Below are 72,089 nucleotides of genomic sequence, written 5' to 3'. Positions count from 1 at the left end.
GCGCATGCAGCAGCTGACTCCCAGAATCCTCTCGGAGACTACAGAGCACTGGAACACCCAAGCGACCTCCAAACAGCAAATCACTGACTCCAGGATCTCCAGAAACAGGTCCAGAATCACATCCAAGACGAAAAACAAACGTACAAGACATAAAAGAAGTAAAATATATAGTTTCATGATCTATCCGAAGGGGCATTGCATGAAGGTGCCAGCTTAACTGAATCTTGGGCATTACTAAAGTCTGTCACAGCAGGCTTCTGACCAAAATAACCGTAAACAGTGAACCACGCTAAAATTTCTAGGCAGGTGTGTGTACCAAAGTGAGAACAGTGTGCTTCTGTCTAGTTGTATTTCATCCCATAGATCTGCTTGATCTGTTACCCTTTGCGGAATCTTTTTCCACCCTCTCCCCTTTGCCTGTCTCATTGGGGCCACGAGTGATCATTCGATGAGCATTATAGTCGCGCAAGTCAGCACGCCCCCAACAACTGGCGCACATCTGGTATTGTCTGATCTTTGACCATTCTCTGAATTTGACGTATTTAGCCATCAGGATTCACCTCAGAGAGGCATTGGAGGAGGGCATCTGAAACAAATCAACAGTTACCACCTTCCGGCAAAAGGAGCCACTGCCTCACCGTTTCATAGACCTGGGTTTGATCCCGACCTCCAGCGCTGTTTGTGTGGAGTTTGTTCATTCTCCCTGTGACCATATGGGCTTCTTCTAAGTCCTCCAGTTTATTCCCACATCTCAAAAACGTGTGGTCACTGTAAATTGCCCTTAGTGTGTTGGTGAGGGGGTAGAATCTGCTGGGAGATGATGGGAATGTAGGGGGAATAAAGTCGGATTGGTGTGAGTGGGCAGTTGGTTTTCAGCACAGACTCAGTGGGCTGAATGTCCTATTTGCACGATGTATGACTTCACAAGACTAGCATGACATGGTGTGACACAGCTCTGGGTCTTAATCATATTAGCACAGGCCACACTAATCAGACACGCTTCTCTGGTTTATTGAAGGGGATTGTTATAGAGGGGAGAGGGAGGAGAGAGAAGAGGATGTGGTTTAGAACGGGTTACTGCTCAGCATAAAAAGAAATAGTCAACTAGCTTTTGCATTGAGAAAGGAAATGGGAAGACACCAAGATGACCACAGGCATTATCGCTGCAGTCATAACAGAAAACGGTTGGATGCAATTCACGTCACTGCAGCTGGCTAGTCTTCAAACTTTGACGGGAAATTGGACCAGGAAGGTCACGCATTATGTCAGCAACACATAAAGTCAAGATGATTACAATGGTAGGCTATAAAAAGCTTTGGTGTTGGATTTGTTACCTTTATTGTGGATGATTCACTATTTTTGCGAATTACGTGATTTTTTAAAAATATGACTAGATTCTCAGATGTCACTTACAAGAAGCAGCAGAGGGGAATCCTTGTGAGGTTAAAGCTAAAGTTACAAAGTAGTCATGAAAGATTGAGAGTCAATTATCACTTTGTCACATTGCTCAGGCTGGGGAAGGTGGCATTCATTCCCCATTATTACTGTGTGCTTTAAGAAATTGCCAGCAAGCACTCAAGTCTTCCCCTTTGGACCAAGTTTTGCTCTCCCTCAAAACTGCACCAGGTGTGTCATTAAACATTACATACATATTATAATAGGAAACACAAGAGACTGCAGGTGCTGGACATCTGGATCAACACACAAAAAGCTGGAGGAAGACAATAGGTTGGGCAGCATCAATAGAAAGAGATGAACAGTCCATGTTTTGGGTTGAGATCCTTCATCACAACAGGAAAGAAAGACAGGAGATAGCCGGTATAAAGAGGTAGGGACAAGTGGTGCGGCAAAAGCTGGCAGGTGATAGGTGGATCCAGGTGAGGGGAGAGATAAGCAGGTGAGAGAGGGGGCAAATTGGGAATGGTGTCAGAAGCTGGAGGTGATAGTGATAGCTACAAAGGCTGAAGAAGATTGAATCTGATAGGAGAGGAGGTGGGGAAGGGAACCAATGGGAAGGATGTGCGGGTAATGCCCAGCTCGAGAGTGCAGGGAGGAGAAAGAAATGCAGTGATGGAGGCCAGAGGGATAAGAAGGGAAAAAGGAAGGAACAGAATGGAATTGTTACTGGAAATGAGAGAAATCAATATTATAATAGGGTTCTTCATTGGATCTGAATATTGACCACTGCTGTCACAACTTATACTCTGAAATCAAGAATACATTTCCTAAACTTGCAGATACGGGGGATTGTCCATACTGAAGAAGTCTGTAAAAAAAAATTACAGGAGAACATTAATCAACTTGTAAAATGGGCAAATAATTGACAGATGAAGTTCAACACTGATAAATACGAGGTGGGCCATCGCAATTGGAAGAACAGGAAGGTCACTTCGTACAGTTGAAGGTTGGGCTGGGGTACTATAGCTACAAAACCTAACCCACTAGCAGGGTCTATTCACGATTCAAGTTTATTTTTCACATGTACAGTGAAATGCGTTGCTTGCTTCTGACTGTGAGCTGGGACAGCCTGTGAGTGTTGCCACACATTCCGGCGCCAACGTTGCGTGCCCACAATGCTCGGCTGAACAACACGAGCACAGTCCTCTAACCACAAGACAGACCGTCCTCTTCATCCTCCAACACTTACTTCTCGAGGGACTGAACTGACAAGTGGGGAAAGTTATGCTGACGAAAGCATGTGTGCTAGAAGAACTCAATGAGTTAAACAGCGTCTGCGGAAAGAGAAATGAGTCAATGTTTCAGGTCATTGACCCTCAGGACCAGGGGAGAGTGGAGAAGTTACAGTTTTCAAGACAAAGCTGCAGAGAGGAGTGAAGTGTAAGACAAAAGACTATAAGGAGATAGGATAAGACAGGTCAGATGATTAGAGGCAGGGTAATGGGAATAATAGGCGAGCACTTCATGTGAAGTTGGAGAATTCAGTGTTCATTCTGGAGGGTTGCAAAATGCCCAGATGGAAGATAAGATGATGTTCCTCTGCTTTATGTTGGCAGTGGACGAGGCCGCAGATGAGCGGGCCAGAATGAGAGTGGGATTAAAGTGGCCATTACAGGAAGCTCAGGGTCATCCTGAACACAGGGGCTTCACAAAGGGATTGCCCTTTCAGCGTTTGTTTTCTGCAGTGTAGAGGAAACTAAATTGTAAACGCTGAGTGCAGTACACTAACCTGGAAGAGGTGCAAGTCAATCGCCGCTTCGCCTGAGAAGATTGTTTGTACCCTGGGTGGATGGGAAGAGGTGAAAGGGCAGTGTTGCATCCACTCTGGCTGCACAGGAAGGTGCCGTGACACAGGGATTGAGGGCGGGGGCAGAAGAATGGGCCAGGGAGCCACAGTGAGTGGTCCCTGCGAGACGCAGAGAGGAGAGAGGAGGGGAAGACGAGACAAGTGATAGGATCATGTCAGACCTAATGGAAATTGCAAAGGAGTCAAAGAAGTTATGTTAAATTGTTTTCCTTCCTTGGTGAGTGCACAGTCAGAGTACTGTGTACAGTTATGATCCCCGTCTAATGAAAGGTTCATAGGGGAATTGGGAGAGGTGTCAGAGAAGGCTTACAGGGATGGTAAAGGTAAAGCAAGGGTGTACACATTGAAAGGCAATGAATATACTGCGTCTCCTCGTCCCTGCAAAAAGGGGTGATGGGGGGTTGGGGCGACCTAATAGAGGTCCTTAAAATGATGAAGAGTTTTCATCATGATGGTGGAAAGAGTGTCTACTGGTGGGGGGGGGATGAGCAGAACTGGAGGGTGTCTATATAGAACCATCTCTGAGGAATCCACTAGGGATTCAGGGGGAACCTGTCCATACAGAGAGTGGGAGTTCTACGGAAGAACTCAATGCCACAAGGGGTCCTCAAGAGGAAGAGCACGATTGCACTTGAGGGCAGGATGGACAAGCAGATGAGCATAAACAAAATAGAGGGTCACGTAGACAGTCTTAGGTGGAGAAAGGTAGGCAGGACACAAGGGATACATGAACAGTGACATAGAAAGGTTAGGCCAAATGGATAATTTCTTTGTCTTGAATTTAAATAAAATTAAATGAAATGAAATAAAGCACTAAGTCAAAATTATGATAACAGCAACCATGTGCGAGCCAGGGGAGTCGCAATCTTTATTTCCCACTCACCCAGCTGAGGATGTTGATAACAATTGGATTTTAACATGAATAAAACACGGGGTCCTTGTGCCCTATTGTCATTTTAGATTAGATCTTGAACCCACAGCTTTCTGACTCAGAGGTGAGAGCACTGCCCACTGAGCTCAGCCTTCTATAAATAGTCAAGAGGAAACAAGTATCACTTTCCCAAGAGGTTAAGAAATCTTCGAAACACAAATCAACCAAAAAAAGCTTGCTCTATCATGACAAACCAAGACAGAAGCCATTGCAGATTTCCGCTTGGCTCAATCACAACCCTTGCACTTCAGAGGAAGAATGGGGTGTGGCTGTGACCTATTCCATGATGAGACCACTCTCAGTTTGGAGGAGAAGCACCTCATAATCCGTCTGGGTTGCCTCCAACCTGAGAGCATGAACATCGATTTCTCAAACTTCCAGCAACTTCTTCACCCTCCTCCTTCTCTATTATTCCACTCCACATTGTGGCTCCCCTCTTACCCCTTCTCTTCTCCTCACCTGCCTATCACCTCCCTCTGGTTCCCCTTCTCCTTCCCTTTCTTCCATGCTCCACTGTCCTCTCCTGTCAAATTCCTTCTTCAGCCCTTTACCTTTTCCACCTATCACCTCCCATCTGCTCACTTCACCCCCCTCGCCCACCCACCCAACTTCCCACTCACCTAGTCTCACCGATCACCTGCCAGCTTGTCCTCCTTCCACTCTCCCCTCCCCCCAACACACCTTCTTATTTTGGTATCTTCTCCTTTCCTTTCAAGTTCTGATAAAGGGTCTTGGCCCAAAATGTTGACTGTTCATTCCTCTCCATTGATGTTGTCTGACCTACTGAATTCTTCCAGCATTTTGTGGACTTCCAGCATCTGAAGAATCTCTTGTGTTATGAAAAATATGATAAGTTTCCATAGCTATTTTTTTAATAAGTTAACATATTGAGCGTAGGTCCTATAGAAAGTGAATCTGGGGATTTACTAATGGGAAACGAGGAAATATTAGATGAATTACGTACTTTGTATCAGTCTTCACTGTAGAGAATACAAATAACATCCCAGAATTGGAAGGGAAGGTGGCAGGGAAATTACAGACACCAGGGAAATAGTGCTGAACGGGTTGTTGGAGCTGTGGGCTGGAATCCCTGGCTCTAATGGACTTCATCCTGGGGACATAAAATAATGTTTTCTTTTATATTCATTTTAGGGATCTGCCATCATTGAGTAGGCCAGCATTTGTTGTCCATCACTAGCTGTACATAACTCAGCTTATGTCTTAAGTACAGCTGTTCCTATAAGATATAGGAACAGAATTAGGCCATTTGGCCCATCGAGTATGCTCTGCCATTTCATCATGGTGATCCAGTTTTCCTGTCAGCCCCAATCCCCTGCTTTCTCCCCCTATCCCTTCATACCCTGACCAATCAATAATCTACAGAATCAACCTCAGCTTTAAATATACATAAAGACTTTGGCTCCATAGCTACCCGTGGCAAGGAATTCTACAGATTCACCACTCTCTAGCTAAAGAAATTCCTCCTCATCTCCATTCTAAATGGACATTCTCTATTCTGAGGCTGTGTCCCCTTTGCGCAGATCGTAGCTGATTTTCTTGAGCTCCTGCTGACTGCCGGCAGCGTAAGCTCAGTGCCGCACAGTAAGTGCTGCGCGCTTGGAACTACTGATCCAGGGTTTCTGGTTTGGGGAGACCCCGACTGCTCGGTTAGTGACATCGAACTGAGCGTAAAAGCGATTGAGCTCATCTGGGAGAGAGGCCGCGATGTTGGCAGTACCACAACGTTTGGCTTTGAAGTCTGTGATGGTGTGCAACCCTCACCACAAGTCACGTGTGCTATTTGTTGTGAATCTTGACTCAATCTTGTCCCTGTATTGTTGTTTCGCAACCATGATAGCTCTGGCTTATTGCACAACACCCGGTGCAGAATAGCTGATCCCCTAGTGGGTCCAACTACAAACTGCTCTAAAAAGTCATCTTGTAGCCACTCTAGAAATTCCCCCCTCTAATCCAGCACCAACTTGATTTTCCCAATTTACCTGCATACTGAAATCACCTATGACCACTGTAACATTGCCTTTTGGCCATGCATTTTCTATCTCCCATTGAAATATCCGAAGCCTTACTACTGTTTGGAATTCCGTATACAACTCCCATCAGGGTCTTCTTACCCTTGCAGTCCCTTAGCTCTATCCACAACAATTCAACACCTGACCCTATGTCACCTTTCTCTAATGATTTGATTTCATTTTTTACCAACAAAGCCACGCCACCCCATCTGCCTTCCTGCCTGTCCTTTCGATACACTGTGTATCCCTGGACATTAAGCACCCAGCTGCAAATCTTCTTTCAGCCATGATTCAGTGATGCCTACAACTTCAAACCTGACAATCTGCAACTGTTCATCTACCTTATTCTGTAAATGCGTACACTCAAATATGACACCTTCGGTCCTGTATTCACGCTTTTCAATTCTGTCTGCCTTTTACATCGCAACTCAGCTTTTTGACTGCAACTTTGTCCAATTAACAGCCTCCCCTCACTACACATTGCCTCTGTTTGTAAACCAGCTACCTCATCTTCAGCACTGTCATCTGCCTTCCCTACGATACTTCTTGCATTGAAATATACACAGCTCAGGACACAAGTCCTGCTCAACCTTTTGATTCCTAACTTTGTCTGGGGTCTTACCAGCATCTGCCTCCACTAACTGTTCTGACATGCTGGTTCACATCCCCCTGCAACTCTATTTTAAACCCCACTGTGCAGCATTAACAAACCTTCCTGCTAGGATATTAGTCCCCCTCCAGTTTGGGTGAAAGCCATCCCTTCTGTACAGATCCCACCTTCCCTGGAAGAGAGCCCAATGATCCAAAAATCTTATGCCTGCCCTCCTACACCAGCTCCTCAGCCATGTGTTAAACTGTATAATCTTCCTAGTTCTGACCTCACTAGCATGTGGTACAGGTAGCAATTCTGAGATCACAACCCTGGAGCTCCTGCCCTTTAACTTAGCACCCGACTCCCTGAACTCCCTATGCAGAACCTCATCACTCATCCTACTCATTGGTACCTACATGGACCATGACCTCTGGCTGTTCACCCTCCCACTTAGGAATGCTGAGGACTCAATCCAAGGTAAACTAGACCCTGGCACCCAGGAGGCAACCTACCATCCTGGAATCTCATTCTCACCCATAGAACCTCCTGTCCATTCCTCTATCACCACAGCATGCCTCTTCCCCCTTCCCTTCTGAGTCACAACACCAGCCTCAGTGCCAGAGACCCGACCACTATGACTTTCCTCTGTTAGGTTGTTCCCCCCGATAGTATCCAAAGTAATATACCTGTTGTTGAAGGGGGTGGCCACAGGGGCACACTGTACTGGCTCCTTAACCCCTTTGCACTTCCTGACTGTCACCCAGTCTCCTGTGCCCTGCACCTTGGGTGTAACTACCTCGCTATATGTCCTGGGGGTGTACCTGGATGACAGATTTGAGTGGAGCACCAACACGGAGGCTGTGTACAAGAGGGGCCAGAGTCATCTCTACTTCCTGAGGAGACTGAGGTCCTTTGGAATGTGCAGGCCTCTCCTTCGCCTGTTGTACCAGTCTGTTGTTGCCAGTGCAACCTTCTGTGTGGTGGTGTGCTGGGGCAATGGCATCAACATGGGTGATGCCAACAGGGTCAATAAGCTGATTAGAAAGGCCGGCTCTGTTATAGGAGTCAAACTGGACACACTGGAGGCTGTGGCAGAACAACGGACCCTACGGAAAATCCTGGCAATTCTGGACAATGTTTCTCACCCTCTGCATGCCACCTTGTCTGAACAGAGAAGCACTTTTAGGAATAGACTAAGACAACTGCGCTGCTCCAAAGAGCGTTGTATGAGGTCATTCTCACCTTTCGCCATTAGGTTCTAAAATGACTCAACCTATTGCCGGGGAAGTGATGATCCCCTCCTGTTAGACTGTATGAGGTAACATTTTTTATTCTTTCTTACTTCTCATATTTGTATGTCTGTGCACTTGTAATGCTACTGTGACACTGTAATTTCCTGTGGGATCAATAATGTATCTATCTTTCACCCCTTCAGCCTCCCAATAATCCGGAGTTCATCCAGATCCTGGTCCAACTCCTTAATGTGAATTGATTGAAGCTGCAGCTGGACGCACTTCTCGCAGTTGCAGTCATTAGGGACACTGGAGGTCTCCCTGCCTTCCCACATCTCACAAGAGGAGCATTCACCTATCCTGCCTGGCACCTCTACTGTTCCAGCTGAGCAGACATAAAGAAGGCAAGGAAACAGAAACTTAACCTTGAGCTTTCTCTGACTGAAGCCTCTCTTCACGAAAGCCTTGAAGGGCTAAAGCCTCGAGATCACCATTCTGACTCTGTCCACTCAGGTTTCGGCCACTGCGATGGTGTCCTTGAGAAGGGGAGGGGGAGCTGGAGTTTTCCAGTGAAGGTGCTCCCATGATGAAGTTAGAGAGGTTGTGCGGGCGTGGGATGGCATGGTACACTTTCTAACCTGGGGAACCAAAGGAGCCAACACACCTTCATCACCATGCCGTCCCACGCCAGCACTTTGGAAAGTCCGATCACCTCGCTGAACTTCTACTCCCAGCGTATAGGCAGAGACTAGAGACCACGGCACCAGTGGTGAGGACCAAGAAGGTTTGCTCAAGGGATGTAGAGAAGCACTTACAGAACTGCCTTGTGTGGACTGGACAATACTCAGGGATTCATTTTCGTGTCTGAATAATATGCCACAGCTGTCACTGACTTCATCTAGACCTATGCGGATGAGTGTGTTCCTTTCAGAACACAATAGACATATCCAAACCAAAAGCCGTGGGTGAACCAGGAGATTCGTAGTCTGCTGAGGGTTAGATCTGTGGCATTCAAGACCAGTGATCTAGAACGATACAAGAAGTCCAAGAAGAGCAGGGTGAGCTGCCTCATCATCTATCACCCAGTGGCATCACGCCTACTGTGATGAAGTATCTTGAGAGGTTGGCCATAGCTGGACCCAGTGCAATTTGCCTATTGCCACAATTGGCCTGCAGCAGATGCAATCTCACTGGCTCTCCACTTGACCTCGGGTCACCTGGACCATTGTAATACCTACGCCAGGCTGCTGTTTATTGCTTACAGCTCAACGTTCAACACAATCATACCCTCAATTCTAATCAACAAGCTCTAAAACCTGGACTTCTGTACTCCCTCTGCAACTGGATCCTTGACTTCCTCACTGGGAGAACACAATCTGTGCAGATCGGAAATAACATCTCCTCAATGACAATCTACACTGGCGCACTGCAAGGATTTGTACAAGGATAGGTAATTTCTAAGATAAGGACATGTTCGGCACAGCTTTGTGGGCCGAAGGGCCTGTATTGTGCTGTAGATTTTCTATGTTTCTATTAAGGGCCCCGATCACCCAGGACATGCCCTCTTCTCATTGCTACCATCAGGGAGGAGGTACAGGAGCCTGAAGACACACACTCAACTTTTTATAACAGCTTCTTTCCATCACCATCCGATTTCTGAATGGACAATGATCTCACGAACACTTCCTTACTAATTTTCCTCTCTCTGTTTACACTAGTTATTTACTTTAACTTTCTTTTTTATACATACTTCTCATTATAATTTATAACATTTATTATTATGTATTGGACTGTATGGCTGCCGCGAGACAACAAATTTCACGATGCATGCCAGTGATATTAAACCTGATTCTGATTCTGACTCGTGCCTTGCAGATGGTGGAAAGGACTTGAGATGTCAGGAGATGGGGCCAATCAGAAGGCCTAGTGCCTGCAAGACCACATCCCAGTTCAAGTCTATTGGAGGCTGGAGGCTGAAGAAGATGGCCTGTTCTGGGGCTAGAGGACAGTGTGTGTGCGTAGGTGTGAGGGAGGAACGAGGCTTGTTTTTGCTGTTGTTGCTTTGTTGTTTGTTGTGTTCGTGTTGTTCAGCCGAGCATTGTGGGCATACTATGTTGGCGCCGGAATGTGTGGTGACACTCGCGGGCTGGTCCCAGCTCATCCTCTGGTGTGATTGTTAAGGCAAATGACACATTTCAGTGTGTAACACTCAGCTCTATCAACCCACGTTCCTCTAGGGGAAACCGTGTCTGCCCGCCAAACCGAGTCTCATGTTTGCATAGATGCTGTGCATGCACCCCGGCACAAACCCACAACATAAAATATCAGTCCGTACACACATTGGAGCTCACGCAATATCCTCGGTCCACCATTCGATTTCCTCCGAACTCCACGACCCTTGGACTGGGACCAACCACTGTGGTCTATCAGAGCGCTTCCCGCACGTCCTCCCTCTTCGCTTCTCCTCGCCGAACTTCCCGTGCATCAACCCCGGTTCCCACACATACAGGTAGAATAACAAGGCTCCCATTGGCTAGTCCCCCTGTTATTAGTAGTTATAACCCAAACATTTCAGCTACAGAGAACATTACCTCATATTTAACATCACAGAGAAGCCATTTCATTATTGCACTTCAGAGGAGCCATTTTATATTTAGCAGTTAACAGTTAACATTACAGTTAATATTACTGAGAACCCTGCACGTGATGAACTTGTGGATAATGAAGCTCATGTGTGGAAGATAATATGTTATTTCAGACAGATATCTGGGGCACTAACAAGAAACAGAGACTTGACACAAATAGGCCTTTATCTGGTTGGCAATTTCTGACCGTCATTGATTCTGGAAGAAGAAGAATAGCCCTTTAAGTCGGCAGTGGAGTTATCGGGCACCATCAGAACGGTGATTCCGTAGCAAGCTATTCTTATTTTTACGAGTCTGAGTTGCTAGCTCGACGCTCAACCGGACATGGATTTGAACTCGGAGTCCGGCGCTGATATTATTGTGCCACCAAGTGGGACATTGGTTCTGGCACCTCAGGATTTTAAAGTATAAATAACAGACGAAGATATCAAATGCATGGTCACAAACTTTACTGTTGACATAAAGATTGGTCAGCAAATAGCTGCACAAGGGACAGCAGACACTGAAATTTGTAGCAATAAGCAATCTGCTGGAGAAACTTAGCCAGTCCAGCAGCATCAGTGCCAGGAAATGGATAGTCAATATTTTGGGTCAAGTCCTTTCATTTAGACTAAAGGACAGAGGGGAGCTAGCCAGTATGGAAAGCATTCAGTACTCCTGATGTGGCCTCCTCCACGTTAGTGAGACCAGTCGCAGAATAGGTGACCACTTTGTTGGGTGCCTTCACTCTGCCTGCCATGGGCATTTGGAGCTGCTGGTTGCCTGCCATTTTAATTCCCCTCACCAACCTGTCTGTCCTCAGCCTCCTCCACTGCCAGGGTGAAGTTAAACACAAACGACAGAAACAGTTCCTCATATTCTCTGCTGGGTAGTCTCCAGCCTGCTGGCGTGAACACTGAATTCTCCAACTTCTGCAGTCTGCTCCCTCTCTGTCCCTTTTCTCTCTCCTCCTGGTCTACCCAGTCTCTCCTACACCCACCCCAGCCCCTATCACCCTTCCTCTTTCCCCTACTCCACCCACTCTATCTGCCCATCACCCATACACTCCCCAGCTAACGAGCGGGAACTGTAAGCCAACAAACATAAACTGCAGATGCTGGAAATCTGAAGCAAAGTCAAAAAATTCGGGGAAGTCCCTGACAGTCAGGCAACCTCCGCGGAAAGGAAAAGAGACGGAATATTTCAGGCCTGTGACTCCCTCGTCAGAACTCACAGCAAAGATCTCAACCTGAAGGGTTAACAAAATTAAGAAACTGATGCTTCAGTGAGCTGCAGTGTGGTGCAGCTGGTACAGCCCCAGTGACTTGAGTTCAATCGTGACGTTGGGTGCTGTCTGTGTGGAGTTTGCAAATTCTCCCAGTGACTGTATGGGATTCCCCTGGGTGCTCCGGTTTCCTCCCACATCCCAAAGATATGCGGGTGGGTTGGTCAATGAGCTAAAGTAAATTTCCCCTGATGCACAGGTTGAATTGGAATATAGGGATGTAGGGTTAGTGTAAGAGGGTGTTTGATGGTGGGTGTGGAATCAGTGTGCTGGAGAGCCTGTTTCTATTCTGGACATCTCCCCAAACTCTATCTGTGATCTCTGTTTATACAGGACAATAGTAAGAACACGTAGAGTCATAGAATCATAGAGCATTACAGAACAGAAGCAAGCCCTTTGGCCCATCTAGTCTGTGTCAACCTTTATTTCTGCCTCATCCCCTCTATCTGCAAGTGGACCCTCCTTACCCTCTCCCATCCTCGTACCTATCCGAACTTCTGTTAAACGCTGAAATCAAACTCACATCCACCACTTCCGCTGGCAGCTCATTCCACGCTCTCCCTCCCGTCGGAGTGAAGACCTCCCCCCTTAAATAATTCACCCTTGACCTTTGAGCTCTAGTTCTAATCTGACCCAAACTCAGGCGAAAAGTGTCTACTTGCCTTATCTGTAGCCTCATAATTTTGTATACCTCTAAAAGATCTCCCCTCATTCTCCAGGGAATAAAATCCTAACCTATTCAACCTTTCCCTATAACTCGGGTCCTCAAGTTCCGGCAACATCTTTGTAAGTTTTTTCTGTACTCTGCCAGGCTTACTGATATCTTTCCTGTAGGTAGGTGACTGGAAATATGCACGAAACTCCAAATTCAGCCAAACACGGGCAAATGGGACTAGCTTAGAAGGGCATCTTACAAAAGAAAATGGAGCATAGAATCCAGAACCTAGAGCACAGAACATAGAGCTCAGAACATAGAACTGTACAGCGCAGGAACAGGCCCTTTACCCAAAACATCTGTGCCGAAAGCGATGCCAAATTAAACTAATCCCCTCCTGCCTGCACGTGATCCAAATTCCTCCATTCTCTGAACATTAATGTATTAACACCGCTATCGTATCTGCCCCCACTACCATCCCTGGCAGTGTATTTCAGGCACCCTACACCCTCTGCGTAAAAAAAATCTTGCCCTGCACATCTCCCTTAAGCTTCCTCTCTCTCACCTTAAATGCATGCCCTCCAATATTTGATATTTCTATGAAAGATTCTAACCATTTACACGGACAAGTTGGGTCAAAGGGCCTGTTTCCATGCTGTATTACTCAATGATTCTATGATCTCTTGATAACCTTAACATCTAAAAGTCTACCAAGCTCCACCTTCAGTGAACGAAACTCCACGGCCCTCCTTGGGTGTAGAATTCCAGAGATTCACCATCCTCTGGGCAAAGACGTTTCTTCTCACCTTTGTCCTGAATGGCTGATCCTGTATTTTAGAATGGGAACCTCAGGTTTGAGACTCCCCAAGTTGGTCACCAGGCCCACATGTGACCAGCTTGACCAGCTGGTCAAACCTCATAAGGATTTTGTATTTTACCTCTCGTTCTTCTAATAGCCCAAGTAATGGATTCGCAGCCAGGTTCTGGGCTGCAGTTGGACAGTTCTCAGAGGCTCTTCCCCAACAGAGTTGCACCAATGTGGAAGTCAGTTGGAAAATCTCCATCGGACACTTGTCACTGACGCTCCAAAATGCAAGCAAAACATGAGGTAACTCTACTCATTGAAAATGACAGGATAAATATACTAAATAGCATGCAAAGTATTAATCTTCTGCTAAAGTGCAGCTTATGGAATGTTGTAGACAGGGCGAATGCACACAATCCTTTTGCAGGGCTTGGAGAATCAGCAACTAGAAAGCATAGATGTAATGTAAGAGGGGAAAGATTTAAAAGAGACGAGGGGCAACTTTCTTCACACAAAAGGCGGTATGTATATAGACTATAAGACAGTAAGACCATAAGACATAGGAGCAGAATTAGGCCACTTGGCCTATCGTGTCTGCTCTTTCATTCCATCTTCCCTCTTAACCCCATTCTCCTGTCTTTGCCTGTAACTTTTGATGCCCTGACAAACCAAGAACATATTAAATATACTCATCTATGGCAATGAATTCCACATATTCACCATCCTCTAGTTAAAGAAATTCCTCCTCATCTTTTCTAAATGGATGTTCCTCTATTCTGAAGCAGTACCCTCTAGTGCCAGACAGCCCGCTATAGGAAACATCCTCTCCACATCACTCCATCTAGGCCTTTCAGTATTTGATCCTTTTCAATGAGGTCCTCCTTTATTCTTCTAAACTCCAGTGTGTACATGTAAAGGGGGTTTCTTTTTTTTCTTTGTTACTGTTGGGAAAGGGTTTCCTTTTGTTAACTAGCAGGAATGCTAATTTACTGATAACGAGAATGGTATTCCTTTGTAAACCAAATGGGGATTAATGTTCTTTCTTCTGAGTCTGTAAGCTTTTGTTGACGGGCTTTTGGACAGATCGGCGCGAGGGGGTCGAGAGAGAGGATGCAATGCTCTAAGCTGGGCGAGGATCGGACCCCAAAGGGGGGTCCGAGGACGGGGGGGGGATGAAGCTAGATGTGCTTGGTTGACCACTCGGAGGGTCCTGAGCTGTTTGGAGAGTCGAGGAGTTCGGAGGGTCCTGAGCTGCGAGTCGAGGAGTTCGGAGGGGAGCGAATGGTGGCCAGAAGACTTCAGTAATTGAGCTCCAACGGCTGTGCACGAAGTGGTTTGGACTTTGATAAGTTTGGCGCCTTTTCTTTAATTTTCTCTTCATATATACTGTATCGTTATTAATCACTTAGTTATAGTAACCTTTATAAATTGTACTTATTTAATCGCATATGGTGTACTGTCTGTTTTTGGGCGAGGCGGGGACATCACACAGCATCCACACCAGCTGATTACCCAGTTTGGCGGGGCCGAAGGCTGCTCCCCCTAGACGAGAACGAGCTGAGCGAGCCTGAGGCGATCCAGGGGGTTACATACAGGTCCAGAGCCATCAAGTGCTCCTCACATGTTAACCCTTTCATTCCTGGAATAATTTTTGTGAACCTCCTCTGGACCCTCTCTAATGTCAGCACATCTTCTCTTTGATAAGGAGCCCAAAACTGTTCACAATGCCCCAAGTGTGATCTTATAAAGCCTCAGCATTACATCCTTGCTCTCATATTCTAATCCTCCCGAAATGAGTGCTAACATTGCATTTACCTTCCTCACCACCAACTCAACCTGCAAATTAACCTTTAGGGAATCCTGCACGAGGACTCCCAAGTCCCTTTGCACCTTTGGTTTTTGAATTTTCTCCCCTTTTAGAAAATAGTCTACACCTTTATACCTTCTACCAAAGTGCATAACCTTACACTTCCCTATACAGTACTATATTCTACACCCATTCTCCAAATTTCTAAGCCTTTCTGCAGGCTCCCTGCTTCCTCAACGCTACCTGCCCCTCCACCAATCTTTGTACCATAATCAGTCTTGGCCACAAAGCCATCATCCAAATATTGACTTTTAACATGAAAAGAAGCAGTCCCAGTCCTACCCCTGTGGAACACCACTTGTCACCAGCAGCCAATCTAGTGATTCTTGAAAGGTCATTACTAATGCCTCCACAATCTCTTCAGCCACCTCTTTCAGAACCCTGGGGTGTAGTCCATCTGGTCCAGATGACTAACCTACCTTCAGACCTTTCAGCTTCCCAAGCAACTTCTCCCTAGGAATGGCAACTGCACTCATTTCTGACCCTGCCACTCTCAAATTTCCATCATACTGCTAGAATCTTCCACAGTGACAACTGACGCAAAATACTTAAAGTTTGTCTACCATTTTTGTCTCCTATTACTACCTCTGCTATGTCATTTTCTTGTGTTCTGATATCCACTCTTGCTATTTTACTCTTTATATACCTGAAGAAAGTTTTGATACCCCCTTTGATATTTTTGGCTAGCTTACCTTCATACTTAATCTTTTCTCTTATGTTTTTTGTTTTATTGCCTTCTAGTGGTTTTTAAAGCTTCCTAATCCTCCAACTTCCCACTAATTTTTGCAATATTATACACCCTCCTTTTTTCTTTAATGCTGTCTTTGACCTCCTTTGTCATCCATATTTGTCTCATCCTCCCTTTAGAATACTGCCTCATCTTTGCTGTATATCTGTCCTATGCCTTCCGAATTGCCCCAGAAACTCCAACCATTGCTGTTCTACTGTCAGATCCTCTCTGACAGCTTTGTCATTCCCTCTACTCCACTGTAATAATGATACATCCAAATTTATCTTCTCCCTCTCAAACTGCAGGGTGAATTCTACCATATTATGATCACTCTCTCCCAAGGATTCCTTTACCTTAAGCTCCTAAATCAAGTCTAATTCATTACATAACACCCAATCCAGAATTACCTTTCCCTTACTGGGCTTAACCATAAACTGCTCTAAAAAGCCATCTCATAGGCACTCAACAAGTTCCCTCTCTTGGGATCCAGCACCAACATGATTTTCGCAATCTACCTGCATATTGAAATCCCCAAAGACTATTGCAACATTGCCCTTATTACATGCCTTTTGTATTTCACATTGTAATTTGTAGCCCACATCCTGGCTATTGTTCAGAGACCTGTATGTAACTCCCACCAGGGTCTTTTTTCCTTTCCAGTTTCTTAATTCCATCCACAAGGATTCTACATCAGGTCCTATGTCACCTCTTTCTAATGATTTAATTTCACTTTTTACCAACAGAGGCACCCCATCTCCTTCTTTTAACTTAGGCAGTACCTAAGTATATTGGTTAAAATAGAAAGGTGGTTGGGAAACAGAAATAAGAGTACCTAGCTTTGTATTAGCTCAGTTATGTTAAGTATTATTTGGTAACTGGAAAGATATAATATATTGTGCAAAAGTCTTAGGCACCCTAGCTATATACAAAATATGTGCCTGACTTTTACACAGTACTCTATATTATGCTTATTGAATTGATGTTTCAATGTTCATGTGACAAATGAAACTAATTCTTATCTATCCTTATCTAAGTTTTCTGGATATTGGTTGGATCAAGGGATACAAGGATAGGGCAGGAAAATGACACTGGATGTTGTTGAGTGCCAGAGCAAATTAGTAAGGCTGAATGGCTGACTGTGCCTATTTCTTATGTTCTAAATAGGTCACAAAAAAACTGCATTTGTTGCATTCTAGCAGAGGAAGAGGGCAGATACTGTTACACCAAGAGATTTGATCTATTCTAATTTGAGATCATTGTGCTGATTGCATCTGAATTCTTTGAGCTTATTTCCTGTTCCTCTGCTGGACTGATGTGATGAAAGATCGTGGGTTTTGAGCATTGCCATTGTTGCTCAGGATAAAGAGCTGCAGATGATTTAATATTTGTGTTATAAATGTCACTGGACAAGGTTCAGTGGAGTCGTAAATTGTGTCAAAATGTATAACAGCAGAACAAATGGGAGGCCCCTCACACTCTTGTCCAAAAGGCCTGATCCAAGTCTCATTCCGTAAGTTTTCCAGAGAACAGCTGTAATGAGCAAATATTGAACATACAATGTCCGGAAGACAAAGTAACAAGAGCAATTCTTTCCACTGTGTTTACAGAAACACTAGAATTCTGTTCAAGAGGTGAAACCTTCTTATTTCCACTATGACCCAGAGAGCAGGGATAAATCTTCCCAATGTGCTTACAGTGTCACTGAGACTCGGCAACAGACAAGATTTACTGTGTTTACAGTGCCATGGACAACAGCGACCAGAGGGAACCTTCACTCTGTGTTTCTAACATCACCAAGTCACAGTAAATAGAGTGGATGTTCAAACTGTGGTGATAATGTAATTAAGACACAGTGACCAGGGTAGTTTCCACTGTGCTTACAAAGAATGTTCATGAGGGATGGAAATTGATCGAAGAGAAAGGAGGTTTGTAATGCAAGGGCAAAGCAGACATTTGCAAGGCAGAAAGGTGCCTACACTAACTATTTAAGGATAGTAGATGATGGGAGAGCTTCAGCAAAGTCACTAAGTCCCATGACCAGTGGGAACCTTCAGAAAATTTTTTTTTGAAGAGCTCAATGCCTTTCTGCTCACTTTGACCATCAAAACATGGATAAGCCTTTACCTATTCCACAGCCCCCGGTGACCTGTGATCTCAGTCTCTGAGGCCAATGTGAGAGCATCTTTCAGGAAGGTGAACCCATGGAAAGCATCCGGCCCAGTCAGAGTACCTGGCCGAGTACTGAAGATCCGTGCTAATCTGGCTGGAGTGTTCTCTGATATCTTTAACCTCTCACTTTGGCAGCCTGATGCACCCACCTACTTCAAACAGGGTTAGACATGCCAGTGCCCAAGAAGAACGTGGTAACCTGCCTCAATGACTATCATCCAGTAGCACTGTGGTGAAGTTGTTGAAACATATCAACTCCTGCCTGAGGAGTGACTTGGATCCGCTCCAATTTACCTCCTGGAGCAACAGGTCCACAGCAGATGCCATCTAACTAGCTCTTCACTCAACCCTAGAACATCTGGACAGTGAAGATGCATACATCAGGATGATCTTCATTGACTACAGCTCAGCATTCAACACTACGATCCCCTCAAAACTAATCAATAAGCTCCAAGACCTTGACCTCAATAGCTCCTTGTACAAATGGATCCTTGATTTTCTCAGTTGCAGACCTCAGTCGTTTGGATTGGCACCATTCCCTCCAAAATCACCATCAGCACAGGTGCACCACAAGGTCCCCTGCTCGATTCACTTTATACTTATGATTGTGAGGCTAAACACAGCTCCAATACTATATTTATGTTTGCTGATGACATTGCAGTTATTAGCCAAATCAAAGGCGGTGATGAATCAACAATACAGGAGGGAGACTGAAAATCTGGCTGAGTGGTGCCACAACAACAACCTCTCACTCAATGTCAGTAAAACCGAAGAGCTGATTATTGAGTCCAGGAGGAGGAAACTGGTGGTCCATAAGCCAGTCCTCATCAGAGGATCAGAGATGGAGAGGGTCAATAACTTTAAATTCCTCAGCATTATCATTTCAATTAATCTCTCCTGGGTCCAGCATGTAAGTGCCCTTACACAGAAAGCACAGCAGCATCTCTACATATCTATTCTCTTAGAACTTCTTGAAGATTCAATATGCCATCTAAAAGTCTGATAAACTTCTATAGATGCGCGGTGGAGAGTATAGTGACTAGTTACGTAACAAGCGGCTTTGGAAACACCAATACCCTTAAACAGAAAAACCTGCAAAAAGTAGTGGACACAGCTCAGTCCATCATGGGTAAAGCCCTCCCCACATTGAGTACATCTACATAAAGTGCTGCCATAGGAAAGCAGCATCTGTCTTCAAGGATCCCACTACCCAGGCCATGCTCTCTTGTCACTGCTGCCATTGGGAAGGAGGTACAAGAGCCTCAGGATTTATGCCACCAAGTTCAGGAATAGTTATTACCCGTCAACCATCAGGTTCTTGAACCGGACAGGATAACTTCAACTTCACTCACCTCAACACTGAACTGTCCCCACAACCTATGGACTCACTTTCAAGGACTATTCATTTCATGTGCTCGATGTGTATGGCTTATTTATTCATTATTATTATTTTGGGTTTTTTTCTTTTTGTATTTGCACACTTTGTTGTCTTTTGCACGTTGGCTGTCCATCCTGTTGGGCGAGATTCTTCATTGAATCTACCCTTTTCTTTGTATTTACTGTGAATGACGGCAAGAAAATTTCAGAGTTGTATATGGTGACATATATGTACTTTGATATTTTGATAATAAACCTACTTCCAATTTTGATTTTTTACTAGGACATGAGGTTCTAAAGACCAAGAGTGCACAGGAAATACAGGAAGGTTTTGACAGGACTGGTATGTCTAGCCATGACAAAAGATTGGAAAAGCTGAAGGGGGACTTAACTAAAGTGTATACCTTTTTTAAGGCTCTAGATAGAGTAAATAAGATTTAATTTCCCTTTGCTGAGGGACCCAAAACTTAGTGGCACAGAGTTGAACTAAATGGTGGAAGGATTAGAGAGGTGATTTGATGGTGGTGGGTATGGTTCGGAACTCACTGCCAGAGCTGGTGGTGGAGGCAGAAAATCCACATTAAGGGATAAGTGGTGGAAAGGGTGAGCAGCTTCAAGTTCAGCACAGACAACACGTCAGAGGATCCATATCGGTCCTACATATTGATGCAATCGCAAAGATGGCACACCAGCTGCTCTGCTTTGTTCAGAGTTTGAGGAGATTTGGAATGCCGCTAAAGACTCTCACAAATTTCTGCGTAAATACCGTGGAGAACATTCGGGTTGATTGCAACCTCTGCTGCGGGAAGTTGTCCCCTCAGCCAGCTCCGTCACGGGCAAAAGCCTCCCAGCCATCGAGGATATCTTTAAGAGGTGAGGCCTCAAGAAGGCAGCATCCATCACTGAAGACCCTCATCATCCAGAACATACCTTTCTCTCATTGCTACCATCAGGGAGGAGGTACAGGAGTCTGAAAACCCACACTCAATGGTTCTTCCCCCATGAACATTACCTCACTATTCTTCTTTTGTACTTTTTTATTTGATTTTGTAACTTCCGGTAGTCTTTATGCTTTGTTGTAACTTCCGGTAATCTCTATGCTTTGGACTGTACTGCTGCGGTGAAACAGCAATTTTCATGACATCTGTCAATAATAATAAGCCTCCTTCTGGTTCTGAAATACTCGTCACGTTGCACCAGCACTGAGAGGCACACCTCAGACCCAGCGCAGGAAGGTGTGGTCCTGCTGGCTGCTTCCCTTTCAATCACAGGTACACTGAGCCATCTGACCTTTCTCTTTGCTGCAAACTTTCCATGATGTTATGAGCAAAGAGAATCTTCAGAAGGTTTTTCCAGTGTCATCTAGATGCCCAATAACCACACTAAGTGTGCAACTCAAAGAGGTAAAGATGGGGAAATTTAATATTAAAGAACAGTATTTACATCAGTATTTACCAAAGACAGGATGTGGAGGATAGGCATATTAATAAACTAGGACGTTTCAAGGTAAAGGAGGAGGTAATGTTGGGGTCTCTAAAAGAGCATTGAGGTGAATAAGCTCCCAGGACTTGATGGACTGTGTGGTTCACCCAGTCGAAGCCGATGGTGGTACGGCCCGAGGAAGTAGTGAGAGCGATGGGGACCCCCAAATTTCCCCGAATGCCTAAGGGCAAGGCCCTCTTAGTGGACACTCCAGAAGACCATGAGGGGGAGTTGGAAGTGCCTGCTGGGGTACTGGTGAGGCCTGAGCTGCAGAGGCCCTCGGTTGTACAGATGAACAGGATGGCAGTGACTGTCAGGAACACTACGAAGGGGGAGGTCACATTCAAGCTGGAGATGCCCCGGCGCACATATTCCCGGCGATGGTAATGTCCAGTGTCCCTGTGAGGCAAGCCGGGGAGAAACTATTGGAAAAGGGGGGGAAAGTTGACTGTTGAGTCATTCAACTTTGGGGACTCCCCAGTTCCTGTCGGTTGGAAGAGGAGGTTGGTAGAGGAGATGTTGAAGCTGGAAGGTGTCTCTTCCACTGATGTGGCTTGTTCCAAGAGCATGCGTCACACTATCTAGGTGACCGAGGACACCCTGTTTAGAGAGAGGTCACGGCAGTGTTTGGGGGCTTATGAATTAGCTGGGTTTGCGGCTGCCAAGCAGAATTGAGGAAATAAGAGGAGGTACGATCAAAAGGCGAGGTTTTCCCAACTTCAGCTGGGAGACCGAGTCCTCGTAAGGAATTTGGGGCTACCTGGGAAGCATAAGTTGACTGACCGCTGGGTGGCTATGCCCGATGTGGTGGAGAGTCAGATGCCAAACGTACCAGTTTTCCGGGTGAAACTAGAGGATGGGAATGGGCCTGTCAAGATTCTCCATCAGAACCACCACCTGCCCCTGGAACAAGAGGTGCAGATTGAGCCGGAGCCTGACCTGAAGCCCACACCTAGTAAAAGGACTCTGCAGCGACTGCAGGGCCCACTGCAGGAGAGGTTAGGCTGGACCTAACCATAGGGATAGGGATAATAGGGATACTGAGTTGGAGGATGAGGACCTGGAGGTGTGGTATATGCTGCCCTTCTGCTAACTCCCCATTGATTTAGGAAGAGACTCCCAGCCCTTTGGACTTTGTGTTTTGCAGGAAGGGTTGGCAAATTATCTCAAAGTCATGGCATGACTAAATTTGGCGGGGGGAGAGTGTAATGACGTGGGAAAAGTTTCACTGCTAATGCAATGGTTTCTCTGTAGCAGCAGTGTTTGGGTTATGACTAGAGATAATGGAGGCTTTGGAATGTGCGCTGGCCAATTGGGGGGGGGGGTTTCTTTCTTGTGGGCCCGAGTGAAGGTTTTGTGGTCTTTTGTTCAGCGGAAGATGGAGAGAGAAGATGCCAGAATGGGGAAATTATAGACTGCAGGATGGAGTGGACTTGGAATGGGGTCGGGAGTCGATGACGCCCGGAGGAAATCGATGGAGAACGAAAAGACGGGAAAACAGAGAGTTCCAATGTGCGCGTTAAGACTGTTGCCTGAAAGTGGGCCTTTTTTCTTTTTTGTTTCTTTGCTAACCTTATAGTCAAATTAAGAATTATAAAAGCTCAATCGTTTAATTGCATATTGTGTACTGTTTGTTATTTCGGGGTACTGATTTGTAACAGGGGACACATCGCACAGCATCCACTCAAACGAGTTTTCTCAAGTTTGATCGGGCCGGAGGCTGTCTTCCCCTAGATTAATGCCGCTCACCAAACCTGAGGGTTACACAGGTTATTGAGAGAGGCAAGAGATGAGATTGCTGGGGCCTTGACCAATATCTTCCTGTCCTTTCTAGCCACAGGCAAGGTTGCGGAGGACTGGTGAGTAGCTAGTGGTCCAGGGAACCGGGCATAATCCTGAAAACTATAGAACCATGTATCATGACATAACGTGAGGGTCACGTCAGTGGTAGGGAAGGTTACTAGGGATAGGACTTATGAGCATTTGGAAAACCATGGCCTAATTAGTAAAGCCAGCTTGACTTTGTGCAGGGCAAGTCATGTCTTCCTAACATGACTATGTTTTTTGACAAGATGACAAGGGTGATTGATGAAGGTAGAGCTATGGATGTTGTCTACATGGATTTTAGTAAGGTGTTTGACAGAGTCCCTCATGGGAAGGTCATCCAGAAGACCAAGTATGGGATCCATGGTGCATTGGGTTTGGCTTGCCCCTAGAAGACAGGGTGGTGGTTGAAGGGATTTATTCTTGCTGGAGGTCTGTGATTAGTGGAGTTCCACGGGGATCTGTACTGGGACCTCTGCCGTTTGTGATATACGTATATAAATAACCTGGATGAATATGTAAATATATGGGTTAGCATGTTTGCAGATGATACGAAGATTGGTGGTGCTGTGGCAAGACACTTAACAGTGTTGATGAGCAGAGAGATCTTGGGATCCAACCTCACAGTTCCCTGAAAGTGGCTACACAAGTTGATAGGATGGTTAAGAAGGTATATGGCATGCTCGCCTTTATCGGTCTGGCACTGAGTTCAAAGGTCCCGAAATTATGTTACATCTTTATAAAACTCTAGTTAGGTTGATCTGGAGTATTGCAAACAGTTCTGGTCGCCCCATTGATAGGAAGCACGTCGAGGCTTTGGAGAGAATGCTGAAAAGGTTTACCAGGACGTCTCCTGCATTAGAGGGCATGTGCTATAACAAAACACACAAAAAACCGGAGGAACTCAGGTCAGGCAGCATCTATGGAAATGAACAGTTGTCGTTTTGGGCCGAGACCCTTCTTCAGGACTGAGAAGGAAGGAGGGAGATGCCAGAATAAAAAGGGGAAGGTGGCTAGCTGGAAGGTGGTAGGTGAAGCCAGGTGGGTGGGAAAGGTGAAGGGCTGGAGGGGAAGGAATCTGATTGGACAGTGGACCATGGGAGAAAAGGAAGGAGGAGGGGACTGAGGAGGAAGTATCAGGCAGGTGAGAAGAGGTAAAAGATCAGAGTGGGAAATGGGGGGGGGGGGTGGAATTTCTTTACTGAAAGGAGAAATCGATATTTATGCCATCAGGTTGGAAGCTACCCAGATGGGATATAAGGTGTTGCTCCTCCACCCTGAGGGTGGTCTCCTCTTGGCACAAGATGAGGCCATGGACCAACATATCAGAAAGGGAATGCGAATTGGAATTAAAATGTTTGACCTCCTGGATGTCCTGCTTCTGGCAGATGGGGGGGTGCGTAACTACATTAATGGCGCTACATTACAGACCACCCAACGGTCCAAGAGATTTAGAGGAACACATTTGCAGAGAGGTCACAGACTGTTGCAAAAGACGTAAGGTTGTTATAGTAGGTGATTTTAACTTTCTGCATATTGCTTGGGAATCCCGTACTGTAAAAGGACTAGATGGGATAGAATTTGTCAAATGTGTTCTGGAAAGTTTCCTTTATCAGTACCCAGAAGTCACAACGAGAGATCATGTGATACTTAATATTCTTCTAGGGAACGAGACAGGGCAGGTGACAGTACTTGTGTAGAGGAATACTTTGCACCTAGTGATTATAATACCATTAGTTTCAAAGTAAGTATGCAAAATGATAGGTTTGGTCCATGGGTTGAAAATCTAATTTGGAGAAAGGCCAATTTTGATGGTATCTGAAATGATCTGACAAGTGTGGATTTGGACAGGCTGTTTTATGAAAAAAGCATACTTGGAAAGTGGAAGACCTTAAAAAGTGAAATTTTGTGAGTACACCGGTCAGAATAAAAGGTAAAAATAACAGGAGTTAGTGAAACTTGGTTTTCAAGAGATATTGAGGCCCTGGTTAAGAAAAAAAAGGACATGCATAGGAGGTAGAAGCAGGAAAGAACAAATTAGGTGCTTATGGAGTATAAGAAATGCAAGAGAACACTTCAGAAAGAAATCAGGAGGGCTAAAAGAAGACATGAGTTTGCCCTAGCAGACCAGGTGAAAGAGAATCCCAAGGGATTTAGGGGAAATCTTAAATAATTTTTTTGCATCTATATTTACTCAGGAGATGGGACACAGAGTCCATAGAAGTGAGGCAAAGCAACATCAATTTCATGGACCCTGTACAGATTACAGAGGAGAAGGTGTTTGCTGTCTTGAGGCAAATCAGGGTGGATAAATCCCCAGGGCCTGACAAAGTGTTCCCTCGGACCCTACAGGAGGCAAGTGCAGAAATTGCCGGGGCCCTAGCAGAGATATTTAAATCACCCTTAATGACAGGTGCGGTACCAGAGGATTAGAGGGTAGCTAAATGTTGTTCTGCTGTTCCAGATAGGCCCTAAAAATAATCCAGGAAATTAGAGGCTGGTGAGCTTGACACCAGTAGTGGGAAAGTTATTGGAAGCTATTCTGAGGGACTGAATATATAAGTATTTGGATAGACATGGACTGCTTAAGGATAGCATGGCTTTGTACGTGATAGGTCATGTGACCAATCTTATAGAGTTTTTTGAGGAAGTTACCGGGAAAGTTGATGAAGGCAAGGCAGTGGCTGTTGCCTACATGGACTTCAGTGAAGCATTTGACAAGGTCCCACATGGGAGGTTGGTCAAGAAGGTTTAGTCACTTGGCATTCAAGATGAGGTAGTAAATTGGATTGGACATTGGCTTTGTAGGAGAAGCCAGAGAGTGGTAGTAGAGGGTTGCCTCTCTGACTGGAGGCCAGTGACTAGTGGAGTGCCACAGGGATCAGTGTTGGGTCTGTTGTTGTTTGTCATCTATATCAACGATCTGGATGATAATTGTGGTAAACTGGATCAGCAGATTTGTGGATGGCATCAAGTTTGGGGCTGTAGTGGACCCAGCAAGGAAGGTTATCAGCAGGATTTGGACCAGCAGGAAAAATGGGCTGAAAAATGTCAAATGGAATTTAATGCAGATAAGTATGAGGTCCTCTTCAGTAGGACCAACCAGAGTAGGTCTCACACACTGAGCAATAGGGCACTGAGGAGTGTGGTAGAACAAGGGGATCTGGGAATACAGGTCCATAATTCATTGAAAGTGGTGTCACAGGTAGATAGGGTCATGAAGAAAGCTTTTGGCACCTTGACCTTCATATATCAAAGTATTGAGTACAGGAGATGGGATATTATATTGAAGTTGAAGTTGTATAAGATATTGATGAGGCTTAATTTGGAATATTGTATGCAGTTTTGGTCACTTACCTACAGGAAATTTACAAAGATGTTGCTGGGTTTGGAGGGCCTGAGTTATAAGGAAAGACTTTATTTCTTGGAAAATAGAAGATTGAGTGGAGATTCGATATAGGCATACAAAATTATGAGACACATCAACTGGACAAATGCAAGCAGGCTTTTTCAACTGAGGTTGGGTGGGACTACAACCATAGGTCATGGGTTAGGGGGTGAAAGGTGAAAGTTTTAAGGGGAACATGGAGCTTCCCTCAGAGGGTCGTGAGAGTGTGGACTGAATTGCCAGCACAAGTGGTGCATGCAAGCTTGATTTCAACATTTAAGAGAAGTTTGGATAAGTACATGTACGGTAGGGGTATGGAGGGCTATGGTCCCGGTGCAGGTCGATGGGAATAGGCAGTTTAAATAGCTCGGCACATACTAGATGGGCCGAAAGGCCCATTTCCGTACTGTAGAGTTCTGACTTTATATAGACTGTACATTTGCCAAGAAGGCCCAGAAAGAAATGCAAGTTTCCTGTGTTGTACTTTTCTTTGACTCTATAAAAGAAATCAGTTAACAGCTAGTCTCCAGAGATGAAGACAGAGAGAAATCAAGAAAGTGGATGTACGTATCAGAGATGGAGCAAGCGAATTTAAGGGCAGGGTGGAAGTAAAAGGCGAAGTTAATAGAGTTGATGCGCTCAGCATAGGTGCACCAATACAGTTGTCTGTGTAGCGCAGGAAGAGCTGGAGACAGAGGCGAGGAAAGAGCTTGACATCACTGCCAATGCAGAACTCACCGAGGTGCGGACAAAGGGGATGAAGGTGATGCCTTTGCTGAGGACACAAAGTTTTACCTCAGAGAGAAGGTTGGAGGGAATTGTGAAGACATGGCAAGGATTAGAGCTGGAATCGGGGGGGGGGGGTGGTTGCAGTGTGGGGAGGAGAGAGAGTTGGTGGTGCTATAACAACATTGGACAAACTTGGGTTATTCAGAGGCTTGAAGGGAGATCTGATAGAGATTCATAAGATTGAGGCATAGGTAATGTAGACAGAAACATCTGGTACCAAAGGGCATGCAGGTGCAAGTTTAAAGGAAATGTGAAGGGACTTTAAGAGAATTGAGTCTTGAATATGAGGAAAATGGAAGGATATGGACATTGTGTAGGCAGAAGGGATTAGTTTAGTCGGCCATTTGATTACTAATTTAATTGGTTCACCACAACATTGTGAGCTGAACAACAATCGTCTCCCCATTCTGTGTTGTTCTATATGTTACATTCCATCACTAGTAAAGATAATTAAAATTAAGTTTCAGGAGTTAATATTAATTCTTAACTTTAACCTGGCTTCAAATGTGGGTATGGGCAGGGTTGGTGAGCTAGAAGCCCGGCTTTGGCTAATGTTAAACACAACAGATCCTGCAAATGTAACACACACACAAAATGCTGGAGGAACTCAGCAGGTCAGGCAGCATCTATGGTGAGGAATGAACAGGCAATGTTTCAGGCCGAGACCCTCTAACCTGATGAAGGATTTCAGCCTGAAACGTCAACTGTTCATTCCTCTCCATAGATACTGCCTGACCTGCAGAGTTCCTCCAGCATTGTGGGTGTGTTTCTCTGGCTACCGTTGCAACTTCAGAAGGCAGACTGTTGCTTGCTTTGACTGAATCATCACAAGAGAAAGCACCACCCTTTCCACATAGATTGTTGCCTCCTTCCTGGTGGACATTCACTCTCAGGAAAAGCCGGGTACCTTCTGAGGCAACTGCCTTGTCTGGGCCACTACACAACCCTCAAATCAGACCTTGAGCAATGTGTTTCAAAAGAGCGCGGAAAGATAATCACTGGCTTCTTTAAATTAAAACTCAACCTCAAAGGCTCTGAACATTTCTTCAGCCAAACAATTGTTCAGTTTGTCAAATGTTCATGCAAAGGCTTTTGGGTTTTTATTGTACATTTGTTTCCTGTTACAGGAGCAAAAAAAAAACATAAGCAGGTCATAGAAAAAATTTCCAGGAATCTCTTGAACAGGAAGCTGCAGCGAGATTAAAGTTTGTAACTGGTGGAAAGTTAGTCCATAGCTCAGTGAAATACACCAGCCTGACAGACGCAAAGTCACTTGGCCGAAGTACCAGCATACATGAGAAAAGGAAACCTATTCGAGCATCCAAGACTTTACTATGTGTGGCCACATTCGTAAGTACTGGTTTGCAATTCTTACACAGTGGTTTCCAGGAACTACAAGGACTTACACTGTCCAAAATACAGACATGCCAAGCAAAGACTAATTTTGACTTTATGAATAATTTAATAAATTACTCTTGGGAATATGAAGTTGTACAATAAATTATAGTAATGACTGGCTTATGATGTCTCTGATGTGGCGCACCCTTCAATTGGGAACAGTTTTGGAACCCTCATCTTGGAAAAGATGTGCTGGTACTGGAGAGGGTCCAGAGGAGGTTCACAAGGATGATTCTGGGAATGAAAGGGTCATCATATGAAGAACATTTGATGGCTCTGCGTCTGTACTCACTGGAATTCAGAAGGATGGCGGGGGGGGGGGGGAAGAATCTCATTGAAGCCTTTCAAATGTTTAAAGTCCTGGACAGAGTAGATGTGGAAAGGATGTTTCCCATGGTGTGAGAGTCTAGGACAAGAGGGCACAGCCTCAGGGTAGAGGGGCACCCTTTCAAAACAGAGATGCTAAGAAATTTCTTTAGCCACAGGGTGGTGAATTTGTGGAATTTGTTGCCATGGGCAGCTGTGGAGGCCAGGTCATAGGGTGTATTTAAGGCAGAGTTTGACAGGTTCTTGATTGGACACGGCATCAAAGGTTATGGGGAGAAGGCCGGGAAATGGGGCCGAGGAGGAGAAAAGGATCAGCCGTGATTGAATGGCAGAGCAGACTCGATGGGCCAGATGGCCTAATTCTGCTCCTATGTCTTATATTTCTTATTATCACATGTACCAAGATGCAGTGGGAAAACTTGTTTGTGTGCCATCCAGACTGATCATTTCATATACAAGTACATCAAAGCTTTAATCAAGAGAGTATGGAGTTACAGTTAAAGAAAGTGCAGTGCAGGTAGACAAATAAATTGCAAGGGCCACTACAAGATAGACGAGGAGATCAAGAGTCCATTTTATTCATACAGGAGGTTGGTTTAACAGCAGGATAGAAGCTGGCCTCGTGTCTGATGGTACCTGCTCTCAGACCCTTGTACCTTCTGCCCAATAAGATAAAGGGAGAAGAGAGAATGTCTGGGGTAGGAAGGGTCTTTGATTCTGCCGGCTGCTTTATTGAGGCAACAGGTGAAATCTATGGATGAGAGGCTCGTTTTCATTCAGTGCTCATCTAAAGTTACACAAATTGCAAAAGGAATCCCTGCCAGTGCTTTCTCACCCTGTATCAAGACATTTATAAATAACTCCTCTCTGAGATCTGCAGCTGCTGGCTCTTGCTGTCCGTGTACTAACTCATCCCCAGACCACATCCTCTCTGTTGTTTCATCAGTCTATACACCTGGAACAAAAGTCTGCCGCTCTACAAGCGCTTACGCTCACTCCGCCCCCATGTCAGTTTGTCCAGGAACTAAGCCATTTGCAATCTAACACTAATAACTGGTTACAAAACAATTGCTCTGACTAATTGCAAGTCAAGTACTGCCAGTTCAGGACCAGATGCTGTGGTTCTTCACAGCCATATGGAGTGGATAAGGGTCGATGAAATGAACAAAACACTAAAGGTTTCACTTCATGTCTTCAACCTCCCACTGTTGAGTCACCTGATTGAAGAGGACTTCACTTCCAAGAATCAATATTCCTTAGTACTCATGGAAAGAAAACAGCAACAAATATTCCTTGGAAGATTTCAAAACTTTTATTGTCAAATCTTGTATTTTACAGAGAGTTTCACAAACTTAAGTTCTGTCGCTGCTTTTAAATGAAAACGTTTCTTGTACAACTTATCACACCATAAACCTTAAGTAAAATACATTATTAAAATAAATATTAAGAACATTAAACAAATAATGGAAAAATATATTTACAAAATATTACAGAATTATTTGCATGAAAATAATAGTGACATTATGATTTGAATAGATTGGAACAGATGTTATTAAGTAAAACTTGGAAATTATGTCACAATTATTGTACAAGTCTTTAGCTATTAAATTATTTTTTTGATGTAAAGGCTGAAGACACAAGAGTCTGATAATGAAAGTTTAACAATTACATCATATTCACAGACAAAACATCAGTCCAACATGAAACATACTGAAGACACTGGGGTATAAATTCAATAACATGGCCAATCAGGCAAGATCCTACTTGGTGGCGGTTGCGTGCCAGGGAGGAGGGCGCCTCATACCTCATCAGAATAAATCAGGAAAGCCACAAGGGCCGATTCAGTGCCCTGATGTATTTTGCCAGCCGGGGCTTTTGTCCGTGCTATGAGGATTATGAATTGAGGGACTAGGAAGACAGCGATGGAGGGGAAATGCAAGTTGAGGGTACCTTCATTGGGCCTTGAAGCCAGAAGAATCATCCTCAAAAGGCAGTGAGCTGGAGATTTAGGATTTTTTTCCTCTGATTGACCTGAGTGATTTCTCTACAGATTACTGATTAAACAAGTGAGGTTCTTTTCATGCTACCTCCAGTAGCAGCCAAAAAGACTTCAACCAATTTAGTATGCCCCCTAATTGGTGTGCCATAACTAAATTGGTCATTACTATCCATAAAACAGGGCCCAATGTTGACTTTAGACCCCACTGCTACAGCATGTCTAAACTGAACATTTGAATATGACTTAACTGAAAGCTTCCTTCCCTTGACACAAGATTTACAATTTTAAGTAACACACTTTATTTTACTAAAATGGAGATTTCAATGTTCAAATTCCACCCCACCCTCCACAGTGTAGATGTTGCTTGTTTACTATGAAACTGAGCCTCAGAAACAAGATGTTGCTCAGGCTCTCAGACCCATTCTTCCATTAGTTAGAAATCATGGCTGATTTTTATCTCAACTCTATTTAACCACCTTGGCCCCATGACCCTTACCTAAAAGAAATTGGTCAACTGCTGTCATAATACTGAATTGAGACCAGCTTCTTCTTTAAATTTCTTCTTTGCACAATCTGAAAAGGGCTGCTAAAATAGGTACAGTTGGTAGGGTGTGGTGGCAGTTCAATTAAAACAAGCACTCTCCTTCAAGAGAAAACTGATCACATATTGTCAACCCTAGCTGGGTATTCAACAAACCATACCATGTACCATCTCATCACAAAGACACCCAATTTTAACCAAAGCCTAATATCACACATGCTTTAATAATGCAAGCAGAAAGCTTTAATCTTGTAATTAGGTTCCCTCCTTGCTTTTAATTCAACAAACATTTCATAGGTTGAGTGACCTGGGGCTTTTCTCTGTGGAGCGAAGGAGGATGAGCAGTGGTTTGATAGACATGTACAAGATGATAAGAGGAATAGATTGATTGGACAGTCAAAGATTTTATCCCCCAGGTCTGAAATGGCTAATGAGGGGGCATAATTTTCAGATTACTGAGGAAAGTATAGGGGGAGGGGACACATTGAAAGTAGGCTCTCTCTCCCCCCCCCCCCCCCCCACAGTGGCAGGTGCATGGAACGCCTGTCAGGGATGGTGGTGGAGACAGATACATTAGGGACATTTAAGAGACTCTTAGGGGCATATGGAGGTTGTTGGAGGGAAGGATTAGGGTTAAAAGGTCAGCATGACATTGTTTTAAATTCCATGTCCTATATATAATATCGCAGTCGAGAGATTGTTTCTGCTTATGAGGGTGAGCATTATAACAGTCACTGATGGTTCACTGAGAAGTTCAGGAGAACTTTATGTGGAACTTGGGAGTGGTTGAGGTGAATACTTGTGGAGAGAAGGAGAAAGGAATGAAGGATATGCTGACACAAGATGGAATAGGAGGAGGCTTCTGTGTGGGACCAAAGCATCACAACGATCCATTTGTGGTCAATAACTTGCTTCTGTTCCATATAATGATCTCCAAGAAACACAAAATGGCATCATAAGATTCTTGATTGGTCAGGGCATGAAGGGATAAAGGGCAGAGGGGAGGCAGGAGATTGGGGCTGACAGGGAAAATGGATCAGCCATGATGAAATGGCAGAGACTCAATGGGCCAAATGGCCTAATTCTGCTCCTATATCTTAGGGTCTGATAAAACCATGGGGAGATCCTTATTCAGACCCACCCCACAGGAGAAGAGGTAATGCTCATAAGTTAGCTTATCTAGGCTCAGAAGGTTGAGCAAAACAAGTGGGAGAGGGAACTGGGAACAAACCCATTGCAAAAAGCTTTTTCTCCCATTTTCAAAAGAGGCACAATTTAACTTAGAATGTGCAAAGCAAGGATGCTCATGGAAATTTCAACTGTGATTGTGAAGGAAAACTGAATAAACAGAGGGCACAACATTTGTTATTCAAAATAGCCCTGGAACAATGCAAAAGAGAAAGAGCCTTTGATGCGGTTTGATCATCCCTAGAAGGCAGGGGCATTCTGGACCCTCCAGCACAGAAAGGGATTGGACTGGGCTCAAATGAACAACTTGCCAGGCACAAATACTAGGGCCAGACAGTTAACGAATTACATCTTCACAAATACAGAGACCTTGCATTTATTTTGCGCCTTTCACAACCTTGCGCTATCCCAGGTGACTTCCAGCCACTGAACTGCTTTTGAACTGTCATCACCAGTTGGAATTAAGAAATGCAAATGGCAATTTATGCACAGCAAATTCCCACAAACGCCAGTGTGACAAAAAAAATAATAGTTTTACTGACACTGCTTGGAGGGACATACACTCAGAGGCCTCTTTATTAAGTACACCTGCATGTTGATGCAAATGTCCATTCAGCCAATCTTGTGGCAGCAGCTCAATGCATAAAAACGTGCAGACATGGTCAAGAGGTTCAGTTGCTGTTCAGGCCAAACATCAGAATGAGGAAGGAATGTGATCTGAGTGACTTTGACCATTTGGTGGCAGATGGGGTATCTTAGAAACTGCTGATCTCCTGAGGTTTTCACACATAAGTCTCTAGAGTTTACAGAGAATGACGCAAAAAAACAAAAAAAAAATCCAATGAGTGGCAAATCTGTGGCTGAAAATGCCTTGTTCTTGGGAGAGATCAGAGGAGAATAGCCAGATTGATCCTAGCTGACAGGAAGGTGACAGTAACTCAGGTAACTACGTGTTACAACAGTGGAGTGCAGAAGAGCATCTCTGAATGCGCAACACGTCGCACCTTGAAGTGGACGGGCTACAGCAGCAGAACACCACACCGGGTTCCACTCCTGTACCTAATATAGTGGCCACAGAGTGAATATCAGCCAGGATAACTCTGTAGCCCTTTTAAAGAATGCCACCCACTCATCTACACAGAGCTCTATTCTCCTGGATGAGCAATTTAGAATTTGTACTCAAGTCTCTGAGGTGGGATTTGGCCCTGCAATGTCTGGATATGCTCATAGTCCCACAGTTAAAGATCACCTCCTGGGTCTTTCTGACATTGTCTATAAGGTTACTCTGGGTGTCCCTAAACAGAGAAACACTCTGAAATTTTGTGCCAACACTTGCAGTAAGAGGGCACCAGCTTCGGTTTTGAGTTTCTTTCAAAAAAAAAGTTGGGATTAGTTGCTTGTGTGACCTTCTATTAGACCATCTCAAAAGGTCAGAGTATAAACATAATGGAGCAGAACTCGCTTCTCGGGTTAGCTGTACTCAACAGGATGTGACTGCCCTTCAGTCCAAGCATTGTTTGGTGTTGCTGCTTGGCTTCCTTTCCTTTCAGCCGAGCCCGTGCTGTTTTTAGACTGTTGCATCTGACGTTGGCACCCACTTAACATCCCCCCACCCCCCGCTCCCAAACCATCTTACTTACTCTGTCTTAACTGTGCTCAAGTTGTGAAAGATTCTGGTTGAAAACCTGACAGCCTCCACACATGTATCAACAACATATAGCTTTTCAACATAACCAGTGTCTGCAAGCCTTTGCGGTTGTAGAATTACCAAGAAACTATTTAGAGATCAGTATTCAGTGAGGCAATCAGTTTGGACCTGCAGTAAAAGGCTACTTAACAAGTCTCTTCAATTGCTATTCCTTTTAACCATCCGGTCCCATAGGATTTAAGAATTTATTATGTTTCTACCTGCTGATTGAAACCAACGAAACAGTTCTAAGACCCTTGTGAAATCCCATCAGATCAGTTCTATTATGTGAGCCAAAACAACAAATTTGAATGACAAATTTTAAGCATTAATGCTGTGCTGGGGGGCAGGGGTGGAATTCAATTATAGGCAAAGTCTAGTGGATTCTTTTTCTGGTCACCTTTGGGATACAAGTGGCTGCAGGCATTTTCTTCATGACAATAACCATGAGGGGTGGCAGAGTCCTGGAGTGCTACGGCTGACCTCATTACACTGGGGGCTAGGCAAATGGGAAAATCACCCCAGGAATTTCATGTGGTTTTGTCCTTCACTGAACCTTTCCACACAAGGTGTACCCCTGACATTCTATCAAGCTAAGTCAACAAAGGCCTTGCATTTTCAAAAAAAAACAACTCCCAACAATCACGTGACATCCTGAAGGGACAGTGGAGCATTGAAGAGTGTTGCCATTGTTGTAATGCTGTAAACACAGCCACCAGTTTGCAGACAGCAAGCTCCCACACAAGCCAGAGATGATCAGATAATCTATTTTTTTAATAAAATGAGGCAGGGAAAGCATTAGCCAGGAGAAATCCCTTGTGCTGAAATAGCTTAATGGGATTTTTTCCCTACTAGCATGAAACAGGACATAGTTTAACATTTCTCAACACAAGACGACCAGACAGTGCTTTCAGAATGTCTAGGCTGTCACGAATTATATTCTTTCCCTCTTCCAATTTTGCACTAACTTCATGTTTATTATGTTGTTTATGTTCCACATTTGCAGGTATAATATTAATTTATGTTTATCCTTCTCTTATAACGTACACTGCTGCTGCAAAAAGCTGATTTTAATGACACTTAATGACATATACCCTGGGCATGTATGCCTATAACAATAAACTTGAACTCTGCCTTAAATCCACAGTTTTCTGATAAGTCAGAGATCACAGACAAAGGTTTGACTGTGGAGCTCCCACAGATGAATAGTTCTCACCACTTAAAGAAAACATGAAAACTGGCCTTTTGGGTGGCCTATGATTCTAGGTTGGAAGTGGGAGATGGGGGAGAGGGTCTGTCAATATTAGTGGCATACCTTTCTGCTGTCATTCTCCAGTTAAACTGTTATAACACCTCAACCCCTGACTTACACTCCACTGAATACTACGGGGGGGGGGGGGGGGGAAGAGAAACAAATCAGCACTACCATCTCCAAAAGCGAAAAGATTTATAAATGAAATTTGGGAAACAGCTGTGTTATTCTAGCAAAACGTGATATCAAAGAGCGTTGCCTATGAGACTTTGCTGTGTAGATTTTTACCCTTGATGCAGCTGAGACAGGAGAAATTAGCTTTGTCACCTGGACACCAAAACATAGTGAAATGTCTCATTTTGCATCAAATCAGCGAGGACTGTGCTAGGCGTACCGCAAATGTCACCACTCTTCCAGCGCCAACATAGCACGCCCAGAACTCACTAACCCTAACCCGTACGTGTTTGGAATGTGGGGGGGGGGGGGGGACCCAAGAATGTACAGTGCAGGCAGACGAGCAGATGGAATCAAACGCCAATCTTATAGCTGGTGCTGGCTGCTGTGCTAAAGTTAAAAGGGTGGCGCTGTGAGGATTTGCTGTGTCCAGTTTTACCGTGACACAGCTGAAGTTTGATCGCATTGGAATGGCAGTGGGTACACCACAGCTAGTTGGGCATCTTAGGCCACAGTGTGGAAAGACTGGACTCAGACTGGGAAAAGAAGTCTGTGGACTTGGGCCTGGCTTTAAGCCACTAATTCGGACATTCAAACCCCCCCCAGTTGGTTGAATAACTCAGAGGGTGCCATTTGACACCCACAGAGACTTTGTGGAACCCTTTCCTTCCCTGCAGCCGCACCCCACCAAAAAAAATGCAGCCAAAGCTGCAGCCAGTTGGAAGCAGTTATTCCCTCCTTACTTCTTTGACCAAGCACCCTCCCAAACTTCACCCACTTCTGATTTGCGCCACTGAAAGCGTGCTGGCAGCTCTGCGAAGTCATCCTGAGATACACTTGGCAATGGCCAGTGGGAGAACGGGCCAAATGGCCCCATTTTGCTCCTAATAAAGGGGACCTAGGAGTCGTGAGAGGACAAAAGCAACCGGTGTGCTGTGACCACTGAATATCAAGTTCCTTTACCACAAGCAGAACTGAGAGCGAGGTCAGAACAGCCAGAAACCTCATGACAGACTGTTCACAGCTCACCAAACAATGGCGCTGTAATGGAAAGAGCTTAAAGGTCAGAGTCACACCCACCCTCAAAATTCAACACAATAAAAAAAAACGTGGATATCAAGCAGTTTAAAATGGCAAGAGCCAAGCTCGGTAGATGAACTTCTTTGTATGTGGGCTGGAGCTCAGGTGAGGTCACGGCCGACTCCCAGGCTACTCACTGGGTAGTTTGTGTTCAGTGAGAGCTCGGATGCCCGATCTCTGTGCGACAAAGGCAGTGGCAATGGTGGCAGTGTTGGGATTGGGGCCAAAACGTGGGTCCGTTTCGCCGTCCTGCTCTTTGGGATGCCGCGAGGCCACTCATTTCCCGCACTTGAGCGACACTGCTACCGCCTTACCCAAGAGGAGGGAGAGCAATCACAGGGTGAAGCAGCATGGACACCCATCAACCCCTCAAACATTGATCCCAACCTCTCTTCTTTCCACAGAACCCCATAGCTCTTCACTACTTCCACTGCCTCAGAAGGTAGAAGGGACTGCAAAATGTTAGAATGAAAGCTTGTGCTTCCAAAGGAAAAGTGTGGAGAAAGCACAAACGACCACTGCAGTCTATCCAACTTATCCCAAAGTTCAAAAGCCATTAAACGTGTCTCTTACCCTCCCCTCAGTCACATCCTTTGGCACAGATACTGTCCAGCTCACGGTTGAACTTACTGATCCTGTGCAGCTCCAGTTCTTGCACCCAGTCTGTAAGACTTCTGGTGGCAACAATTAGCGTTGAGAGTAGAAAATTTAATAAATAAATGCTCAGGCACTTCACCTACAAATGGCTTTCCTCCTCCTCCACAGACCGGTTGAGTCCTGGGATATACTTGAGCAGTCTCTTCCGCAGGCTCTTCCTCCTGGGCTTCCTTGGAAATGTCCCAAAGGCAGCTTGGTTGTTGCATTTCTCCCAGGAGGTGGAGGAGCCATTGTGACCAACCCTGGCGCTCACACTCCGTGTCAGTGGTTTCTTGGCAAGGACCACCTCGTTGCTGTGAGTGCTGTGGCTGTCTTCGCTGCTCATCTCTAAGGGGTCAAAGACACAAGTCTGATAAATGGGCTCGTCATTGCACTCCATGGTACTGGTGCTGCTGTGGGTACTGCCACTGGAGTGGCTCTGTCTTTGGGCCCCTGGACTGGAGTAGAGGCCTTGACCATAAAGGCTGGCTCTGACCGATTCGAAAACGTCATAAACACTTGGATCTTTTGACACGACCCCTGGAAAGAGGGCACAAACACCAGGTGGTAAGGTCGACAGACTAGAAGGCTTGCCACACTTAAGCTTCCAATCAGGCTCCAAAACACTGGCATCCTTTTACCCGAGTGCCTTCCACTCACGCCACTAAATCCAGCGCTTTGGGTGGCAGCCTGACAGATTCTGCCACCGGAATGAAGCAGCAAAATTTAGCATCATAAGAGCAAAGGGGAAGATTATAAAAGATCACAAAAGGCCTGAAATAATCAAATAAACATGTAACTTGTCAGTGTTAACTACCAGGACATAATCAGACTAGTCCTCCTCTGTCAAGTTTAACCACAACAAGGGACGGGTAGGAACTGCAATAGGTCCTCACCACATGTAGATCCTCATTTGGCAGAAAGCAGCAAGTCCCAATGTAGTGCCCTTGGCACCTACCCCAAACACTTCAGGAGGAAACGTCACCTTCCGCCTTGCAAACCTCCACTGCCCCAGGGACTCGCCAGTGAGTCAGCCACTGTGCTCGTCCGGCATAGTGACCGTCGGGTCTGGACCCGGCAGAGCCAGAGGCTCGGGAGCTGGAACCTTGCCTGCAAAGAATTCAATCCGTCTGCCGGATATTACTTGGGTCTGCTTTGCATGAAAAATAGAGTGGAAGCAGTCAACAGGAGGCATGGCATGGGATGCTAATCTCTGGTACCAAATGAAAGAGAGTGATTGCCAGGGTTGGGTTTGAAGAGGAGGAACAGAGGACTGTCCCCGCCACTTAAACACTTCTACATTACTGCAGACAGCCACCTGTATTGGGCAATTTGCCAACACCGCAGGCGCTGGTGGCAAAGGCAGTCAATGCGTGATAAGCGCGGCAATGCTTTGCGGACGGTTCGAGCAGCTGTTCGCGCTTTGTTGTGATGCGGCTGCGCTCTTCTGTAGGCGACCTCCCCCCACCCCCACCAAATCTCCAACCGCACATGCTCTCTCCCCCTTCTCGTTACTATGGGCTGTGGGACGAATTTCTGGGAAATGTTTCTGGCCACATCACTGCTGTGCACAGTGGGCACACTGCACCAACCCACCACAAGCCACAGACAATGGCTGTCCACAATCTCACCATGTGTGTATGCATTTGTCTAAAGGCAAATGCACATTACACCCATCCTGACCGACAGACCTAATGGATAAATGTGAGGAACTATAAACTGGACATCCCAGGCAAAAACTCAATCCTATCAGGCTGAGTGCCAAAATGACCCCACTTCACACCCTTTATTTTACAACCAGGGTTGTGCTTGCTGCCTCTTGGTTAAAATTGGGATTAAAGCAAAGTTGATCAGAAAATCCTCACACTATCCGACTCGAGCTACAGTTACCAATAGAATCAGCTCCTAGTGCCTGGCCTCACCGAGGAGGTGTTCACCTACCATGCACCAGTCTTTGTTCCTGGGCCATTAGGGATCTGTACTCCTCCCACTTCTCCTGCAGTGTTTGCTGGCAAAGAACAATAAAACATCTCACATGAGGGCAAAAAAAATAAGCTTGCTACAAATGCAACACTAATTCACCTCCCAATCTACCCCACTGCGCCTCCTTGCATTGTATCTGTCGCCTCTCACTACATCTTCTCTGGAAGTGCAACACCGTTTTCCTCGTTATCAGCCCGAATGGAACGCAAACACAAGCTTTCCACTGCATCTCCGCACCAACAGCAATCGGTGAGCAGGTCACCATAGAGAGCCACGAGGTGAATAAGGATGGAGGACGGGGAACAGTGGGGTGGAGAGAACGGGGGAGGGATGCTGAGGTTCTTCAAATGGACGTGACAGCTCTGGCAAAAGGCATCTTCAAGGAATCAAAGAATGGGAAGAGGCCCCTCTACAAACTATGCCCAATCATGATTTATCATGGAGTCTACCTGGTCTACTTATTACCTCTGGTGTTCAGAGAGGTGAGACATGGAGAAGTGGGATGTTGAAATGATCTCGGCTTTTCTGCCATTAGGCTTTGTCACTACCCAGTCTCCGACTAGCTCAAGGGATGGACTTAAGGGCATCACACTGGCACACAAGGTTCCTGACACCAAAGTTTCCTTGTGCATCATTGTACCTGCATTGTGATGCTGTTCCATGGGCAAGTCAGTGTGGCTGGGTCACAGAACCAGGTTCTGGTAGGATGTTGGAGGACCTATTAGAAGGTGGGCCTGTTTCTCAGTCATCTCTACATTGTGCATAGAATGGCACTGAAGAGGTGAGATCCAACAATCACTGACCTTGGAAGATCTAAGCACTTTCAAGATCAAGAGGGAAAGAACTTCTTGAGATCTGATTAGAAATCAAAACAAACTCTACGTCCTCTCGCCATACAATTTTACCACCCTCAACCGCACACGTACTAATTCAGGTCTTCCTCTAACCCTGCTAATGCCAAATAAATACTTCATTCTGGATCCCTTCGTCTCCAGAATTTGCCCTCGTCTCAAGTCCTGCTGGAAATGTGATGATATTATGTGTTGTCTCTCCTAATCCAGCCTTCACATGAACAGCATTCCATGGCCCATGGATAGAACCAGGCAGAAAGCGATTTACCTTCAGGTATTGCAGTCTGGTTTCCAACTCTGCTCGTCTGATGGAGGTTCCGTACACAGTTTCAAGCCTGGCAGTGGAAAGGTACCAGTCAAACACTGAAAGGCACATATTCCAGGTAATACCTTTGCACACCCATTTCTTCTTTTGGCTATTTCTTTTGTCTTATTGCTACCATGAACCCGTGGTATTCCTCTAATAGGCCACTCCCAGTTCTATTCCGCTGCTCCTCTACAATCAACTATTGGCATACAAAGAAAGAGGTGGATATCTCATTCACTCTGTGCCTCCCATTCTTAAAGGAGCACTGTCCCAACCCATTCCTCCCTCTGATGGCCCGGTAATTGATTAGACCATAAGACAAAGGAGCAGAATTGAGCCATTGGGCTCATCAAATCTGCTCCACCATTCAATCACGGCTGATTTAAGTTCCTTTTCAACCCCATTCTCCTGCCTTCTCCCTTTGAAGCCTCCAATAATCATCTTATAAACTTCTGCTTTAAATATATACACTGACATGGCTTCCATAGCCATCTGTAGCAAAGAATTACACAGATTTCCTACTCTCTGGCTAAAGAAATTCCTCCTCATCTCTGTTCTAAAGGGACATCCCACTTCTTGCACCCTGAGGCTGTCCTTCTGCTCTGAAACTCCACCACTATAGAGGATATCCTCTCCACATCCACTCTATCCAGGCCTTTCAATATTCAAAAGGTTTCAATGAGATTCCACATCATTCTTCTAAACTCCAGCAAGTACAGGCCCCGAGCCATCAAATGCTCCTCGTACATTAAAACTTTCATTCCCACGATCGTTGTCCTGAGCCTCCTCTGGACCCTCTCCAATGTCAGCACATCCTTTCTTAGATAAGGGGCCCAAAACTGCTGAACGTAGTATAGTCAAAATGAAACACATTAGAAAATTTGCCAAGTGAGGCATCGGTGTCTTAATATTGCAATTGTCATCCAGGAGGAGATTGACTCATTTTTTGAAACAACTATATGAAGATTATATCTTGAGGGTTTCCATGGAAACACACAGTATGAGGAAGTATATCAAAAAATTTTTAAAAAGCAGAAGAGATCACTGAGGTTAGAAGTTAGACCTCACTCACTTGTGCATTTAACAGTCTCGGGGCCCCCTTTCCAAAATTTGGCCTTATGGAAGGCAGGTGTTAAACTCGATGAGAGTAATGTGTAACCATGACAGTAAAATGCTGGAGGAACTCAGCATGTCAGACAGCATCCAAGGAGAGGAGTAAACAGTCGACATTTCTGGCTGAGACCCTTCATCAGAACTGGGAAAAGGGGAAGAAGCCAAAAGAGAAGCTGAGAAGTGATAGGTAGAAAGGTGAAGGGTTGAAAGAGGAATCTGCTAGGAGAGGAGAGTGGATCACAGGAGAAAGGGAAGGAGGAGGGGCACCAGGGGGAGGTGATGGGCATGTAGGAGAAGAAAAAGGGATAAGAGGGGAGTCAGAATGAGGAATGGAAAAAGAGAGAAGGGGGAAGGGGAGAAATTACCAGAAGTTAGAGAAATCAATGTTCATGCTATCAGACTGGAGGCTACCCAGACAGATTATGAGGTGCTATTCCTCCAACCTGAGAGTGGCCTCATCCTAGCAATACAGCCACTACAGTTCTACTCTTTGCAATAAAAGTAACGCAAGACAAGCTTCAGATTATGTGAATAGGAGTCAAATGGAGCACAGGCCACCCTGAGATTGCATTTGTGACATCACTAGCCTTCCTCCAATCAAGTGCCTTCTATTGATCTAAGCCTGATGGAAGATAATTGTAGACAGCTTTAGGTTAAGGATCAGCACCATTCCTTATGTTTAATTACCTCAGGCAATTCCCAGATGACTTGATAAGATCCACAATATCTCGATGGCGGAAACCATCAACAGATGTCCTATTGATGCTGGTAATGGTGTCACCTGGAAAGAAAGCACACAGCTAGTGAGTCTCAAGGCATCTGCGACTTACAACTCTGACAGAACCTCAGGTGAAACACTCCCCTACTTGTCCGCCAAGACAGGAACTTGGCACAAGAAATGCATCAAGGAGCAGGTACAGCAGAAGAAGTGAGGACTTTTATACAGAAGTGACAGTGATTGAACTGAGCTTAGCTGGTTAATTAGATTGCCCCATGTGGAACTGACCTGCATAAGGTCAGTTCCTGGGAAGGTCCCAGGAGCAATTCTAGGTCTGTGTAGGTGTCAGTATATAAACAACTCTTCCTGATAGTCCTTGGGCTGACAGGACAGTATCCTGCTACAAAATTACTTCTCTGCATGCCAGATGCAAAATAAAAATTTTCTTGTCCAGACAAGAAAGACTGGAGATGCTGGAATCTGGAGCAACACAAAAGACGTTGGAGGAATTTGGCAGGTTGGGAAGGAAATGGACAGTCAACATTTCAGGTCAAGATCCTTCATCCAGACCACTGACTATCCATTTCCCTCCACAGATGCTGCCAGGCCTGCCGAGTCCTTCCAGTCCCTTTTGTGTTACACTTCCATGTGTCCTTATTATGTTGCGTCTCCATTCTGCCTCACAGAAGGCTCCTGTGCTCCGTCTCCTCTGAGGGAGAAGTTCACCCACTCTAATGTCAGTCAGGGGACAGTGGCATCTCAGTCTCTGGGAATTTTCCACCAATGCTGGGTTCCCTGGGATCCAGATTGGCCATTGACCTATAGGGATCTCCCAAATAACCCTGACCTTTCCCCCAACAGGAATGTTTTCTGGGCCTCAATGAACAGGTGGCTGTAGGTCACCAGGAGTATTTCCTGATGGTTAGTGTCACATTTCCCAGAGGCACTCGTCACTTCCCATTCCAGTGGGAGTCCACACAGTCAGGCATTCCTACTGCCCGAAGGGACAGATCCCAGCAGACAAAGGCTTCGCTCTCCTACCCTGGCTCCTTGCTCCAAGGTGCTGTCTGTCCACAGAAGTACAGTGCCAGGACAAGGGCCAGAATCTTTGTGGAACACCACTGGTCTCCTCGAGATGAGGTTCCGGAGGCTACACCAGCTGATCCAGAGCCTAAGGCTCATGAAGTGGATCCCGCAGAGGAGGGGGATCAGGAGGAAGAGTAAAGCAGGGGGACATCCCTCATACAATCCTCAGATTTTCTCCTGCTCATCACAGGGCAGGCAGTGTCCACACAGGCAGAAGGGACCTGTGATCCAGAGTCCCCACCAGAAACCAGACAGAGAAGCCTGACCAGGTACAAACCTCCTCCTATCCAGATGTACAGGTCCATCTACACTGACCACAACTCCTCAGTGAGTGAGTCCCTGCTCCTGTTAGTACCTAACGTCCGGCTGCAACGTCCCTGTCATTCCTGATGAGTGACACCTCACTTGAAGAACTGGGCCCCCCCCACAGGCAATACATTCCCTGTGGGTCCCCACTCAACAGGGGTAGACAGGACACCTTGAACATTTACTTCAGTGTAACCCAGTGTGTCAAGACTCTCAGTCCTAGAGGAGATCACTGCAGACATCTCCTGCCAGGACCTTCTGGTGTTGGCCCTGGTGACTCTCAAGGCCCCATCCCTCAGGACATCTCTCCCCTGGTCTGTCTCCCACCGTACAGGACCTCCATTGTCCCTTTGGAGGAAAATGGGAGCAGCCCCATTCTCCCCTACGGCGTCCCTTCATCTCCATGTAGAGACTGAGCCTTTAAGAACTTGTGCAACACACTGTCAGGTGATGCACAAAAACTGGGTTCAGACCAAACAGGAAACGTGCAGGTCCTGGTCTGGTCCAGTCCAGTGCTGGTTTCTAGGTGTAAAACCAAGGCCATTTCAGACTGAAATGTGACCAATTTTGTGAGATTTGTAGGGGATACAACGGTGTTGTAGTTAATCACAACCATGTTTCAGCACAATGAAAAACTGACACAAACCAATTTCTAGGTGTTTCTGACAACCAGAATCAGATAGTTAAGGGGCTCAGTTTTAAGTTTTCTCCAATGTTTTTATTAACTTTTTTGGGGTGAGGCATTGCTTGTAAGACCAGTATTAACTACCCATCTCTAATTGCCCTTGAACTGAGGGGCTTCCTGGGCCATTTCAGACTGAGGCCACTTTGAGGCCAGGCTGGGTAAGGCTTCCTCCCCTCAGGGAACCAGCTGGGTTTATACGGCAATATGTTCATTTTGTTATTTTGTTTACTTCCTCTATTTTCCACAGCTGCCATGGTGGGATTCGAATTCAGGTTTCTGGATTGTTGGTCTGTATTACCAGGCCAGCAACTGAGCCGCTGAAACACCACAGGAACAAACAAGTTCGTTGGATGCCCACATCCCCGGTAACTGTGCCAATAGGTCAGCCTGTTAGTATCCAGTTTGAGGCCTGAACCCACGATCTGCTGTTGCCATTGAACAGGATCCACATCCTGCAGTGGACATAATAAGCACCTCTGCACTTTGCATTGTGTGACTTTTCTAGCTTCATCAGAGCGAGATCATTATCAGCGCTACACCATTAATATATAGAGGCCTGGTTCCTTGCTGAATGGAAACTTTATTAACAGATTTTGAGTTTGTGAAAGCAGTCAGCTTATCTTGCTCAACATCCTCACCACCAACACGCAGCCCACCTCTTCTCACCTCTTAATTGAGTTCTCCTCTCCACTCCTCAATGGGCTAACTGTGGCTACATTATTGTTCAAGTGTTGTTTATTATCTCCTGCTGAATGGTACTGAGCCGTGGTGGAAATCTCTGCCACAGGGAGCTTGCCTGCAGAGATTGCCACCAAAATTTGTGGCCCTGTCAGCTGAAGGCAATCTACACAGAATCAAATCGATCTCTCTCAACTGCTGGTGGCTTTGTAGTGCATTTCCAGTTTCTACTGTGCCTAACTCTGCAAGCACCTATTTGCAGACAACAGCCATTTGGCCCAATGTTCTTGGATAGCTCCCACTTGTACAATCATCCAGTCTTCTGCTCATTCCCCATAGTCTCCACTAGTTCTGTCCAAACATTTGCTTTAAGCCATCACTTTGACAAATAATTAACATTCTATCAGATACAAGTCCACCGACTTCTATTTAAGAAACTGGATCGGCCGGGTGAGGTTTTCTACCCAGAGAAATAAGGTGAGGCTGTGACCCTCGGTGTGTTTGTGGGCATCTCTGTCTGTCTGTCCCTGTGGCCAGCAGCACCAGTCAGTGTGCCTCAGTGATAGGGTCAGAGCATGAACGAGAGGGGGGTGGGGAGAAAAATCAGAAATGCTCCTGGTTCAGTTGTTGTTCAGACCAAACATCAGAGTGGGGAAGAAATGTGATCCAAGTGACTCTGACTGTGGAATGACTGTTGGTGCCAGACAGGGTGGTTTGAGTATCTCACAAGCTGCTGATCTCCTGGGAATTCCTCTCTAGAGTTTACAGAGAATGGTTTGGGGAAAAAAACATCTAGTTCTGTGGGTGAAAACGCCTTGTAACTGAGAGAGGTCAGAGGAGAACAACCAGACTGGTTCAAGTGGACAGTAACTCAAATAACCACACGTTACAGAGGTGTGCAGAAGGGCATCTGCGACTGCACGTGTCCAACCTTAGTGATGGGCTACAGCAGCCGAAAACCACGAACACACACTCAGTGGTCACTTTATTATGTACAGGAGGTACCAAATAAAGCAGCCACTGAGTGCATTTATTATACAAAGAAAAAGGTGACACAGGAAGCTGGATGCACACGTCTCCTCCTATCTATTAATTACCTTGCCTCAATCCTCCTATCTGAGCTGGGCTGTTCTCACGGACCCTACACACAAACGTGCACATCTCCAGCGTGTTCTCGTCTCGGTGATGCAAGCCATACGTCTGCAAGCAGAGCAGAAAAACAAAAACATGCCTCTGAATACAAATACAACAAGATACCAAAGAGACGTACAAGGGCATGACTGTTCACAAGGGGCAGGGAGAGGGAGAGGGCAGAGGTTTGCAGGAAAAAGTGGCTACACGTGGCTGTCTGACACTCTAGAGTCGACTGCAGAACCACCTCCTCTCCTCAGAGGATAGACCACATGCAATGAGAGGAACAAAGCGCTTAGAGATGGTGGAAAGTAAAATGAATCATACCTGAATTTCAAATCCAAAGGCTTCATCATCTTGCTTTTCTAAGGTAATAATTCTCCTTAAGACAGATGAGCAAAAAAATGAACACCGTCCATTAAAAATATGGCACACTTTTATTTTTATGTTATCTTTTACACCTTCCAAAATTTCTTCCTTCCCACCACCCCAACTAACAGGAACTGTGTCATGGGGTGTGATCCCTACTCAAGAATACTGGCAGGTAATTTAGCAAACCTGATCCCACCCTCAAACATCCCACCCACATGCATTGTGCACCGTCCAACAGACGCTGAGCCGTAGCCCTTTCTCTCACTCTGCCAGCCTTGAGGTTCCCTCCTGCCAGTCAGAGAATCACAGCCCTTCAGCCCATCAGATTCCTGCCAACTATGAGGTGCCCATTTCATTCTCATCAACTCATCCCAGATCCTATCCTTCAGCCCTGCACTAGGCGAAATTCACCTACCAACCCTCATACCTTTGGAATATGGGGGGAAACTAGAATACCCTGAGGGCATCCACCTAGTCATAGGGAGGATGTACAAACTCCACAGACAGCACCAGAGGTCAGGATCAAACCCAGGCTTCTTTTTTTTTAAAAGATATAAATCAAAACTTTATTCATAATAATAATTTAAAAAAACAAGAACAAACTGAGCAATGCCTTTTTATTCTTACATTCATATTCAATGTTTTCAGTACAGTCCTATTGAGGGGCTTCCTCACCCATTCCTTTCCAGTAGTGGAAGAACCCAATACCTGGGTCCCAGGCAGTGGCACTACTTGCTGCACTGGTATACTAGCCTGATATTATCGATAAGCTTACTCCTCTGAGGCGCCATCTCTGAGATCTTCCAGTCTGAACCCAATCTCAAAAATAAAGGTGTATCTTACCTTTCATGCTCAGGAGCATCCGTCAGCGTCTTCCATTTCATTAATGACCTCTGCAAGAGAAGTCAGACCTTCAGATTTCAATGAGCATTCTTCAGCTGTTATTCAATGAGATGCAATTTGGAAATGTCCTAACCTTGATGTACTGAATAAACTGGTGCCTATGCTATGATGTCAAGATGTCAAGAATGGACTTGTGGTCAAATGAGCTGAACTGAATACACCTCAACTCCACTCTTTCAATTCTTTTACATATTGTGTTTATGCTTTTTTTTTTGGTCGCTGCTGCTTGATTTTTTTCCCCCCACATGAGTGGGGGGGGGGGGGGGCGGCGTTGATTTTTTTTTGGAACAGGTTCCATGAGATTTACTAGGATGCTGCCTGGATTAGACAGCATACCTTATTGGGAAAGATTGAGCAAACTAGGGTTTTTCCTCTTCGGAGCAAAGGAGGATGAGAGGCAATCTGATAGAGGTGCATAAGATTATAAGAGGCGTAGATCGAGTGGTGAGGCAGTGCCTTTTTCCCCAGGGCATCAATGGATTATACCCTACCAGGTGTGGTAGTAGAGGCAGATACATTAGGGACATTTAAGAAACTCTTAGATAGGTACATGGATGAAAGAAAAATGGAGAGTTATGGGCTATGTAACAGGGAAGTGTTAGCTATCCCATGATTAATCTTTGTATAGGTTGGCACAACATTACAGGCCCTTTGGCCCACATTGCATTATTAGCTTATTAACTGTAGGAAAGGAATAGGGTTAGAGTGGATAAAAGCTCAAAAGTCCTTACACTTTGTACCTTGATTTGCACCCCACAGTAATTTATGACCATTCCTTTACCACAGCTCCAGAGTGGGACTACCATCTCTGGTTGGGCCACTTCACCTTCGAATCCCTCACCCCCACATTCCTGCCAACATTCCCGTCCTCATGATCTTCGCAAACATCCACAAAAAAAAACAGAAGAACCTCAAAATAATGAACGGCAGTAAAAACAGAGCCCCAAAGCCCCCTCTCTCAGGTTTCAGCAAAAAGTGTCGGCACCCAACAGCACAGCACCCACTGAGAGACCGGGGTCTGCCGTCAGCAGAATCTACTGTTCACCCGACAGTGTGACACGGCACAGGCTCGCTCTCTCACTAACAAGGGACAGGGAGATGTTACCCATTTTCACAGCGAACGGGGAGACAGACAGTCACTGTTATGGTATTACAGTCTGCCGTGTCGTTTTTTATTCCGCGATGAAATTCATGAACAAAAAATGGCACAAAGTTAAAATGAGGAGAGGGAAAGCTTTCTTTTTGACATCTCTTTATTTTGTCTCCCAAACTGCTAGAGCCAGGGTCACAGCAATCAGTCTAGAATGCCTGGAAACTGGGATTTTGCGTTTCCAAGGATTATTGCAACCTATGTGGGGTTAATACATCAAGTCAGATCTCCACAGCACAACAGCCCTTATCTTTTCACAGGAAATTCTTTAGCTCCTTCGTCAGCTCAACGTGTTTCCTGAATGGGTCTTTGGTCTGGCCCCAAGCTCCAGCTAAAGTGACATTATACACAGTCAATCCCTGGTTTACATTTGTAAAGAATGGAATCATTTTGTTAATTGTCTTGACTGGGACGGCAATGGAGCCAGGTCATTCCAGCGATCGAAGCTGCTTTCATCTTCACAACAACTGGCATTTCAATTAAACCACAACTGATGCATCAGCTCCAAGCCCCATCTTCCACGATTTTATGAACTCACTTGACACATGCACACTTTGGCTTTGTTACTGAGCCAGAGGGAGCTGGGCTGCAGTGAAACAGCCCGCCTCCTGCTGGGGCTGACAATTCGGGCTTCTGAACTGGCCCATTCCTTCTGGGCCAGATGGGCGTAAAAACAAAAAATAAATCAGCCCTTGTTGACCTTTGCCCAGCACTGCCCAGCCTGAAGCTACACGTGATGTTGAGATTGAACCGAGTTCTAACTTTCCGCTAGGTGAATAATTGGCCTTTGCTAACTGGGGCATTCCAGCAAGGGCACCTAGTATTGTAACCCATTGTGTGTCAGGGTCTTCAAGAGATGCCAGGATGAAGTTCCACTGTGAATATACAACAGCTGGCCATTCAGCACCACAGTTCAATGCTCAATGCAAGCCTTCCCCCATCATCTGAACTTTGTTTCTTGTGTTCTTCCTCATCCAGCTTCTCTTAACCTACAGCATTTACCACAACTGCCCCATGTAATACTGGTCCACATTTTGGAGTGAAAAACATTTCTCCTGAACTTCCAGTCAGCTATTTAGTGAAAAACCACACAGGCTGAAATGCTTTTCAGTCCCACCCACAAGCACAATTCCCAAACGCAGGAAGTTTGAAACTGGCTGCCTCTTCCTTGATTAAAAAAAAATGCCTCTTCTTTCCCCCCCCCCCCACCCCCCTAGGATTCGGTAAGCAAAAGTAAACACGGATCCGTGCACAATGTTTATTGTGCATCAAGACTAGCTTACCCTCTGCCAGCACGGCACGTCATTAAGGAAAAGGGCTGAGCTGAAATCAGTTACAAATGCGGATTGACTGTTTTGCTGAAGCCAAGGGGCCCAAGTCACTGGACGGTCACTCTTTGCAATTTTGTGTTCTTGACCCATTCACTCACCACCACAAGTGCAGCTACAACAATGAGTGACCAGCAAGACTTTGTGCAGCAGGCACTGTGAATGGCACAGAGCAAAAATGGTGGTACCTGGGCATCCTCCTGGACCCCGAGGTGGAGTGCCATCCACCTAGTCACTATCAGCACATTATTCAAGCTTGGCTTCTGAAGAAGTGGATTAGCTCAAAGTAAATTTATTATCAAAATACCACACACTGCTCAGAGACTCATTCAGTGCTGTCGTGGCATCCGCACCAGACCTTGAGGCGAGTGGTCGCAGGTTCGAATCCAGCCGGCTCCTTGCACACTTTCCATCGGGCTGGGTTGAGTGTCAAGCTAGCAACTTGGCCTCGTTAAAAAAAACTGACAAATGCTATGGAAACAGCAAAAAGGGCCGCCCGATGCACCTCTGGGTGCGACAAAAAAAAGAACCATTCACAATAGGATGAAGAAATACAATAGAATCAATGAAAAACTACATGCAATGACTTAACAACCTATGTGCAAAAGACAAACTGTGTAAATAAAATAAATAAATATACTGAGAACATGTTGCAGAGTCCTTGAAAGCGAGTCCATAGGCTGTGGAATCAGTTCAGTGTTGAGGTGAGTGAAGTTATCCACACTGGTTCAGGAGCCTGATGGTTGGGGGGGTTTCAACCGTTCCTGACCCAAGGCTCCTGTACCTCCTGCCAGACAACACCCTGGTATAACACAGAAGGGATTCACGGCTGTGTCTGCAGAGGTCTGGGCAACAGCCACTTGCATGACAGTTGCACCTAATGCCAGGAAACAGCAAAGCTGAGTGGGAATCCTCACCGATAGTTTTTCTCTCCCGGGGCTTCAGCTGCCTTGGCCAACTAGGACACTTCCAATCAAGACCCGATAACTTGGTACAGATGGACCTGTCTGGCTCATGATTGTACCCAGCAGTGCCATCGGCAACGTCCTTAAAGGAAAAGCATGGGTGGCTTAATCCAGTGCCGACCTTTTAAGCATCCCGCTCACCATATGTAGCAAACATGTTGTCTGCAACAAGAAGTTACCAGTCAGCTTCAAAGGAGGCGGCGAGGGAATGTAATTACTGCTTATCCCAGTCGTAGCGTTCCATCTATATGGCAAGGAGCTTAACGTCAGGAAGGAAAACAACTGTCAGTTACATTAACATGGCCAGGGACTGATTAACCCTGCAATAAAGACCTGAGGCTAAGTGGAGTGTTTATATCTGGGCTGCTCCTTTGGTGCTCGATTTGCATCACTTGACACAAATTTCCATCACGATAGGAAATTGCACTTGTTAATTTATAATAAGCCCTTCTCTAGGGGCTATGATGAAGGGTCTCGGCCCAAAACTTTGACAGTTTATGCCTCTCCATAGATGCTACCCGACCCGCTGAGTCCCTCCAGCAGCTTGTGTGTTGCTTCTCTAGAGGTTTTGTCATCTCCCAGTCTCTTTCACTACCTCCACCCTCCCTTCCTCCATCTGCCTATCCCCTTCTTCCTCACTTGGATCCACCCATCACCTGGCAGTTCTTGCCCCACCCCTCCACACTGACCACCTCCCCTTTACTCTTTCAGCCCAGATGAAAGGTCTGGACCCGAAACGTCAACTGTACATTTCCTCCACAGATGCTGCCTGAGCCGCTGAATTCCTTTAGCTTTTAGTGTGTTGCTCGGGTTTTCCAATGTCTGGTGCCTCTCCCATCTCCCCCAGCTCCAGTCATGGCCCAGCTGTGACAAGAGACAGACTGACTGCTTGATCCAAAAGAGAAGTTTCATGTTCTTAAAGTCAGTAGAAGGCATGGCCACCCATAGTGGAGCAAAGAAAGCACGAGGGGTCAGAATCAAAGGAATGCAAATACCCCAGCAAATTCACAGCAACTGAGAGGGTTAAGGTTTGAAACACAAGGATGAAAAGATCGGTGCCTGGGCTTATGAAAAAGTTCACTAATATTCCACAAGGCAGACATCTACAGACCACAGAGAAATGAGATTTTTTAATTCCTGATGGTAAACCTGTGCTGTGCCACCTCAAAAGGCTGCTGCACGGCAGTGCTATGCCAGTGCCAATCAGTCCAGCCCCACCATCCCTATCCCCCCCTCCAAATACATGGACAGGGTGTTGTTCAATGGTGAATTCAGCCAGGAGAGTAAGAGGAAGCTGCTACAGGAAATTACTGGTACATTTCCATGCCCATTGACAAGCAGCAGAAGGCCATGTATTCTGACAAACTTTCTACCTCTATCAGTGTATACCTAACTGGGGCACCTGTCCACGCTTTCTCTCTGGAACAGGTCCATGGGCCATGCTCTCCTGCCTTTGAAGTCTATGTGATCTAGTTCATGATGCAGTCCGTGAGATCATAAGACATGGGCAAAATCAGGCCATTTGGCCCATCGAGTATGCTCTACCATTCAATCATGGTTGATTTATTTTCCCTCTCAACCCCATTTGCTTGTCTTCTCCCTGTAACCCTTAAACCCCTTACCGATCAAGAATCTATCAACCTCTGCTTTAAATATACCCAATGTCTTGGCCTCCACAGCCATCTGTGACAATGAATTCCACCGATTCACAACCATCTGATTAAAGAAATTCCTCCTCATCTCTGTTCTAAAGGGACATCCTTGTATCCTGAGGCTGTGTCTTCTGATCCTAGACTGCCCCGCTATAGGTAACCCCCTGTACAGTGTACACATCCACTCTTTGAATATTCAGTGGGTTTCAATGACATCCTTCCTTCATCCCTCTGGGCCAGCGAGTACAAAACCCAGAGCTATCAAACACTCGTAGGTGTTTCATCCCAGGGTTCATTCTTGTAAGCCTCCTCTGGACCCTCTCCAATCCATACTTTCTTAAATACAAGGCCCAAAACTGCTCACAGTACTCCAAATGTGGTCTGACCAACAACTTATAAAAGGCTTAGCAGTACATCCTTGCTTTTCATATGGAGGACAATTAACTTGTTACTTCAAAGCAAAGTCCTCTCCTAGACTGCCTACCTCCAGTAGCTTGACTGAAATGAATGAGTTCTTGAAAAACAGTAGTATAGAAGTTAGTGTAACACTATTACAGCGTCAGCAAACGTGGTTAAATTCCCACTGCTGTCCATGAGGAGTTTGTACGTTCTCCCTGTGACCATGTGGGTTTCCTCCGGGTGTTCCGGTTTCCTCCCACATTCCAAAGACACCTGGATTAGTACAATAATTAAACACAAGCGTGTAATCGGGTGGCATGGGCTTGCTGAGCTGGAAGGGCCTGTTACCGTGCTGTATCGCTAAGTAAATAAAAATTAACAAATAAAAAGATCAGAAGTAATCATTGGGTGCATTTGAAGTACAGGAAGTGCAGTGCCCATCGTCTCAGAGTACCTGTGGCACATGAACTTCTTGCTTTTGGACAAGACTGTTTTCCATTCACTCAAGCTGAGGAACCAAGGGCTTTTCCAATCCACTGAAAGCTCCATCCTTCATCCTCCATCAATCTGTATTTAAATAGAGCCTCTAACATAGTAGTATGCCCCAGACTATGAGGCTGTGGAGGAGGTATCAGGGCATAAGCTTGGTCAAAGAGTGAAAGGCAGTGAGGGTCAGGAAGGAATTGCACAGTGTGCAGCTCAAGCAGGTGAAGACACTGAAGAAATGGGATTGAATAAGAGGCCAAAATGAACAAAAGATTTCCCCCGGATGCTTCACTTTCCTCCCAACCTTAACTTCGCTGTGAATGAGGGTTGGAATCTGGGGAGAATAAAATGGGATCAGGGTAAATAGCTGGTTTATCGTCAGCACGGATTTGATCTAGAACAAGGGTTCCAAAGCTTTTTCATGCCATGAACCAGGACTTAACAAGGGGTTGGGAACCCCTGACCCAGAATGACAGTCTGAGCAGGAACTTCAGACTAAGCACTGGAGCCAAGTGTGCCAAGGAGCAGGAGCCAGAGCTGAGAGCACTATTGGAGACTGGATCCCTGAACCTCAGTGAAACCTAACCACAAGGACAGTTTCCTTTCCCGAGGCCGGAGCAAACAGCGCTGAATAGAATGGGGAAAGGCAATTAAAACCAGGCGCCAATAATGTAGCAGCTGTGGCCTCTGCGGATGGGTTCAGCGTGTGGATTGCAGGAATATTTCATCCGTCTCTGCACAGTCCCATTTCCTGCTGAATGTCTGTCCTGATTGGTTGCGAATGAGGGGAATGATTTATAATATCATAAATGTTCCCGCTTCTGGTTTCCATTAGATTTTATTTTAACTGGCAGCAGATTCAAATCGGCACATTAAAGCCCCCGTCTCTCTTGAAGAGCCAAAGCAATTTCCTCATTCTTTGGTTTCTAGACAAAACGACCCCCCTGAACATCAGAGTTAGATCTTGCTCCTCCAGAACGATTTGAACTGGTGGTGTGCGTAGCGAGCTTGAGCCCCAGTATGCGAGGAGGGATTCTGCTTTGGAGCGAGAACTGGCTCCAAACTCCCGCTTTAAGTCTGCAGCCTGCCACTAATGAGCTGGAATGTTGTGTGGGCTTGGCACATGGTACAGGGCAATACCCCCGTTCCCAGTAGAGCCCAGGTTTGGGATGGCAGAGGCATCTTACACTTGCCAGTAACTTGCACCTTGTCAAGGGCACTCCCTTCACAAAACAGAGCTCAAGGCTAGGGCAGGTACAGTTCAGTCACCCATGGTACATTTGATATAGAGCAGCCTGCACATTGGTGCGATCTTCCCCAGCGCCCTGGCCAAATATGAGCACATTTCCAGAACTGCAATGTTACAGAGGGAGGGAAAGACAGGCAGAAAACACTGGTAAACTGGGTCACTTTGATTACATGCAACTGAACATTACCACAGTCTCGAACTGTCGAGACAAGGGTCATTCCAATTCTTGTGCAAACTTGTGCCCTTAATAGAATAGATCTCTTCTTCATTCTGGGCGCGGTGTGTCGCACTGTTGTACACACCCACAGTACTGGCAGTTTTGAGAAATGCAAAGTACCCTGCCTCCACTTTGCCTCATAAATGTGCAAACAGAAGCTCCACAGAGCACAAGCACAAAAGTCTGGATGAACTCAGTAGGTCAGGCAGCAAGGGAAAGGAATAAACGGTCAATATTTCAGGCTGAGACCAGTCACCAGAAAGGGGGAAAGAAGCCAGAAGGTGGTGGTTGGGGGAGGGGGAGAAAAGGTGTACAAGGTGGTAAGTGAAGCCAGGTGAGGGGGAAGGTGGGATGAAGTGAGAAGCAGGGAGCTGATAAGTGGAGGAGCCAAGGTCTGAGGTAGAAGGAATTTGATAGAGAGAGTGGACTATGGGAGAAAGGGAAGGAGGAGGGGCACCAGAGGGAAGTGAAGGTTAGGGATAAGAGGGGAAGACAGAATGGGGAAATCAAAAAGAGAAAAGAAATGGGGAAAAATGAACAGAAGTTTCAGAAATCAATGTTCATGCCATCAGGTTGGAGGCTACCCAGACAGAATACAATGTGTTACTCTTCCAACCTGAGAGTGGCCTCATCGTAGCAGTAGAGGAGGTTATTGACCAACATGTCGGAATGGGCAGTTGGACAGTTATGTCTGGAGTATCGCCCTCTTTGTGTAAGACGGGTACATGATGATGTCGTCATGCCCAGAGTCTGAGAACTCATTCTAAACTCACTTCAGACGGAAGATTTTCATCTGAATGGGTACTAACTGGATCCAAACGCTGGATGCTAGAGGTGATGGGACAATATGTTCAGCTTAATGTGGAAGGCGTGCAGCTGATGTCTCTCTAGAATAAATGCAGTTTTTAAAAAAAAAGCTCATTCACGTTCTGATCAGTGAGCCCATCCCCGATCGTTCTCGAGAAGGAAGGGGTGAGAAGCCTTTTTGAACCGTTGTGGCCCATCTGGTGAAGGGACCGAGGAACTGAGCCAGGGCATGTGACTCTTGGGGTGGTGGTGTTCCCATGTGCCTGCTGCCCTTGTCCATTTTGACGGTAGGGGTCCAGAATTTGGGAGATGCCTCTGAAGTAGCCTGGGCAAGCAACTGCAGTGCATTTTCTGTGCTGATGATGCAGGGACAGAGAGTTTAGATGGGGTGCCAAACGGGTGGCTGCTTAGTTCTGGAGGGTGTCGAGCTGCTTGAGAGTTGCTGGAGCTGCACTTGCCCAGCCAGGAGTATTCCATCACAGGGGTATGGGACAGTAGCATAGCGCTTTACAACGCCAACAACCCAGGTTCATTTCCTGCTGCTGTCTGTGAGGAGTTTGTACGTTTTCCCTGTGACCGCGTGGGTTTCCTCCGGGTACTCCGGTTTCCTCCCACATTCCAAAGATGTACAGGTTCATTGGTTGATTGGTCACATGGGTATAACTGGGCGTCATGGAATAACCTGCATCTTAAAATTAAAAAATAAAATTATAATAAATGTACAGGCAAATGCAAATTAGTTTAATTTGGCACTGTGCATGGCACAGACATAGTGGGCTGAAAGATCTGTTCCTTTTTTGTATTGTTCTACATTCTATGTTCTTAATCCTGACTTTGGCTTTGAAGATGTTAGAAAGGCCTTGGGATGTCAGGATGCAGTCACTCACTGGAGGATATGTAACCTCTGACCTGCTCTTCTAACAGTACTTGTGGCCAGTCCAGTTGAGTGTCTAGACAATGGGGGAACTCAATGCTGGTAATGCCCTGGAAAGTCGCGGGGAGGTGGTCAGATTCGCTCCTGCTCAAGATGCTCACTGCCTGGCAGGCCGACATTTCATCAGCGAGTGTCGTCCAGATGTTGCTGCATGCAGGCTGTCTGCTCCATTTGCAAGAAATTGCAATTGGACAATATGAAAATATTAGGGAACGTCCCCAAATATTCCCCACCAGCTTGCCGATGGCCTTTGAATGTTATGGACTATCAGTCACTTGTTGCATGTAAAAAAAATAAAGCTGTACCACAAGTATTGTAGATGTCTGCTTTGCACATACTGGAGTAGATCGCAATCTTCTTGTCTTCAGCAATGACAACATTCTATTCTATTCCAGGGACAAAGGACTATGGCACATCCTGTTGCCCATCCCCAACGCAAATACAGCCTCACAGTTATTAGTGTGTGAGATAGATTTCACTGCCCTTGCATAGGGGTCCTTGCATGGCGGTCCCTACCAGGAAGTTTGCCCTCAGAATAACTTCATCGCATTTGAACACACTGATCCAATCAGGTCTCTCCGGTCACTGGATTTGCACGTACATTCTGCTGGCCTGATATTGCCGACTAATTTCAGGGCTACCTTCTTCCTCTAATCTTCCAACCTTTACAGAGTTAAGGAAAATAATTAACTCCAGTTAATAAGGAAGTTCTCTGCAGTATTGGCAAAACTGGCAACGGTGACATTTCCCATTTTGTAGCGCACAAACTGCAGGCAGGGCCTTAAAGAGGAGGAATTGAAAGTTGTCCACCTTTCTTGCAGAACCCAGCCTGTTTTGCTCAGTTTCCGTGATGCCATTTCAAACAATTGTTACTAATGTCTCTTCTGCTCAGAAAAGTCAACTGTGGCTCAGAAGCATCATTGATTGAGATTGAAATGCATTTGGCCACAGAGCAAGGGGAGTTTAGTGCTTTCAATTCTGGATTTGTGTTTAGATAGCAGTGTTGAAATAAAGAGAGAAGTGTTGCCATAATGACATGTTTTCAGATGCCCTCAACATCTGATAAGCGTCTGCTTCAGAAGTAAAACTCTGAAGCAAACACTGCAGCTCTCTTACTTTATACATGAAGCATCTGTCGTGCAAAGTGTGGCTGAAACTCCAGAATTATCACTACTCCCTGCACCAAGTACCATGTAGTTCCTCACCCACAATAGCACCTCCCAAATCTGCCACCTCTGCTACCAAGAACATGGGCAGCAGGTGCATGTGAACACCACCAACCACACCTTCCCCTCAGGGCCTCACACCACCCGGATTTAGAAACACCATCGATTAGACACATTGGAGCTCCCCAAGTAACACATACAAAGCACAGGAGGAACTCAAGTCAGGCAGAATCTACGGGAACCTATTCTGTTATGCATCTTATCTTCTGTTCTGCTATTGGTCTCAGCACCGAGTCCCAAGGACCTTTTACAACATTACACCTGGACTCTCCGCATTACAGATGGTTGACAAACAGGAATACTATTTATTGAATGGGGGAGGTCAAGAACCATCATTAAACAGGTAACCTGGCTTCAGACTGTGTTCACTTTTCTTTATTTAACTTTATTTTTGCTTTAATTAATTTACAGTGATGTAATTAATTTACTGGTTGCTATAGCCAGAGGTGGTAGTGGGATAAGCTCCCAGTGGCCTGCATCTCTGACAACCAAGTCCAGCTCCTGGCCCTCACGTGTGGCTTAACTACTAAACCTGGAGGAACTGATCCTACTGACAGGAGGAGGGGCGAGGGCGGGTTATTGGCACCTTAAAACCAGGCAGATGGGGCTCATCAGCCGCGGTTGGTAGCTCATCTAGAAGGAAAATGCTGATCTCAAACCTCCTCTGCCTTGCGGCTATACCCACTCACGGGGGAGCCTTTGGGAATATACCCCAAGTGAAAACCCCAGAGCTGGAGTCCCTAAGGCAGTCCTACGTTGAGTTCAATGCTGACTGGCAACTGCTGCGATGCTGCTGGTGCCAAACTGTATCGGTCTCTGCCGTTCCTTTGCATTCATCAGTTGCATGGAGAGGGGGAGCCTTAGTCCACATAGGCTCTCCATATCGTACTGTCCTGACTTGCGTATCATGTAGACAGCTGGGGCGCAACATCCATGGCTGACCCTGACCAACAGAGGGCCTCAATTAATTTAACCATTTTTATAATTTCCTTTTTTAAAAAAAATTTAAATACTTTAATGTACTGTACTTAAATATTTTTAAAATAAAATTCAGTGAGTCATTCACAAGCAACATCTGATCAGAAAGTTTACAGATAACACAAAAATCAGAGTAGGGGATAGAGAGGAAGGCTGGAATTCAGCAGGATATGGACCAGTTGGGAATGTGGGCAAAGAAATGGCAGATGGAGTTTAATCCAGACAAGTGTGAGGTGTGGCACTCCGAGAGGTCAAATATGGAAGGAAAATACACACAAATGGCAGGATCATAAAAGATTGACAAAGCAGGTAATCTATATTACATATAGATACACACACAGACACACACACACGCCAGGCGAGGTGCTAGAAATAGAATCAACAGTAATGCTAATGAGGCAATTAGACACATGAACAAGTAGGGAATAGGGGATATGCACCACGTATGGGCAGATAGGATTAGTTTAGACTGGCATCATGATCAGCATAGACATTGTGGGCCGAAGGGCCTATTCCTGTGACAGGTTCTATCTGAACATTTAACCATGCTGAAAATGCCTTTGACAGCACCGGCAGCCTTCTACAACGCATCCTGCTGCGGGCACAGGAGAGTGAAGCACAGACAGGATTAGTGCAGGAGCCACATGCAACAGATTGGTTCAAATCCAAACTGGCAGAGAACCTTAATGCCAATATTGTCCTAATAGGTTCAAACAATGGGCACTTCAAATACATTATTTCCATATTCTGTACCTTTAGACTACAAGATCATTTGGGCCATTCTCAAAACTATCCCATTCCCTTCGACCTGTTTCCTCTCCCATATTCCCAACCTGCCCCAGATTCCACCACTCGCCCACCCACTTGGAACAATTTACAGCAGTCAATTAGTTCACCACCCGCAGGCCTTCAGAATTTTGGAAGAAACACACACAGTCATGGGGGAACATGCAAACTCCACGCAAACCACCGGAGGTTGGACTCGAACTGGGGTCTCTGGAGTTGAGAGGCAGTGGTGCCATTGTAAGAGATCTGACATCTAAGAATTGTTTTCAGGCCCTCAATGGCAACTTTTACAAACGTTCCAATACATCATCCAGTTCTTGCCTCCATTTACCCATGCAAGTACACAGCTCTCAATTTCAACTATGACATTACAGCTTGCTGCTGCACAGCCACACACATCCCCACAGGAAAATGGAAACAATGAGTTCAAGAACTGTGAGGTAATGTTGCAGCTCCATAAAACCCTGGTTAACCACACTTAAGAGCATTGTGTTCAGTTCTGGTTAGTTCATTATAGGAAGAAAGGGGAAGCTTTAGAGAGGGTGCAGAAGAGATTTACCAGGATGCTGCCTGGAGTACAGAGTATATCTTATGATAATAGGTTCAGCAAGCTAGGGATTTTGTCTTTGGAGTGAAGGAGGTTGAGAGGTGACATGATAGAGGTGTACAAGATGATAAAAGGAAAAGGTCCACCAGGTCTAGGGAGAGTTATTACCCTTCAACCAGAGGCTCCTGGACCAGAATGGATAATTTCACTCAACTATCACTGAACTAATTCCACTTTCAAAGACTCATGTTATCAGCATAAATTATTTATATTTGCAGTTTGTCTTTTACATATTAGTTACTTGTCAGTCTTTGTGTATAATTTTTCATTGATTCTATTGTATTAATTGTTCTACTGTGATTACCTGCAAGAAAATTAATTTCAGGGTGACATACATGTACTTTGATAATAAATTTAATCTGAACTTTGTACTAAATCAAGCAGACAGCTAAAGACCTTTTCCCTTGGGTGGGGGAGAAGAGATGGCTAATATGGGGGGGGGGGGTACGATTTTAAGATGATTGGAGGAACGTCAGAGGTATTTTTTTTAAGCAGAGTGATGGGTGCATGGAATGCAGATTCAGATACATCAGGGACAATTAAGAGCCTGTTAGATAGGCACATGGATGATAGAAAAATGGAGGGCCATGTGGGAAGGAAGGGCTTGATTGATCTTAAAGCAGGTTAAAATGTTGGCACAACATTGTGAGGTGAAGGGCCTGTACTTTGCTGTAGTGTTCTATGTCTTATGTTCACCACGGGGCCTGTTCGACCCACTCCAAGTAATAACAAGAACTGCTTGTCCGTGTAATATAGCGTCATAGCCCAGGAAGCTAAGCAGGAACAGTGTCAGGGAATGCCAAGTCACACACTGGGAGATATTTGGACAGATGGAGTTGGGTGTTAAGAGACATCTTAAAGTGAGGACAGAGATGTAGAGAAGTTCCAGAGAATTGGGACTTTTCATCTGAAGGCTTTGGCTTCCAATGTTCATCTTAAAGTCATGCAGCACTTTACAGCTAAAGCAGGAAGTGGGATTAATGTAGACAGCAAAAACCTGAAAAACAAATCAGTATGGTGGACAGAAGATCCCGTTTCTATGCTGTAAACCGCCCCACTCTCCGACTCCATGAGTCTTGATCCATAGCCATCTCTGCCTTAATGATTCAAGTGTGTATCTAGATATTTCTTAATCAAGAGTGTCTGCCTCCACCACCCCCTCAGGCAGTGTGGTCCAGATTCTAAGTATTCTCGGGGGGGGGGGGGGGGGGAGAGAGAATTTTTTCTGGGAATACATCAGAGAACTCAAATTGAGTGCAGCGATCACAGAGATCTATCAGAGCTTTGATAAATAGGGAGGTGACCAGTGCTCAAATCAAAGTGACTTGTTTTCCCATACCTACTGCTTCTTTTCAAAGGGTAAGAAGAGACGGGAAGGGCAGAAATAAATCTGAACTCAGTCTGCAGCCAGACGTATGGAGGCTGGGATACACATGGAGCAGAAACACCGTTCCCCCCCCCTCCCCCAAACACTGTACACTCCCATGCATCACACACTTGAAACCAAACCAAGTTGCAACTTGCACATAGGTGGAACAGTCCCAGTGAGGTACACTGATTTGAGATCAAATGGTGCCTACAAAGAGGAACAAGATTAGTGTACGTTAGAGGTTGAGAAGCAGCAGGCAACCTTTCATCTCACACACAGAATGCTACGTCAAAATTTACGCAGCAGGAATACAAGGGAAGGGGCAGAATTTTGATCACCACAATCATTTTAAATGACAAAGATACACGGTTGCTTCAATGTTCCTAATCTGCTTTCATGTTTCAAATACCTTATTTTCACTAAAACTTCAGACATTGGAATATGACAGAGATACTACCAACCAATGACCGATACCTTGGCTCATGGTGCCTTACAGGATTCCAGGATACAGGTCAGCTCTCTCATTTCCACTGCAATAGCGATTCCTGCTTATTAATTTTTCTTATGATAATACAGGCAACTCAAGTGGTGCTATGGAGCCCAAGGGGGTGGGAGATGGGGTAGAAGGGGATGCTCTGCATATATCCATGGCCCGAAACTAAACAGTGACACCCCCAGCCTGGATAGGTGAACCTTAAAACATTTCCACTGAAGTCTATCTCGATGTGAAGTCCCAGCTAACTATCCCTGAAGGTCCAAAACAACTATGACTCAACAGACTGTTATAGACAGAGGCTATTTGGCTCTACTTGCCATGCTAGCTGTTTGGCTGAAGAACCTCATTCCACCACCCCCTCCCAACCTGCCTCCCACCATTCCTTCCCACTTGCCTTTTGTATATTTATTCAATTCCCTTTTGAAATTTAGCAGATCCATTTCTCTTCCACATGATGACTCACTATTATGTTGACTCCAGTTCTCTCATTTGAAATTAATTCTCTGCCCTGTTTACTGTACCCAGCTGTTGCTGGTCAACAGACTATCAAAATCCTTCACTAATTTTAACAGGCTGGCAAAAGGTCCAATTCCCTCTACCCGAACAACAAGCTGCGTTCATATAGCAACTTTTTGGTAGCAAAATATGACGAGAGGCTTTGCAGGAACATTTTCAAACAAAACTTGACACCGAGTCACATTAGGAGGCCAGGTGTGCAAGAAGCATAGATCCACATGAAGTTTCTCCACACCCCCCCCCACCCCACACAGGGTAATATGGGGGGGGGGGTATAATTTTCAAGGTGATTGGAGTAAAGTACATTGGGGTGGTGTCAGAGGCAAGTTTTTTTTTCCCTACACAGAGTGGTGTATGGAACGTCCTGCCAGGGGTGATGTTAGAGGCATATGTTTATCAGGAGCATTTAAGAAATTCTTAGATTGGCACATGGATGATAGAAAACTGGAGGGCTATGCAGGAATGAAGGTTAGATTGGTCTTAGATGGGTGGCACAGCATTGTGGGTCAAAGGGCCTGCACTGTGGTCAGCAATGGTGGAACAATTAAATCCAGGTATGAGGGAGACTGAAGAGGTGCTGAGATCTAGACTGGCCGCAGTGATGGGGATTTCGATTCCATGGGTAGGGTGCCGAATCCGGAGCTGCCCTTGAACAGCAGAGAAGGTCTAGACCAGGTGTATAAAATATTGACAGGTGGAGCTGGGGTAAACAGGGGCAATGAACAGAGGGCTCACGAAACAGAACAAACACACACAAGAAACTCCGAAATCTGAAGCAAACAACAAGCCATTGGAGGAAGCAGACAGTCAACTTTTGGAGGTTGAGACTCTTCATCCGAGTTTGACGAAAAGATCCAGGCATGTTGTGAGGGTTTTGTTTTGCACACCGAGTAGTTGTACCCTGGAAAGCAGTGGATGCAGGACCAACTGTGGCTTCTGAAGGGGAGGTGGATATGTATTTTAATTTGAACTTCTGAGTTTAAGAGTTGAGAGGTAATGTTGCAGCTACACAGGACCCTGGTCAGCCCCGACTTGGAGTACTGTGCTCAGTTCTGGTCGCCTCACTACAGGAAGGACGTGGAAACTATAGAAAGGGTGCAGAGGAGATTTACAAGGATGTTGCCTGAATTGGGGAGCATGCCTTATGAGAATAGGTTGAGTGAACTCGGGCTTTTCACCTTAGAGAGAGGATGAGAGGTGACCTGATAGAGGTGTATAAGATGATGAGAGGCATTGATCGTGTGGATAGTCAGAGGCTTTTTCCCAGGGCACGAGAGGACACGGGTTTAAGGTGCTGGGGAGTAGTTACAGAGGAGATGTCGGGGTAGGCTTTTTTTTTATTAAACACAGAGTGGTGAGTGTGTGGAAAGGGCTGCCGGGGATGGTGATGGAGGTGGAAACAATAGGGTCTTTTAAGAGACTCCTGGATTTGCTACATGGAGCTTAGAAAAATAGAGGGCTATGGGCAAAGCCTAGGTAGTTCTAAGGTAGGGACATATTCAGCACAGCTTTGTGGGCCGAAAGGCCTGTATTGTGCTGTAGGCTTTCTATGGTTAAGGTCCATGGGCAATGGGGGAAAGAGTGCGAGATTGGGCTTGCTTGGATTGTTCCCAGCAGCATCGATGAGATGGGCCGAATGGTTTTCTCTGTGTGCAACATTTCCACAGTCTCCGAGCTGTAGGACTGGACATAGTGGAACAAGATCACAGAACGATCTGAGAACAAGGTTCACGGTGCTGCTTAGATTGGAACCGAAAGCGGGGAGGACAATGGTAATCCGCGTTTACACCCGCTTTCCAACAGCAGTACACTATTTGAAAAGAATGCACTACGGGGCCGGAGGCATTCCATAAAGAAGCCCCCAGCTGGGTTCTCATCAACCACGCAGAACCAAGGGTTAAACGGCCGAGCTTTCAAAAAAAAAAGCTATCGTTTAATTGGCCAAGTCGTGCTAATATAGGAATCACAATTACATAGAGGAAGCGCACCTACACGATCTGTTTTATTCCACAATATACTCCTTGTACAATTCAAAAGTTTCACTTCATATTGATGTCATCTAGCTTCCACGAAACTTTTTATTTCGTTGACTCCCAATGTTCGGGGGACAGACTATCATCATTTTAACAATAGGTTGCAAGTTAAGATATTTCGCTTTAAACTAACAACTCCCTCATGAAAAATTTTAATTAAAACTTAGAACGCCAAATATTGAAAACTCCCTAATCCAAATTAAACTTTTAAATACAAGCATTTAAAAGTTAGGAATGCCCCACTGGTGCCGACTTTTGATGAATTCCACTATTGTATCTGATTACTTAAACAAGAGCTCCTGGACCTTCATCATTCCCGAACGCACACGTCTGCTGTGCCTGTATGTTTACACAGCATAGATATACTATTTTCTAAACAATGGGGCAACAGCCCTCAAAATAACGACTTTTGCAAAATAGCAAATCGTTCTCGTCAAAAAAGTTGTGTCACAGTTCAAACAGCGCGCCCGCCAATATACCGCATCATGGATGGAACATATTACATAGCCCGTTACTGAATGTTTCAGTTCGGATTATTTGCAAGTGAATATAAGAATTAATTTCAGTCTTTCTGAAGTAGAGGTGCCGGTGTTACTCTTTTGAAGCGTAATTGTCAGCGTGTTTGTTTCCGTACCTGCTTGTGACTGCGAGGCAGTGTGCCTCCCGAGTAGGCGAGAGTCTTGTACAATTCGGACGCTTTATAAGTTTCCGCGCCGGTTTTGTAAGTTTCACTGCAGCTTTTGTAAATCTCGTTCTCAACCACACAAGATGCGGCGCAGTCGGCGCTGCCGTAATCCTCCTTGCGGCTCAACCTTTTCACTCTTCGGAAAGTCATTTTCCAACAATTTTCATTCTAATTTTCTTTTAACCGGATGGAATCGGAACAACGAGTCTGCCTCCCAAGTACCAAAGTGGAAGCTGCTCCCTCACACGAGTTTATTAAAGCGTCTAGTCTAGACGGATGTAACAACCCGCCCCCTCCCGCACGTGGTCGAGGTGTGGTTATAGTTTCATTTCCCCCTCCAAATTGATAAGAATTTGCAAGGAACAAGAAGCTTATAACTGTTCTTTTTAAACTTAACTACCGCCCCTGAAAAACGCGTTACCCTGCATGCAGAGTTTGCAGTTTATATTGGGAATGATGTCGACGTTACATATTCTGCAGGGGCCTTCAAATCGACCGCATTTTACCCGTGTTGTGAAACAGATGAAATTTAAGCGGCGTAATTTTAATTTATTATGACATTAATATATTATAATGGGACTATCTTAGATGGGCGTCAAGTCGGCAAGGACGGTTGGGCCAAAGGGCCTGTTTCTGTGGTGTATAACTGACACACCCAAGCAGCCTGCATACCTAAGTAACCACAGTATTTGAGGAGACACCTGCTGTGGTGGAGAGGGGAGATTTACAAGTCACTAAAAGTGACCGCGTACGTTGGTGAAGAAGGCATACGGGACCCTGGCCTTTATTGGATTGATCATCGACTATCTTAACAACAGGGAAGTCATGGTTTAACTTTATAAAACTGTGGTTTGGCCACACTAAATTGTATTCAACATATTATTAAAGAAAGAAAGAGACAGTTTCTTTCCACAGATATGGAAGTAGAGTATAGGCTCCGGCCTCTGGTTTTGAAAGGAGGTAGAGCTCAAGTGGCCTCCAGCCCACAGCAGACTGACTGCTGACTGTCCATCATGTCCTTCCTCATATGTTCTGACTGGTGAAAGAGGGCTACCTCAATCAGTCCTGGGCGGGTCACTTCTCGCAGCTTCATTGGGCTTGGGGTTGCCTCTGACCACAGTCGTCAGCCTCGTGGAGATGGGGAGATGCTGTCGTCAGGAATGGGACGGTAACGGTCAGATCAGAGAACTACATTCGTTGGCTGCAGTCTCCCATCACTGCGGGTCTTGGATGTGTCCAGGACAAAGAAGCAGGCAGGAAAAATCATTGCGGCAAGTTGCCCTTTCCAAAAGCTCCCTTCTGGAGACCACTAAAACACAAACTTCACACCATCTTAGAAGATTTTTTTACCCTGGGTATTTAATCTGATCAGCCATTCTAGTTAGTCGCTTACATTCCCCTCTATTACTGTAAACCACTTTTTATAATGCTGTTTATAATGTAAATACACACTGCTATTTATGTATTTATCCACATTTTATTCCATGTCCGTACTTTAACCTCTAACTTCATTTTTATCTAAATCTTTATCCTTTCAACGGTTGAATGTTTTTTTTCGTAGCATGTCCCACCCTGACCAACACACCACAGCAAAATCCTAATGCATGTCAATGTATATGGTGAATAAAGTTGATTCTTGAACGTGGCTGCAGGGAAGGGACACAGAGGTAAAGGTCCTGAGGTTTAAAACTTCTCCACACATCTGCCCTGAGGCATATGTTAATAGGATGTTGATAAGATTCACTCAAAGGTGTGCTCTTCATTGTTAACACCAAGGGTTTGAGTGCTTTTCAATACAGGGCAGGATCTCACCCAGATTTGAGTGGGAAGAAAGGTTGCCCTCCAAAGGCTGTGCAGCACAAAAGGGATATCTCCTGGGGAGAAGGAAGTCCAAAATTTCGAGCTTCTGGAAAAGACCGAGTTCTGGAGATGCTGGAGAGGCTTGTGCTCAAAGCAATGAGGAGATGGTGGGGATCTCCATCCCACTTACACTCTGACCTCTCTGCCCTGTTAAAATCTGGCCCAATACACACTTGAAGAACATCACTTCATCTTTTTAATGGGTGACTTCAATCTATATATAGATTGGGTGAACCAAATTTGTAAGGGTGCTGAGGAAGAGGATTTCTTGGAATGTATGTGGGATGGTTTTCTGAACAAACATGTTGAGGAACCAACTAGAGAGCAGGCCATTCTAGATTGGGTATTGAGCAATGAGGAAGGATTAGTTAGCAATCTTGTCGTTCGAGGCCCCTTGGGTAAGAGTGACCATAATATGGTGGAATTCTTCATTAAGATGGAGAGTGACATAGTTAATTCAGAAACAAAGGTTCTGAACTTAAAGAAGGGTAACTTTGAAGGTATGAGATGTGAATTAGCTAAGATAGACTGGCAAATGATACTTAAAGGGTTGACGGTGGATATGCAATGGCAAGCATTTAAAGATCGCATGGATGAACTACAACAACTGTTCATCCCAGTTTGGCAAAAGAATAAACCAGGGAAGGTAGTGCACCCGTGGCTGACAAGGGAAATTAGGGATAGTATCAAGTCCAAAGAAGAAACATATAAATTAGCAAAAAAAAGCGGCACACCTGAGGACTGGGAGAAATTCAGAGTCCGGCAGAGGAGGACAAAGGGCTTAATTAGGAAAGGGAAAAAAGATCATGAGAGAAAGCTGGCAGGCAACATAAAAACTGACTGTAAAAGCTTTTATAGATACGTGAAAAGAAAAAGATTGGTCAAGACAAATGTAGGCCCTTTACAGTCAGAAACAGGTGAATTGATCATGGGGAACAAGGACATGGCAGACCAATTGAATAACTACTTTGGTTCTGTCTTCAGTAAGGAGGACATAAATAATCTTCCGGAAATAGTAAGGGACCGAGGGTCTAGTGAAATGGAGGAACTGAGGGAAATACATGTCAGTAGGGAAGTGGTGTTAGGTAAATTGAAGGGGTTAAAGGTAGATAGATCCCCAGGGCCAGATGGTCTGCATCCCAGAGTGCTTAAGGAAGTAGCCCAAGAAATAGTGGATGCATTAGTGATAATTTTTCAAAACTCCTTAGATTCTGGATTAGTTGCTGAGGATTGGAGGGTGGCTAATGTAACCCCACTTTTTAAAAAAGGAGGGAGAGAGAAACCGGGGAATTATAGACTGGTTAGTCTGACATCGGTGGTGGGGAAAATGCTAGAGTCGGTTATCGAAGATGTGATAACAGCACATTTGGAAAGAGGTGAAATCATCAGACAAAGTCACCATGGATTTGGGAAAGGGAAATCATGTCTGACGAATCTTATAGAATTTTTTGAAGATGTAACTAGTAGAGTGGATAGGGGAGAGCCAGTGGATGTGGTATATTTAGATTTTCAAAAGGCTTTTGACAAGGTCCCACACAGGAGGTTAGTGTGCAAAGTTAAAGCATGGTATTGGGGGTATGGTATTGATGTGGATAGAGAATTGGTTGGCAGACAGGAAGCAAAGAGTGGGAGTAAACGGGACCTTTTCAGAATGGCAGGCAGTGACTAGTGGGGTACTGCAAGGCTCAGTGCTGGGACCCTAGTTGTTTACAATATATATTAATGATTTAGACGAGGGAATTAAATGCAGCATCTCCAAGTTTGCGGATGACACGAAGCTGGGCGGCGGTGTTAGCTGTGAGGAGGATGCTAAGAGGATGCAGGGTGACTTGGATAGGTTAGGTGAGTGTGGGCAAATTCATGGCAGATGCAATTTAATGTGGATAAATGTGAGGTTATCCACTTTGGTTGCAAGAACAGGAAAACAGATTATTATCTGAACGGTGGCCGATTAGGAAAAGGGGAGATGCAACGAGACCTGGGTGTCATTGTACACCAGTCATTGAAGGTGGGCATGCAGGTACAGCAGGTGGTGAAAAAGGCAAATGGTGTGTTGGCTTTCATAGCAAAAGGATTTGAGTACAGGAGCAGGGAGGTTCTACTACAGTTGTACAAGGCCTTGGTGAGACCGCACCTAGAATATTGTGTGTAGTTTTGGTCCCCTAATCTGAGGAAAGACATTCTTGCCATAGAGGGAGTACAGAGAAGGTTCACCAGATTGATTCCTGGGATGGCAGGACTTTCATATGAAGAAAGATTGGATTGACTAGGCTTATACTCACTGGAATTTAGAAGATTGAGGGGGGATCTTATTGAAACATATAAAATTCTAAAGGGATTGGACGGGCTAGATGCAGGAAGATTGTTTCCGATGTTGGGGAAGTCCAGAATGAGGGGTCACAGTTTAAGGATAAAGGGGTAGCCTTTTAGGACCGAGATAAGGAAAAACTTCTTAACACAGAGAGTGGTGAATCTGTGGAATTCTCTGCCACAGGAAACAGTTGAGGCCGGTTCATTGGCTATATTTAAGAGGAAGTTAGATATGGCCCTTGTGGCTAAAGGGATCAGGAGGTATGGAAAGAAAGTAGGTACAGGGTTCTGAGTTGGATGATCAGCCATGATCATACTGAATGGCGGTGCAGGCTCGAAGGGCCGAAGGGCCTACTCCTGCACCTATTTTCTATGTTTCTATGTTTCTACCTAGGAATGTTTCAGCCTTATGAAATTGGTATCATATTCCCGAACTCCAGGAAAATTACCATCCCTGCCTGTGTCAGAACTGGCCAGTTCTGCTGTCATTCATCCCTCTGTGACATTGGCTCAACTGTTCTCTCTCCACTAGCACAGACTGACCTGTTGGGTATTTTCTACAGCTTTGCATTTCACTGCTTTTACATTTCTTTGCTTGTCTTCTCTAATGATCTTCATCAAACTCTTGACAGCTTATTCCCATGACAATCCTGGTCTCACCCTTTCAGAGATTTCCCTTTGACTGGCCCTTCCAGCCACACCTTATTGCTTTCTCTCTTTCCTGGTGAGTCTTTAACCTGAAGCATAAACATTGTTCCCCTCTCCACAGATGCTGCCTGACCTGCTGAGTGTTTCCGGCATTCTCTGTTTTTGTTTCAGATTTCCAGCATCTGCAGCTTTTTGAGATTCGTTAAGTGACAGTGCATTTACACCTCAGGAGGGCCAAGCCACAGCTTCAACAGTGGCAAGAAAGGTAACACCAGGCCAAGGGACTGAACGGCAGTGTATCACAGCCCTCATCAACGAGTTATTTCTTGTATAACCTCAACTAAAAAGAAGAGACTATGGCGCCCCTCCCAAACTTAGAGTTGATCACAGAACTCTTTGGCTACGGAAGTATTTTCAAACTGTAGTGCACTTTGCAATATAGGAAAAACAGCAACCAATTTACATACATATGATCCTCAAATAATTTGCCCTTGTGACATTGACTGAGGGATAAATGTTAGTCAGGACACCTCCTGTTATTCTCAACTCAGGCCCTTAGCTTCATGGTCCATCTGACAGTGCCACGCTCCTCAGTATTGTCCTGCGACTAAGGGTCAGGTGTTTTTGTCAACTCTGAAATACACAGCCTTCTTCCAACTTAGTAGGGTTAGGGTTTGCAACTGAGCTGGGAGTGACCAATAAAATAAGGGCAAAGATACTGAAAGAATCTCTCCAGGTGTGCGGTGACACACACAAAATGCTGGAGGAGTTCAGCAAGTCAGGCAGCACCTGTAAAGAAGAAGAAACAGTTAATGTTTCAGGCCAAGGCCCTTCATCTGGCCTGGAAAGGAAGGGGGAAGAAGCCAGATTAAAAGAGTGGGGGAAGGGGAAATTGGCAGGTGATAGGTGAGGCCAGGTGAGGGGGATGGTAGGTAGGTGGGGGAAGAGGATGAAGTGAGAGGCTGGGAGGTGATAGGTGAAAAAGGTAAAGGGCTGAAGAAGAAGGAATCTGATAGGAGAGGAGAGTGTCTCCAGATATGCGAGATATATTCTTGGATAGACGTTTTAGGGAGTTTGCAAATTTTCAGGGGAAAAGAAATGTTTGGCACAAAAAGAGAAAGCTGAGCATCTGGGACACAGATTTAGCCTTGGATGAGATGCGAGAATTCTGTTTGGAAGGAGACAAGATAGTGGGGCCCACAAAGCAGCAGCGTAAATCAGAAATACTGTGACGGGTGATGGCTTCTCATTTTCTTCTGTTTTCCAAGTCCTCCGCCAGATTCTGATCTTGCCAAAAGGAATGAAAAGCACTGGGCCCAATTCCAAAGTCATGATGCATGGACCATGAGCTTCCAGGGGTCAGAGACTCACTTCCAACTGGGAGGCCAGGAGCTTTGTGGATGAGGCTTGAACAGGTCCTGTAGGCCCGATGGGTGGGGGACACTGCTGTAGGGAAGGGGAGCATGGGAGGAGCTGTCCCTTCCCACTCAGCCTGTGTGATCTGGGCACAGTGGGGAATTTCAGCAAAGCGCTTTCACAGGAGGCCGGCTGTCAACGCCTGGATAAGGGTTCCACTTTCCAGTAGTGCAGTGAGTGCCTTGTGGCATGTTGCGCAGGAGGCGTGGTGAATGGCTGAGAGGCTCTACCCCATCTTGATTCTGCCCCAAGGAGAGGGAAGGGGTCAGTCTTAATTTAGTGTGTTATCCTTCAGGCCAGCATCTATTGCCCATCCCTAACTGGTCTGGAGAACGTGGTGGTGAGACACCTCATCAAACCACTGTAGTCCTTCTGGTGAAGTTGGTGTTGGGGAGGGAATTCCAGGATTGAAGCCCAGTGCTGATGAAGGACACAGACACTATATTTCTGAGTCAGGGTGGTGTGAGACTGCAGGTCTTGGTGATTCCCCGTGTCTGCTGCCCTTGTGCTTC

General features: G+C 45.4%; 1 protein-coding gene across 2 annotated transcripts; it reads right to left on the bottom strand.

Moving 5' to 3' along the window:
* Positions 1-30,076: 30,076 nt before the first annotated feature.
* Positions 30,077-65,553, bottom strand: tamalin (trafficking regulator and scaffold protein tamalin). 2 transcript variants are annotated; one of them, XM_059956142.1, is made up of 8 exons: positions 65,293-65,553; positions 47,401-47,450; positions 46,513-46,567; positions 46,152-46,254; positions 42,269-42,362; positions 40,430-40,496; positions 39,269-39,335; positions 30,077-37,867 (listed from the first exon to the last, which is right to left on the bottom strand). In XM_059956142.1, exons 1-8 carry the CDS (start codon positions 65,491-65,493, stop codon positions 37,428-37,430), a joined length of 1,077 nt encoding a protein of 358 aa, XP_059812125.1. In that variant the 5' UTR covers positions 65,494-65,553; the 3' UTR covers positions 30,077-37,427. The 2 variants fall into 2 exon arrangements, with proteins under 2 accessions (XP_059812125.1, XP_059812126.1); XM_059956143.1 differs by having other exon boundaries at positions 30,077-37,675.
* Between the last annotated feature and the right edge of the window lie 6,536 nt (positions 65,554-72,089).

Source organism: Hypanus sabinus, chromosome X1, assembly GCF_030144855.1.
Source record: "Hypanus sabinus isolate sHypSab1 chromosome X1, sHypSab1.hap1, whole genome shotgun sequence".
Taxonomy (NCBI): domain Eukaryota; kingdom Metazoa; phylum Chordata; class Chondrichthyes; order Myliobatiformes; family Dasyatidae; genus Hypanus; species Hypanus sabinus.
This window is presented reverse-complemented; position numbering and strand designations above follow the sequence as displayed.

Excerpts from the sequence above, each read along its gene's own strand:
- tamalin (XM_059956142.1), bottom strand. The coding sequence starts at position 65,493 with ATGACTTTCCGAAGAGTGAAAAGGTTGAGCCGCAAGGAGGATTACGGC. Across the intron at positions 46,568-47,400 it reads GATGCTCCTGAGCATGAAAG|GAGAATTATTACCTTAGAAA; the intron begins GTAAGATACACC and ends ATCTGTCTTAAG. Across the intron at positions 40,497-42,268 it reads TCATCTGGGAATTGCCTGAG|GCTTGAAACTGTGTACGGAA; the intron begins GTAATTAAACAT and ends TTCCACTGCCAG.